At 33.9% G+C, this 72,089-nt stretch overlaps 2 protein-coding genes across 2 annotated transcripts; one reads left to right on the top strand and one right to left on the bottom strand.

Moving 5' to 3' along the window:
* Positions 1 to 41,863: 41,863 nt before the first annotated feature.
* Positions 41,864 to 48,875, top strand: LOC135134852 (homeobox protein Nkx-2.5-like). The gene is made up of 2 exons (XM_064063713.1): positions 41,864 to 42,461; positions 48,185 to 48,875. The coding sequence occupies exons 1-2, from the start codon at positions 42,104 to 42,106 to the stop codon at positions 48,592 to 48,594; spliced, it is 768 nt and encodes a 255-aa protein (XP_063919783.1). The 5' UTR covers positions 41,864 to 42,103; the 3' UTR covers positions 48,595 to 48,875.
* An 11,203-nt stretch (positions 48,876 to 60,078) lies between these two features.
* Positions 60,079 to 68,295, bottom strand: LOC135135751 (homeobox protein Nkx-3.2-like). Its single transcript, XM_064064876.1, has 2 exons — positions 68,101 to 68,295; positions 60,079 to 60,680 (listed from the first exon to the last, which is right to left on the bottom strand). The coding sequence occupies exons 1-2, from the start codon at positions 68,243 to 68,245 to the stop codon at positions 60,079 to 60,081; spliced, it is 747 nt and encodes a 248-aa protein (XP_063920946.1). The 5' UTR covers positions 68,246 to 68,295.
* Positions 68,296 to 72,089: the final 3,794 nt, after the last annotated feature.

The raw sequence follows: 72,089 nt of genomic DNA, 5'->3' as shown, positions 1-72,089 counted from the left end.
GACCTTAACAAATTGGGGTGAAATTCATACCCTCATGGACTCGAAAAACAGGAAGGCTTGAATATTTTTTACAGATTTAATAGTTTGTTTCAGATCTAATTATTCTCTTGCAGCTTTAATAATTTTCTTGCGGATTGAATTTGAACATTTATTCTCGCAGTATGTCCCTGAAGTGTTTCCCAAGACGCCATATCTCAATTGTGATGATTTTTTTTAATCGTCAATTATACTAGATTTTTAAAACACTTTACAACACGAACTAATTGATACAAAAATAAAACTCGAAAAGAAAGTTGTAGAAGAGCTTGGTGTATTTAACACATCAAAGTTCTTCCTAGAAAAGCAAGAGACAACTTGTGTCAGGGTCTGTAATTGGGTGTTTTAATTATTATTTTAAAACCTACCTACGTATTTAGCTGTGCAATAGAATTTGTTCTCGAGTTGGTTTATTATCTTTCTTTTTTGTACCGAAAATATAGATCACTAAGAAGTGAAGAAAAAGAGAAAATTGTGCACGCAGTAGCAGTAATCAATGGAAAATATATAAGAAGAATAAACAAGTGTGGTATGTCTCGTGCGTTTATTGGTAGAATTGATCCTAATTCGATAACTACCTATTACGTACGCGCGCCTAATCATAGTAATTAGAGATAATTACCTAGTCGTGCAGCAATTATCAAAATTTAACAATTAGCACCATTTAAATATGTATGTATGCAAGTATGTAAACAAGTGGCAACTAGTACAAAATTTACAATTTATTATTCACAATTACGCCTGTAAAAAAATAAGAGTGATAATGAGATGAACTAACACTAATTATTTTGTTATTTTCGTGTTTGTATTCTAGACGAGAACGGGAATTTGTTGAAGGAATTAAGACCTTTAAGATGCCACGCGTTATTTGGTAAATAATTACCATCTATTACAACATGTAGGTTGTTTTCACTAACATTACGCGACTTGTTTAGAAATAAAATGCCATTTACTTTCAACATACCAAGCTTGGAACAAGTTGCACATTTTTAAGCTTTCGATTTTTGTCGACAAAATGCCAGACAGAAGAAAAATGAAAAGAAAAGTTTCAAAATTTCAAAACCGATTCTTCTATGGAAAAAATTGATGTTTTTCATTAATAAAATCAAGAATGGGAATAAAATACAAAACATTACGGTTACATGGAAAGCAATTAAAATCACAGTCGAGGGGTTCTGGTTTTAGTTGCCCAACGCAAAGTAAAAAGTCATTGGAACAAGGCAAACGAAAATGAAAATAGTCATAAATTCTAAACAGTTAAAATATTACTCTACAGCTATTAATCAGACTTTGACCAGAATTAGCTGGTTTATGCTAGATTAAAATATTTCCACATTAAATTAACTGGATAGAACGAAAACATTAGTATTCGATGTTTGGCTATCAAATGTGGGGCTTAGTCTGGAGTTTAGACGAGGGACCTTAAAGTGTAATTATTATTATTAATGCTGAACAGTCTATATCTATAGGTACTATTAATTATTAAATTATATAGAAATTTTATCACTATTAATATTCTTCTGGTTTCAAGACGACTAAAGCTGAATTTATTAAGTAGTATATCAAAGTCGATGCCTCGAGGTAGCTAAATTCCGTCTAATCCAAAATTAAACACCAAATGGTCAAAAAAATAATGATGTTGGCAACACCAACGCGTTACAATTTCTTGTTTTATATGTAGAAAATCATGTTAAAGCCCCCTATTCCGATTTTGAAATAACGAGAGAAAAACCGACAGAGCAATAAAAAAACACAGTCAAAGACAGCCACGAATTTTTGGAAGTTTGTCTTTGATCGTTGCATTATCAACTAAAAGTTTCAATTTGACGGTAACCGACAAGACGAAAATCCTATGAAAGACAAATCTTCAAAAATTCATGGCTGTCTTTGGTCGTGTTTTTGGCTCTCACGATACCAAATACTTGAAATGCAAGTACCGAATTCGTGGGAAATACGGTATATAAATCCATAAAATTTTAGTACCTTGGTAATGAAGTCAGTGGTGTGGTTATGAAACAAGAATTTAGCATCAGACATGACACCCAGATCTAAAGTACCTACTTTACTCAGATCTTGACCATTTCGTAGAAACGTATATTTTAAGGCATTAATAAATAAAGGATTAGGAATGGATCGAGGTGGGAATCTTGGGGAACACCAAGTGACGGATAGAATAGCTTCGGACATCTGACAATCTGCATTCTATCTCTGTTAAATATGAACTTAATAATTTTATTAGACCACCTGAAAACCCCAGTAGAAGTAATTTTTGACTTCCAGAGTTACGGAAGTTTTATAATAAAGCTCATCCGGCAAATGGCTACTTTCATGTTTCTCGTTGTTTCATGACGCCAAAAATACGAGAAAACAGGTTTCACTCTTTTGTTTATCAAGTTATAACTAGAGTTTATGGTTGTTTTTATTTATGTATTGCATTATAACACGCTTCTGAGCTTCTCATGGAATTTAAACTGATCTTAAATGTTGGTCCATTTTGAGAAAACGGACCTTAAAAAATTCCAGTTAAATTCATACCCTCATGGACTCGAAAAACGGGAAGGTTTGAATATTTTTTACATATTTAATAGTTTGTTTCAGATCTAATTATTCTCTTGCAGCTTTAATAACTTTCTTGCGGACTGAATTTGAACATTTATTCTAGACGTTTATACCTCGAGCATTTTCCAAGACCGCGTTCTCGAAGTAAGCCGAGCGTTTCCGAGATTAGCTTCTTGTGATTTTGATCGTATTGGAAATGTTTTTGTTTTGTTTGTCTGTAATGTGGGAGTTTTGGTCCATTCGATCAATTTTTCAATATTAAATTGTTGTTACTTTTTTTCGACTACCTTCGAAAATTGTCTTAAGAGATTTTTTGTCGATTTCGACCTCCAAAATTTGTTTTTGGACTGTTTTCTACGAAAACAGAATCGCTTAATCAAATTTGGCAATTTTTAAAATTTTTGAAAGAAAAGGATTTTCAGCCTGAATATTTCTAAACTGGTGTTCCGAAATCATAAACACGTTATATCTTTCGAATCAGTACGTCGAGATCTACAAGTATGTACCAGAATTTTTTGTGGATTTTTAGACAACTTTTCGAATGATCAATTTTTTAATATTAAAAATTTTGACGTTTTCTCTACCACCTTCAAAAATTACCTAAAGCGATTTCTTTGTAGATTTCGACCCCCAAAAGTTGTGTTTTGCTTGTTTTCTACTAAAACTCCTAGCATTTTTTACAGAATCGCGTAACCAAATTTTTACCATTTTTGGACCACCTTCGAAAATTGCCTTAAGAGATTTTCTGTAAATTTCGACCTTCAGAAGTAATGTTTTGCTTGTTTTCTACGAAAATCCCTAGCATTGTTTACAGACTGGCCCAATCAAATTTGGCAATTTTTAAAATTTTTGAAAAAAAAGTGCTTTCTACCTGAATATTTCTAAAATTACGTTCCGGGACCATAAACACGCTATATTTTTCGAATCAATACGTCAAGAACTACAAGTATGTCCTAGAATTTTTTATGGATTTTTAGACCACTTTTTCAGAAGATCAATTTTTAATATTAAAGATTTTGAGCTTTTTTTAACCACCTTCGAAAATTACCTAAAGCGATTTTTTTGTAGATTTCGACCCACAAAAGTTGTTTTTTGACCTCCGAAAGTTATTTTTGGACTGTTTCCTACAAAAATTCCTAGCATTTTTTCAGAATCGCCCAATCAAATTTGGTAATTTTTAAAATTTTTAAAAAAAATACTTTCAACCTAAATACTTCTAAAATAGTTTTCCGAGACCATAAACATGTTATATTTTTCGAATCAGTACGTCCAGATCTACAAGTATGTCCTAGATTTTTTTGTCGATTTTTAGACAACTTTTCAAATGATCAATAATTTTTCAAGAAGAAAAATTTTGACCTTTTTTCGACCACCTTCTAAAAGTGCCTTAAGAGATTTTTTGTAGATTTCGACCTCTGAAAGTTATTTTTGGACTGTTTTCTATGAAAACTCCAGGCATTTTTTCCAGAATCGCTCAATCAAATTTGGCAATATTTAAAATTAAAAAAAGAAGGGATTTCAACCTGAATATTTCTAAAATAGAGGAAAGTATGTCCCAGAATTTTTTGTGGATTTTTAGACAACTTTTTGAAATGAACAATTTCTTAATAATAAAAATTTTGACCTTGTTTCGACCAACTTCGAAAACTGCCTGAAGAAATTTTTTGTAGATATCGACCCCCAAAAGTTATTCTTTGCTTATTTTCTACGAAAACTCATAGCATTTTTTACATAATAATCGACCAATCAAATTTGGCAGTCGTTCTTAAAATTTTTGAAAAAACAGTGTTTTCAATTAGAATATTTCTACAGTGGTTTTCCGGGACCATAAATACGTTATATTTTTCGAGTCAGTATGTGGAGATCTACAAGTATATCCCAGAATTTTTTGTGGATATTAGACAACTTTTTCAAAAGATCAATTTTTCAATAACAAAATTTTGGACATTTTTCGACCATCTTCGAAAATTACCTAAAAAGATTTTTTTGTAGATTTCGACCTCTAAAAGTTATTTGTTGCCTGTTTTCTACGAAAACTCCTAGCATTTTTTCCAGAATAGCTTAATCAAATTTGACAATCTTTAAGATGTTTGAAAAAAGAAGGGCGTTCAACTTAAATATTTTTAAATTGGTGTTCCGGGACGATAAACATGTTATATTTTTCGCATCAGTACATCGAGAGCTACAAGTATGTTCTAGAATTTTCTGTGGATTTTTAGCCAACTTTTTTAAATGATCAATTTTTCAATAAGTACCTAATAAAAATTTTGATCAGTTTTTCGACGACCATCTTCGAAAATTACCTAAAGGAATTTTTTTGTAGATTTCGACACCCGAAAATTATTTTTTGCTTGTTTTCTAGGAAAACTCCTAGCATTTTTCCAGAATCGCCCAATCAAATTTAGCAAATGTTAAAATTAAAAAAAAATGGTATTCAACCTGAATATTACTAAAATAGTGTTCCGTGACCATAAACACGTTATATTTTTCGAATCAGTACGTCGACATCTACAAGTATCTCCCAAAATTTTTGGTGAATTTTTAAATAATTTCCTCAAAAGATCAATTTTTCAATAATAAAAATTTTGACCTTTTTTCGACCACTTTTGAATATTGTCTTAAGAGATTTTTTTGTAGATTTCGACCTCCAAAAGTTATTTTCAGACTGGTTTTTACGAAAACTCAGCATTTTTCCAGAATCACCCAATCAAATTTGGCAATTTTTGGGTTATCACAATACGTTTTGAACAGTTCGAAAAAATCTGACTTGACCTGACTTGATCTAACCTGACCTGACCTGACCTAACCTGACGTGATCTGATCTGACCTGACCTGACCTGACCTGACCTGACCTGACCTGACCTGACCTGACCTGACCTGACCTGACCTGACCTGACCTGACCTGACCTGACCTGCCCTGACCTGACCTGACCTGACCTGACCTGACCTGACCTGACCTGACCTGACCTGACCTGATCTGGCAAAGATCTTTGCAAGGGAGGGTGTTTAAGCATTTTTGCCTAAATGAACTGATATACTTACTATAAAAATATTAGTAGACAAAAACAATCTGATACTTTCAGAATCTCTCTGAATCTATTGTTATGAAAACTCAAAAATGTGTATTTTCTCTTTAATTATTGCCATATGTTTACTGAAAATGGTTTATCCGTCCATAGAGTTATAAAATAATCAATAACAATGTCAAATTCAGTGAACCTTAGCGCCAGCCAAGAACGCCAAAACTATTTGTTTAAAAATTCGCTAATCTCCACCATCTCCTCCCAGATCGGTTATCCCCCGAAACAATAGCTCCTATCTGGCCCCATCAGTTCCCCGCGCCCGTCGACAAATAAATCAAAACGATAGACACCGAATGATTGACTTTGGACACAATACAAATAAATTTAAAAGTCGCTCCGACGTTTGTTTCCTCGACAATCTGTTGTATCATCATCGTAATATTTACATGGCCGTTTCACTTTTATCGCTTGCGGTAATCGAGGACCGGTTCGAGGTCCTCTCCTTTTTTCTCTACCCTCTCGACAACCCGATTCTATACCGTTTTCCATTTTCGCGATTTTCCCAAGTGTTTGTTCTGTATTAAAATGGAAATTTCGTTCATTTCCTTGCGTAAATCTCGTTTGAAATATTACGCAGAACGCCGCCGGATTGATTTATACTTTCGGTGGAAAATTGGAAAACGGGGAGGGGCAGGTGGAGGTGCAACGAGCCCTTTTTGTTCGCAAAATAAAAGATTTTCTATGGGGACGTGACATCTAGCATAATGATGTAGGGGTTTTTGGACACCTGAAAATAAAGAGGGTGTTTAAAAAAAATTGCTTGGTTTGTAATTTATTATAATTTGTAGTCATATCTTTAAACTTTTTCGAATATTTCGCTATTCTTAGAATAAACTCGAGAACACCGCAATGCTTTGAATATCTCCATAGTAAAGGTGACAGTATCTCTGAGAGATATTTTATCTTCTAAGCGAATGCAAAACTGCGTTTAGTATTTATTGGTTCTACCGTCGTGCATTCTCTGCTATAAAACGATTTGTGGTTTTTGTAACAATAGAGTACTTTAAATGTTTGGAATTTTATTGTTTTGTTGCTTATTCAGTGGCGGAATGTGGAGATGCGTGAGAAAATGAAATAACTGCAGTAATAACAAAGTGCTCTCAAAGTAAATAATTGCGGTCGCTGAAAAAATTAACAAGCAGTTACAATCGTAGTCACAGACGACAGACAGACAGACGGACGGACGGATTTACTTTTTCGTACTTTATGAACGTTGCTAATCGCCCGATTACTTCCTTAGATTACTCTCGGAGAGTAAAAATGTCGCGCTAGTACCATCCAGAATTAGCCCCGGCATGTCTGCGTGGCGGCGGAACAATGAATGGATAAATCACGCGAAAATAAACGACCTTAGCCGAAAAGCGACATATTTATCGTATCGATATCAAGTCACCTGCGGATAAAAGAATATAAAAGCATGTTTATATCCTTGCGGGTCGTGTTTAGCCTGTTATAATGTAGATATGCTCCGGTCGTATACTGATGTCTTAATACAGTCGTGTGTACGGCCACCAGGACGAATCCGGGGAAGAAAATATCGATAGATCCCCCTTTCACAGTCGCTCGAAATAAGTCCACACAAACATCAAAACTACTTTTCGAGGAGGCTTTGTTTCTAACCGATTTGTTCATCTGCACATTCGCTGAAAAAATCCCAACCCATTGCGATATCGGCAATCGCAGCTTTTGTGTGTTCTTCTCTTTATTAAATTTACACAATGAAGTGTAAATTAAAAATCCTGGATTAGTAAGAGCGGGTTTGGAGTTGTACGTGCACTTGGAATTCATTAAATTCAATAGACAATTGTTAAGTGAGGTTATGTCTCGACTGTCGAGTCTCGACCAATTAAATCTAGAAAAGCGTTTTATCGGCGATAATAAATTGCAATGGCGACGGAGGGGAGGCACGCCACTTTAGAAAGTAAGTAGGTATACAAGAATCGCGCGTGCTGAAATACCGCAACCATGTGTATAAAATTAAACGATGTGCAGTAAATTTGTACTAAAGTTAACAAGTACTAAATGCAATGCTATAGTGTCTCTAACGAGCATCTACCGGGAGCGGTCGATATAATTTATGCGGGGAGATGGACCGATAAGGGGAAGTCTTAAATACTTGTACGGGCCATTTCTGACCACGGCACTAGCTTAGACTTATTTGCATTTAGGACGTGACAAGGGTAATTTAGAGCACGTATGAGTAAGGAATGGGGCGGCGTGTCAAAAGGACTACTAATGAGACTCGGGAGCTTTCCTGTTGCCATTTCCACAAAATCAGGGTCTCGCTCATTTTTACTTAACGAGGGTAAAGCCAATTTCGTGATTTCGTGACGTTTCATGGATCCTAGAACATGAAAAAGTAGGTCTAGGTTGAACCTATTGGAACTGTGTGAACTCAAGACTAGCGTGTATGTTGTGTATGTCCATCACCATTACAATTTGATGACGCTATCTTAAAATTTTGAATAAACCCTATAGGTACAGTCGAAAAAGTGGCATTTTTGAAAAAGTTGTCTACAAATTCTGAAAAAATGCAGGGTCATAGATCTTGATGTGCTGATTCCAAAAATGTAGCGTGTTTAGGGTCAGGGAGCAATATTTTTTAAATATTCCATTTTTTTTAAATAGCGACATTTTAATGGGTATAACTCTGGAAAAATCGGTCGAAATTTCTATATTGCGTTTTAATACAAGTTAATTTTTACTAAATTGTTTCAATTTTTAGATTTTGCAATTTTTTCAGTCAGCAATTTGACGAGTTCTTTAATTTCTAATTCTTCAATTTTTCATTTTAATTTGTAATTTTTGAGTTTTTCATTTTTTGCTATTACTTGCTAAGATAAGACTAATTTTGGCAAATGACATAATCTCTAAGAAAGTAGAGGGCGGGTGGGCGGGGCTAGTACTTTCTAAGATAAGACAGAACAGTATTAAATTAAGAGGGGGTAGGGGGGCTACTGCTTAAGATTCAGAAAAAAGCTTAACTCAGCCCCGCCCACCTCTTTTCTCTGTTTCACTAACTTATTTGTTGTCGAATCCAAGATTTAAAACAAAGTAAAAAGTGGCCCCGCCCACCCCCACCTATTCCGTTTTGATAATTCATTCTTATTGGTTCTGAAGAACGGAAGTTGGATTGTATACTGATAAATAAATAATAGAATCCAGGATTACATTTTTTTAATACAATTTAATTTTTACTAAATTGTTTCAATTTTTAGAATTTGAAATTATTCGATCAGTAATTTCAGGAATTCTCAATTTTTAATTTTTCATTTTTTTCATTTCTTCCATTTTTCTATTTACAATTTCTCTGTTTTTCATTTTTTGTTAGTACTTGCTAAGATAAGACTAATTTTGGTAAATCACATAGTCTACAAAAAAAGGAGGGTGGGCGGGGCTACTACTTGCTAAGATAAGACAGAACAGTTTTAAGAGTAGTCACTGAAATGAAGAGGGAGTAGGTGGGCAGGGCTACTGCTTAAGATTCAGAAAAAAGCTAAACTCAGCCTCGCCCACCTCTCTTCTCTATTTCACTAAGTTATTTGTTGTCGAATTCAAGATTTAAAACAAAGTAAAAAGTGGCCCCGCCCACCCACCCCTATTCTATTTTGCTAATTCATTCTTAGTGGTTCTGAAGGACGGAAGTTGGATTGTATACTGATAAATAAATAATAGAATTCAGGATTACATTTTTTTTTTTAATACAATTTAATTTTAACTAAATTGTTTCAGTGTTTACATTTTGCAATTTTTCGATCAGCAATTTGACAAGTTCTCAATTTTTAATTTTTCAGTTTTTCATTTCACCCATTTCGATTTTTAATTTTTCAGTTTTTCATTTTTTGTTAGTAATTGCTGAGATAAAACTGATTTTGGCAAATCAGAGAACCTCTAGAAAAATAGAGGGCGGGTGGGTGAGCCTAATATTTGCTAAGATGAGACTAATTTTGGCAAGTGACATACTCCCAAGAAAATAGAGGGCGGGTGGGCGGGGCTACTACTTGCCTATAAGACTCAAAAAGCTAAACTCAGCCCCACTCACCTCTTTTCTCTATTTCACTAACGTATTTGTTGTCGAATCCAAAATTCAAAACAAAGTAAAAAGTGGCCCCGCCCACCCACCCTATTCCGTTTTGATAATTCATTCTTAGTGGTTCCGAAGAACGGAAGTTGGATTGTATACTGATAAATAAATAATAGAATCCAGGATTACATTTTTTTTATACAATTTAATTTTTAGTAACTTGTTTCAATTTTTAGAATTTGAAGTTTTTCGATCAGTAATTTCAGGAATTCTCAATTTTTAATTTTTCATTTTTTCATTTCTTCCATTTTTCTATTTACAATTTTTCTGTTTTTCATTTTTTGTTAGTACTTGCTAAGATAAGACTAATTTTGGTAAATCACATAGTCTACAATAAAATAAGGGCGGGTGGGCGGGCCTAGTATTTGCTAAGATGAGACTAATTGTGGCAAATGACATACTCCCAAGAAAATAGAGGGCGGGTGGGCGGGGCTAATACTTGCTAAGGTAAGACAGAACAATATTAAGAGTAGTCGTTGAAATGAAGATGGGATGGGTGGGCGGGGCTACTGCTTGCCTATAAGACTCAAAAAACTAAACTCAGCCCCACCCACCCTTTTTCTCTATTTCACTGACTTATTTTGCCAAGTTGTCGAACTCAAGATTTAAAGCAAAGTAAAACGTGGCCCCGCCCACCCACCCCTATTCCGTTTTGATAATTCCTTCGTATTGGCTCTGAAAAACGAAAGTTGATTTTTATATTGATAAATAAATAATAGAGTCCAGCATTACATTTTTTAATACAATTTAATTTTTACTAAATTGTTTCAATTTTTAGAATTTCAGTTTTTAAATTTTCACTCTTTCATTTCTGCTATTTTTCAATTTGCAATTTTCAGTTTTTCAATTTTTGTTAGTACTTGCTAAGATAAGACTGATTTTGGCAAATCACATAGCCTCTAGAAAAATGGAGGGCGGGTGGGCGGGCTTAGTATTTGTTAAGATAAGACTAATTTTGGCAAATGATATACTCTCTACGAAAATAGAGGGCGGGTGGGCGGGGCTAGTACTTGCTAAGATAAGACAGAACAATATTAAGACTTTAGAATAAAGCTAAACTCAGCCTTACCCACATCTTTTATCTATTTCACTGACTTATTTTGACAAGTTGTACAATCCAATGTTTAAAACAAAGTTAAAAGTGGGAAAGTTCATTTTTGAAAAAGTCGTCTAAAAATTCTCAAAAAATTCAGGGTTATAGATTTTGACATGCTGATTCCAAAAATGTACAAACAATATTTTCGAAAAATTAGGTGTGAAATCCGAATTTTTTGTAATTTTTTAAAAATTGTGTTACAGAATTCAATGGATGATTCTGGAAAAAAGGTTAGAGTTATCGAAGAAACGAGGTCAGAAATGACATCTGTGGCCAGAACTCTACCAGAAAATGTATTTAGTTCAATTTCGAAGTCGTTGAAAATGGGTGGAAATTTGCATTCGGGAAAATTTCATTTTTAAAAAAGTCGTCTAAAAATTCTTCAAAAATTCAAGTTTATAGATGTTGACGTGCTGATTCCAAAAATATGGCATGTTTAAGGTCACGGTGCAATAGTTTAGAAAAATTCGGTATGAAATACAAATTTTTTGAATTTTTTTAAAAATGCGAAATTTCAATTGACGTTTCTGAAAAAACGGTTGAAGTTGTCGAGAAAATGAGGCCCGAAGTGACTTCTCCGACCCCAAATCTACAAGAAAATGTATTTAGTTAAATTTCGAACATCGTCGAAAATGCGTCGAAATTTGCATCCATAGTGTAACATTTCATTTTTGAAAAACTCATCTAAAAATTCTCAAAAAATTCAGGGTTATACATCTCGAAGGGCTGATTCTTGAAATATAGCCCGTTTAGGGTGACAAAGCGATATTTTCGAAAAATTCGAATTGAAGTTCGAAATTTTTAAAACATTTTGATAAATCAATGGGCAACTCTTGAAAAACGATTGGAGCTATCGAAGAAATGAGGGCGTAATTATCATATAGTCGATACATAGTGGAAAATTTCATTTTTGGAAAAGTCGTCTAAAAATTCTCACGGCTAGCTTTTGAGGCCCAAAAATCATGAGTCGTTCCTAGAAAAGTCCAAGGAAAAAAACTATACAAACCGGAAGTCGCATACTTAAACCGTTTTCAATCGATGAACTCATAAAAACGTAAAATATTTTTTGTGAAATATCTCGTCTCAAATATCACGATTGTGTTATAGTTTTGGAAATTTCATTCTACCCTATAAAATTTGTTTAACAATATAGAAGCGGACAATATATACTTAGTATGTACAATGGTAAGAAATATTTATGGCTCACACCAGTTTACCCGAATTTGTCGGAAAACATTTAGCAGGCAGTTGTACTCACAAAATAATGCTCATTTTCGTTCGTGAGTAACGATGTTCCCTGTCCGGACCTGGATTATTCTGCACGCGACAACTTTAAGTTGTAAATATATCTTGCTATTGTACTACTGTTTGTCTCGTTATTGTCAATAAAATTTCATAAGGTAGAATGAAATTTCCAAAACTATACAAAATTTCTTATTCGACAACGTAGACTCCTTTAATTTGCTACACTTATTAATTAGAACTTCGTGAATACGAATCCGAGTTCAGAATTAACCTGCAGAACTTCCTATTTTTTTTTATTTTCCTTACATCATGCTGTCTATAGAAAATTGGCATAGTCCGTTTTATTGATATCTTAAACCCGAACGACTAACTTAATACGGCCGACAAATTATCAAACGTACCGTTTTCAAATGGTCATTTACTCCTATTTCCTCAATAAAATATATACATATTTTCTAATAATTAAACCATACATATTTATTTAAAATTTCGCGTTTGGGGAAGTTCCCGGGTCGAGATCGTCCCTCGCCCACATTATGCCAGTCATATTAACATCCTCCCGAACAAAACCAGCAAAACGCCACACAAAGGAGAAAAAACATCCCAAAAACAAAAGATGATCAATCACGTGTAGAGCGCGAGCCGGCTAATGAACGTCGGCGTCACAAAGGCCCGAAAACCGTCGATTCATAAATTTCATTTGTTTTGAATAAATCAAATTCGTTAGACAAACAATGGCCCTTTTGCCTGATTAATTACGTCCTAATAAGTCGAGTCGGACGATCGGGTGTCGCGGAATGCGAGCGAGTACAGTCGATGTCAGAAGTGATGGACTGACAGAGACGGATTAGGCGCTTGGCCCCGGGCTAGGTACGGTTTTATTGGTGTAATCTGTGCCTGGGTACAACGGCTCTAATTTTCCTGTCGGTCTTAACGCTAGCCGGATATACCGTGTTAGGATGGAATTAAAATTTGTTTTTGAAATTGTCTTTCCATCATCGTAACTGTACCTGACGGGTGTCTCAGGAGGTAATTAATTCGGTTTTTTGTCGACTTCGGTGATGTCACCTTCGGGTCGAGAATTTTAAGAATAAGTCAAAGAAGTATGCGTTTTTGAAATATCGGTGCTTAAATCGTTGCGAAATGGCTAGTGCGAAGGTTAGTTTACACTCGGATCGTAAAGTTTGGTCGTCGCGGTTGTACCTCATAACGTTTTAGGAATGCGTTTTTATTGGAGGCTATAGATTAAATATTTACGACAGTGATAACTGATTTCTAATGAATAGTTGGCTGTGAATTTTTCACTGTAACTAGCGTTGTCCATTACAACAACACTATTGTCTTCGGGGTGGTTCATTTTTTTCGGAGACTTTTTCATCTCACGGTTTATTTTCCCACACCCTCGTTAACACCTGTTATGCCGAGAAATTGAAGAAATTTCAAGGGTCATTAAATGGACGCTGAAGACCCAAACGAATCGCTTGACTCAAGTCCGACAATGGCCATCAGCACTAAAAATGTTAAAGCGGACGAACTAAAGGCACCCCAATTTGTTAAAATAGATTTTTTTGAAAAATGACCACTTTTATTATGATATATGGGCCGAGATTTGAACAGGTCTATGAGCCGGTGTAAAAACCGTTCACTGGATGTTTACACTCGACCAGACAATTTCGTTTACAAGGGATTGTGTCCCCAAATCTGGTAGCAACACTTAATAGTGAGTGTTTTATCTCAGTCTATCGGTCAAATGTTTCAAAACTACTGCCTGCTGAGTGTAGCAACTTCCACGAGAAGTTTTTAACAATGGATGAATGGAAAATGGCAGATTAACTCTTCAGTACGTTATGTGCGGGGGTGTCGGAAGTCCAAAAAAAATAATAATATAATTCTTTTCTAGTTTCGAATAAACCAGTGGTAAAGTAAAATTAAGTAAAACTGAAGATAGTAAGAATCATTAATAGAATTAATTTCCATGAATAATTTGAGATCTTCAGCCAACATAAATTTATTACAGGGAATAGCATCAGGAAGATATTTAATAAAGATCAGAAACAACGAGGGTCCTAAATTCGATCCTAAGTGGGACCCCAGAAGATGGAGTAAATAGTTTAGAACTAAAATTTCTGTATTTCACAAATTAGATTCTACCGGTCAGATAAGACATTAAAAGTTTCAATAACGGATTTGTGAAGCCAATGTTACAGAGCTTTTTCAGTAATAAACAATGATCTATTTTATCGAAAACCTTTTCGAAATCAGTATATATGACATCACATTGTCCATTACCATCAATTACTTCCGATATATATTGGGAAAATACAGCTAAATTTGTAATGGCCGATTTTTTCTGCACGAGTTGGGGAAGGGGGCCTAAAGCGGGCACTCTCTTTAGACATAGTCTATCCCCCCCCCCCCCCCGCATACTTCACATCAGTCGCCCGGGTCTCTTGCGAGTACCCAATTATGTGCTGTGATAAATAAATAATTTTCACATGATTTTGAAAAATACTGCAAAGTGTGTCACATCTGTTTTCCTATGTTTGTGATTTTTAAGCTAAAAATGAAATTCGTTAGTCAATTTGTGTTTATCCGGTTGCCATAGGTAGCAGTTAACTGCCACTTGTCGCATCATTTTGAGTTTAGATGTTGTTTGCAATTTTAAATGTCGAAATGGCCAAAGCGGGCACTTGTCTGGTTTGTCCTTCTAGTGTATTTACTAAATATCTATAGTTGTTTCGAAACGAAGAACAAAGGCAATGTTCTTCTGTCGAGTGGGAGGGGAAACTAATAATAGAAACCGTAAATGACTTCTGAATATTGAAATCGATAACAAAATCTCAACAACTAATTTTCGGAAATCGTTGAAAAATGGTCGAAAATGTCAAAAATATCAGACACAATCTTATCTTATCAAATACTAGCCCCGCCCACCCGCCCTCTGTTTTCTTAGAAGGTATTTTATCTGCCAAAATCTGTGTTATCTTAGCAAGTACTAGTCCCGCCCACCCGCCCTCAATTTTCTTGGAAGGTATGTTATTTGCCAAAATGAGTCTTATCTTGGCAAGTACTAGCTCCGTCCAGCCGCTGATTTGCTAACATAAGACTGATTTTGGCAAATGACATACCTTCCAAGAAAACATAGGGTGGGTGGGCGGGACTAGTATTTGATAAGATAAGACTTATTTTGGCAAATCAAATACTTTCCAAGAAACAGAGGGCGGATGGGTGGGGCTAGTACTTGCTAAGATAAGACTAGCCCCACCGACCCCCCTCTTCTCATTCTAACGACTAACTTTATTTATGCTCAGTATAAGATCATTCATTCCATTCTGATAAAATCAATCACTGAGAGGGAAACAGAGTGGGTGGGCGGTGCTAATTATGTTCTTCTGTCGAGTGAGGGTGGAAACAATTGAAACGTTGGAAATTTTGGATTTTTTTAAAGTTTTGACGTTCCAGCAGAATATTTGAAAAATTTTGGTATGGAAGCATAAAAACGCTATATTTTTCAAAGCAGCACGTTGGGATGGATATCTCGATATCCCAGAACTTTTAGGCCATTTTTTCAAAATCTCAATTTTTCATACAATCTTTGGAGAATGGCAATTTTCAGGATTATTAAAAAAAAATTTTTAGACCGAAGCCTTGATCTGGAACAATAAAACTCTTATATTTTACGAATTAGCACGTTGAGATTTACATCTCAAAATTTTTTGTGAATCTTCATTCAGATCTGATACAATCAATCACTGAAAAGGAGACAGGGTGGGTGGGCGGGGCTAATTATGATCTTCTATCGAGTGCCAGAAATATAAACATTGTTGCCGATACTTTCAGTTTTCAGTAGCAATGACCAAGTTAATGGTATCCATTTCTTAGAAAGCATAAAACTTTACGCTATTTAAAACAGTTATTTGGCTTTTTGTAAGTGTTTATTTCATATGTAAGAAACAAACACTAAAATTTCACTTAAACATTGTTTTTATATGAATGTGGGTTCTACATACGACTATTTTCGCATGCCACATTTAGCATCTCATCTTTAATTCTCAATCATCAGTTCGTTCTGCTCGCTCACTTTTCTTAGAAATGGAAATTTCGACCTTTGTGAACAGCCTATTTCCATATCTTCCAACTTCTTTTTTCACTTTTCTAAGATTACTAAAAGGGTTGGTAAAAGACAACAACCTTGCTCTAGTGCTTTGATGGGTTTAGCTCTTCTGAAACATTTTTCCGGCCTTAAATTGAATGATATATCTATATAGCTATTACTAATGCTTACGTAAGTGCTCTTTATGTGCTTTTACTAAGTACTTCGAAACGCTTATTAATAAGAATGTTACTATACGCCTTCTCCAGATCCATGAAGAGTTACAAAAAAAATTAAAATGCTTAAAATTTGGTGCAAATTAACAACGTGGATGATCTAACTAAAATTATACTTATTTTGTTGTACGTCAGGTAGTTTTTCACTTACTACCTTGGTAAATTTAGAACGAAAGATGCGTAAAAATATCACCCCCGACAAGCTACAATTCACTCCATTTCCATTATTTCGCTATAAAAATCTGTATCATCACCGTCATTGTCAAATTCAGATTCTGAATCAGATTAACCTAGCGAAATAATGAAAGGAGGTATAGATTCGTACGAAAGATTTCCCATATTTTTCCCAATCTGCCAAAATAACTTTTTCACAATGTTTACAAAAATTTTGCCACATGTTTGGAGTACATTTAGGAAGCGCCTCAATCCATAAATCTCCACCCTATTTTTTAATGAAGGTTGAGAATTTATATGCTTGTTGTAATAGTTCTTACAAAATCCCCACGCCATTTCAATTGGATTATATTGACAATGGTACGGAGGTAATCTAAGAACTTCATGGCCACTGTCTCTTAATGTCGCGTCTACCAAATATCTTTTTTTTCTATTGTTTCTGAAGGGTTTAATTAAATCCCACAACTGTTTCTTCAAAAATTTTTTGTCAAATTCAACACTGTGTTGAATTTGACAAAATTCATTTCATATTTTTTGCTAGAAATCCAATTGAACCGAATGATACGGTGCATTGTCTAAAACCACCACACATTTTTGGTTCAACTTTGCCAAAGCAGGAAGGAGCTGATTAACCACCCAATTTTGAAAAATTGTCCCGTCCATCGTTTTATGATAGTCTCTATCGTTATTTTTTGAATTTAAAAAATTGTTACAACCATCCAAACCATCCAAGAACCCCGTTGAACAACCCGCGTGGAGAATAGTAAACCTTGATCCTTCACTTTTAATTTTGGTGGGATTGCTTTTTAGATCAGTATCGTGCACCCAGAGACGAATGGACGAACCATTTTGATAGATCCATGTTTCATCCAAATACACAAAAGTCAAATTTTTACAAGAATTTAGAAACTGTAAATATGTTCTCAAAAAAGTAATTTTGGCTGCAACGACATGTTTTTGTTCACATAGAATTTTGCGACCATTTACTTCCCTGTGTTTATAACCCATTGAATTTTGTATAATGTGGTTCGACCCCTTTAAATTCCAACTGTTCCCTAGAATATGCCAAAAGAGTATCTACAGTGAAATATTCGTTTTTTTCATTAAGTTGCCAAATTTGTCGTTGCAGGTCTTTCCGAAACATATAATTTGTAAATAAATCCGTTGGTTTTCGCTTACCAGATAGTGATGTTTTTAAATTTTGGTCCCCTGTTGATAAAATTTTCGCCACAGTTGATGTTCCTACCAATGAGAAAAAAAATTAAAACATATTTTGCAGCGTATTTTTACATTACAGAAAATATGTTCGAGACCCTCATAGTTACTTCTTCGAAAGAAAGATCGGGCCTGTCTTTTCGAAACTCCAAAAAACATGTTTTTCTCTAAAGCTCCGGAACTTTTTGGAATTACCAGAAATGGATTGTTCTAAGTCGGATAAGTATTTTTTGTAAGCAATATTAATAAGTGCTTTAGACTTGGAACGAACACGTTTAAATGAGTCATAAGATTGTAAAGATCCACTCTTTTTGTATTTTTAAAAATAAATAATTTTGGTTTCGTTGTTATTCGTTAATTTATTTATTGTTTAATAATTTATTTTGCCATTTCATTCAGAAAGAAAGTATGATTATCTTATATCAATTAATTCAGAAAAAAAGCTCTATTGAAAAATGGATTAGTTTATATTTAGTGCCATTGAAAAACATTGAAGTTGGCCTTGCATTTCAAAAGCAAATGAAGCAAAACAATTTTTTTTTTTCACGAATACCTAATTAGAGCACAACTTCTGGTACCCCTATACCTAATTTCAGTTACGACCCTGCATAATTTATTTTTAGCGCTACTTTAAATTTTAATTGTGGCGGTAGTCAAAGGACGACATCCTATGAACGTTTTCTTTGATGACCCTAAGAAGAAGGCCGGGTCCGCCAGGTAAGGTAGACATCATAGCCTACCGAGATCCAGGTAACTAACACATCCAATAATGGAAACAAGCTAATAACTATAAAAACAAAGAGCGGCTTTTATCGCTGCTAATATATGACCGACCGTAATTCACTAAAAAACTATTAACAACTCCTTTTCTGCTTATTTAGCGCTCCTCTTCCAACTCCTGACTTGGTAATTTAACGTTAACGTAATTAGTGATTGTAATTTGCTTTTGATCTCGCACCCGAATGCCGAAATAATTGTTATGGGATGAATACGAACCGTTTCTTCACTTTATTTCTTCTTTCTTCGGACTGGAGAGAGGATTTCGTTATTGGATCGGCGGCGACAGCGACGTCAAAGCTGTCGGACGGAATGACATATAGCTGACAAGTGTAGCGGCCGATTATGATTAATTTTCTTACAAGGTAGTCGATCGGTGATAGTCGTGTAGGGTTGTAATTAATTAATTATTTCAATTAGGAGACAGCTAGATGTCAGACGAACAATGGGGGCGATCAGCCGTTTCGAACCGTAAATATTACAACTTGCAGCGAAAAATGTGTCGGTCTTCTGGTTACTTAATAAAAATCGTCAAAACCGCCTGACTTAAAATCTTCGAAGTCTCTATTGTCCATCCGCTGTAAATTCGGCAAAAATCCGCTTAAATTACTCCCATTAAGATCCCATCTGGGCCATATCGGCGGTGGCAACGTTTTCTGTACCGAAAATGGTCGCTTCGAAAAAAAGACACACGCACACAGAGTGGCTGATTAAGAAAACACTCGCGGAAAGTTAAGCAAGGCGCAATTAAGATGTTATCATGGCCGCCACGATGCGGCTAGCTGTCAACAATTAACGTAATTTATTATGAGGCAACAATGGTAATGTTGTGATATTGTGATTGGGTGGTCTTAAAACCATGACCAGTCATCGTCATTAGTTACTTATTGAAAAAGTACAGTCGGACGGATAGCGTCAAAGGTGGCCGCGGAATACCGACGCGTCATCGCAGGCAAACAGCCACCCTTGATCTTTGATTGAGGCGATCGGCGACCGCAATTAGGCGAGGCGACATCTGCGGAGATCGAGGATACTGAAAAGTCGAGGGATATTTTTTTTTGTTTAATTATGAAAGTTTAAAGCTAATCGAAAATTTTGGCCAATTAAGGTGGCATTTTATTGATTCGGGTTATGATAAGTAGTTGTATACAAACGTTACGGTTATGGTTTGATGCTCTAAATTAAGTTTTAACATCTTTAACAACCTTTGTGCTACGAATTTCAAACTAACATAGACTAGATCAGAGTAGTGTAGATTATTTGTCAGGTGTGGATCAAGATTGGTGATTACGCAAAGCTCAAGGTGAAGTGAGACTAATTCTAGGATCTCGAAGATTCATTTTGACATTAATCTCATCAACTCATGTCACTACTTGATCTTCATACCTGTAGTGACAGGAACCTTGCCTGAATGCCGATCATTTCCATTTCAGTGTCCTATTTTGAGCTAAGTTTAGTGTCTGCTTCACTTTTCTTTTTTTTAATGTTCTGGAAATTTTCCGAGTGGGACGCATTAATAATACCGTGTGATTTTTTAAATTTCTGCTCTAGTTGGTCATGACGCGTACGTCGGCAGTGCAATTGAAACGGCTGACATAAACGTCACCGCCAACTATTGCAAAAATTTAAAAAATCACCAAATATTTCACACTGTTTCGTAATTCCTGATTCATTTTTGGTTCCTTAAAAAAATCATGGAAATCAATGATTTCATTTCCAAGATAAACTGTCGATTTTATTTGTACAAAATTTTGTGTGAACAGTTATTAAATTGCTAGAAGAAGTAACATCACGTTGTATATTTTATGCAAGACAATTTTTAACAAAATTTTAAGATGAAGTTGCCATTTTTTAAAGATTTGAGAATCATGCAGTATTGAGGACCTGAATTTTATGTTATTTTGAGGATTTGAGAACTATGGTCTTTAGAGAATTTGAGGATTCTGTTGTTCTGAGAATTGGAGGATTATTGTGTTTTCAAGATTTGAGGATTATGGTATTCTGTGGATTTGAGAATTATGGTGTTTTGAGGATTTGAGAATCATGCAGTTTAGAGAATTTGAATTATATGGTGTTTTGAGGAATTGAGGATAATAGTGTTCTGGGGATTTGAGGATTATAGTGTTTTGAAGATTTGAGAATTATGGTATTTTGAGGAATTGAGGGTTATGGTATTCTGAAGATTTAAGTATGATGGTGTTCTGTGGATCTGAGGATTATGGTGTTTTGAGGAGAATTATAGTATTCTGAGAATTTGAGTATTACCTATAGTGTTCTGAGGAAATAAGGATTATGGTGTTCTGAGGATTTGAGGATTATGGTGTTCTGAGGATTTGAGGATCATGGTATCTTGCGGATTTGAGCATTATGGTGTTCTGTGGATCTGTGGATTTTGGTGTTTTGAGGATTTTAGGAATATGGTATTTTGACAATTTGACAACTATGGTTTTTAGAGGATTTGGGGATTATGGTGTTCTGAGGAGTTGAAGATTAAGGTGTATTGTGGACATGTGGATTATGGTGTTTTGAGGATTTGAGGATTATGGTGTTCTGAGAATTTGAGGATTATGGTTTTTTGAGGATTTAACGATTATGGTGTGTTGAGATGAGGGTCATGGTCATCTGAAAATTTGAGTGTTATGGTGTTCTGCGGATTTGAGGATTATTGTGTTCTGAGAATTTGAGGATTATAGTGTTTCGAGGATTTGAGGATTATTGTGTTCTGAGGATTTAAGGATTACAGTTACTGTTCTGAGGATTTGAGGATTATAGTATTGTGAGGATTTGGGAACTATGGTTTTTAGAGGATTTGAGGATTATAGTGTTATGAGGATTTAGCGATTATGGTGTTTTGTGGATTTGAGGATCAGATTGTTTTACGAATTTGAGTGTTATGGTGTTCTGAGGTTTTGAGGGCTATGGTGCTCTGAGGATATGAGAATTATGGTATTCTGAAGATTTGAGGATTATGGTATTCTGAGCATTAGAGGATTACAATGTTCTGTGGATCTGAGGATTATGGTATTTTGAGGATTTGAGAATATGGTGTCATGAGGATTTAACGATTATGGTCTTTTGAGGATTTGAAGGGCATGGTGATTTGAGAATTTGAGTGTTATGGTGGTGTGAGAATTTGGGGAAATGGTGTTCTGAGGATTTGAGGATTAATGTGTTCTGAGGATTTGAGGATTATTGTGTTCTGAAGATTTCACAATTATAGTGTTTTGAGGATTTGCGGATTGTGGTATTTTGAGGATTTGAGGATCATGATGTTCTGAAGATTTGAGGATTATGGTATTCTGATGATTTAACAATTATGGTGTGTTGAGGATTTGAGGATTATGGTGTTCTGAGGATTTGAGTATGATGGTGTTCTGCGGATCTGGGGATTATGGTGTTCTAAGGATTTGAGGTTTATGGTATTCTGAGGATTTGAGGATTATGGTGTTGTGAGGATTTGAGGAATATACATTTCTGGGGATCTGAGGATTATAATATTCCGGGGTTTTGAGGATTATGGTGTCCTGAGGATTTAACGATTATGCTGTTCTGAGGATTTGAGGCACATGTTGATTTGAGAATTTGAGTGTTATGGTGGTGTGAGAATTTGGGGATTATGGTGTTCTGAGGATTTGAGGATTATAATGTTCCGGGGATTTGAAAGTTATGGTGTTCTGAGAATTTAACGATTATGGTGTTCTGAGTATTTGAGAGTTATGGTGTTTTGAAGATTTGAGGATTATGGTGTTTTGAGGATTTGAGAAATATAAATTTCTGGGGATCTGAGGATTATAATGTTTCGGGGATCTGAGGATTATGGTGTCCTGAGGATTTAACGATTATGCTGTTTTGAGGATTTGAGGGACATGTTGATTTGAGAATCTGAGTGTTATGATGGTGTGAGAATTTGGGGATTATGCTGTTCTGGAGATTTGAAGATTATGGTGTTCTGAAGATTTGAGGATTATGGTATTCTGATGATTTAACAATTATGGTGTGTTGAGGATTTGAGGATTTGAGGAATATAAATTTCTGGGGATCTGAGGATTATAATATTCCGGGGATTTGAGAATTATGGTGTCCTGAGGATTTAACGATTATGTTGTTTTGAGGATTTGAGGGACATGTTGATTTGAGAATTTGAGTGTTATGATGGTGTGAGAATTTGGGGATTATGATGTTCTGGGGATTTGAGGATTATGGTGTTCTGATGATTTGAGGATTATGGTATTGTGATGATTTAACAACTATGGTGTGTTGAGGATTTGAGGATTATGGTGTTCTGAGGATTTGAGGAATATAAATTTCTGGGGATTTGTGGATTATAATATTCCGGGCATTTGAGGATTATGGTGTCCTGAGGATTTAACGATTATGCTGTTTTGAGGATTTGAGGGACATGTTGATTTGAGAATTTGAGTGTTATGGTGGTGTGAGAATTTGGGGATTATGGTGTTCTGGGGATTTGAGGATTATGGTGTTCTGAAGATTTGAGGACTATGGCATTCTGATGATTTAACAATTATGGTGTGTTGAGGATTTGAGGATCATGGTGAACTGAGAATTTGAGTGTAATAGTGTTCTGAGGATTTGAAGATTATGGTGTTCTGAGGATTTGAGGAATATAAATTTCTGGAGATCTGAGGATTATAATGTTCCGGGGATTTGAGGATTATGGTGTCCTGAGGATTTAACGATTATGCTGTTTTGAGGATTTGAGGGACATGTTGATTTGAGAATTTGAGTGTTATAATGGTGTGAGAATTTGGGAATTATGGTGTTCTGTGGATTTGAGGATTATGGTGTTCTGAAGATTTGAGGATTATGGTATTCTGATGATTTAACAATTATGGTGTGTTGAGGGTTTGAGGATCATGGTGAACTGAGAATTTGAGTGTAATAGTGTTCTGAGGATTTGAGGATTATGGTGTTCTGAGGATTTGAGTATGATGGTGTTCTGCGGATCTGGGGATTATGGCGTTCTGAGGATTTGAGTTTTATGGTATTCTGAGGATTTGAGGATTATGGTGTTCTGAGGATTTGAGGAATATACATTTCTGGGGATCTGAGGATTATAATATTCCGGGGTTTTGAGGATTATGGTGTCCTGAGGATTTAACGATTATGCTGTTTTGAGGATTTGAGGGACATGTTGATTTGAGAATTTGAGTGTTATGGTGGTGTGAGAATTTGGGGATTATGGTGTTCTGAGGATTTGAGGATTATAATGTTCCGGGGATTTGAAGGTTATGGTGTTCTGAGAATTTAACGATTATGGTGTTCTGAGTATTTGAGAGTTATGGTGTTTTGAAGATTTGAGGATTATGGTGTTTTGAGAATTTCAGCGATATGGTGTTCTGAGAATTTAAAGGTTATTGTGTTCTGAGGATTTGAGAATAAGGCAGTTTTGAGGATTTGAATTTTATGGTATTTTGAGGATTTGAGGGTTATCGTGTTTTGAGAATTTGAGGATTATAGTATTCTGAAGATTTGAAGATTGTGGTATTTTGATATTTTGAGAATCATGGTGTTTCCTGAATGGAATTTAATGGTGTTTTGAAGATTTGAGGATTATGGTGTTCTGAAAATTTGAGTATTATTGTTTTCTGAGGATTTGAGGATTATGGTGTTCTTAGGATTTGAGCATCATGGTGACTGACCTGCCTGACCTGAACTAATCTTTTTTTTACGAAGTAGGTTGGAAATGTTCTAAAGACACTCGGGCCACTGTGTGCCTAACAACTAAAACATTTCCTCTTCTTCTTCTGCTCAGACCCGACCTAAACTAACCTGACTGACATGACTTGACTCGATCTGACCTGATCTGACCTGACCAGACCAGACCTGATCTGACCTTACCTCAGGTGATCTGACCGCTGACTTGACCTGAAATGAACTAACCTACCTTGACCTGATATTAGAAATTACAATTTTTTGAAGGCCACTTAAATAGAACTTTCCTCGTCTTTGAAGTACACTCCAACAAATCCAGCCAGTGGAAAAGTTATAACCTTACGAAATTTTATCTATGTTATAATGATAAGAAAAATATAGATAACAGCCCTCACAGTGTAAGAATAATAATAGCCCATACGGGGATCGAACCCACCACCTTCTCGTTATCAACACGACGCTTTACCTACTGGGCGAATCGGTCATTAATCTTACTGTTATAAAATCTATAGAAGTACGAGTATGTTATCTTATATTATTAGTGAAGATGATCAGAGAAATTTTTGTTCGCGTTTTACAATCTATACAATATTTCTAAAATACATATAAGATTTGACAACAATCAAACTGGTAGCTTCGGAGACCGGAGATCCATTTTTTCATACTCTAGAAGTCATTAAACGTCAAGAAAATATGAAAATGGTGATTCGCCGGATGGACCCTGTTATAATAGTGTCTTTAGCTTATGTTCGGAAAGTGAAAAGGAAAAATTAACATAAATAAAACCTAAAAAATTAAAATCTTTGCTAAAATTTCTTAATAAAAACTATTTAACAGACTAGACGCGAAAACTAGTATAATTACAACGGTTTCGCGATGTTTTTCATAGTATTTTTTCGAAATGATTTTTTTGTGTTTTAATCCTATACACATTTAGATTTTTAGATAACCGTAAATAGGTATAATTTTGTTTAAAATATTTCAAGTCACGATTGTTTTTGTCAAGAATATCATGTAAAAAGAGAAATGAAATCATTTATAAAGCCAAAATGTTTCTATTTTCTTGAAATATTTGTTTATCCTATTCCAAAAAAATGCAACGATATTTTCGCATTTATTTCGGTGGCGTAAGAATCAATTTTCCAAACAAAAATATACATAAATTAAAAAGAGATAATTTTACAGTGAAAAACCATCTCCAACACCTACGTACGCCTCACTTTCACGTAAAACTAATCGCAACTAGAAAAATTTAGTAAAAATTTCACAAACCAAGCACACAAATTAAACCATAAACCTTAATATTAAAACGGCAGAATCACCTTAAGAAGGTCAAGATAAATCGCATTCCTTCTCCGAGCGCAATTACCGACCAACAGTAAACCTCACAATACCAACGAGCTCGTAATTATTTAATAATTGTCTCCGACTTTACAAATTACTCAGTGTACAAGCAACAACTCGGTGAAAGCACGCAGGAGCCCTGTCCTTCCATAAAAAATTCTTTTTGCGTTTGTGCCGCATTTCCCTGATGTTTGTTTTATGGTCGGCGCATATTTAAATCAGTATCAATTTATCAGCCCATATAAATACACGTCTCATTAAGTGGTCGTGTGGTGCAGGGTCCAGTCCCATGCTGGGCACGGTAAAAGATCCCCGGCCAGGACAACTCTGTTAAATCGGCGAAGGAAGGCTGCGTCTCGAGGTTGTCGGGACTCCTGCGGGCTTTCCGCTTTGTTTCTGTCCACAGCTCCACCTATTATTAACTGTGAACATACACCACCGTGTTATATCAACTTATGGGTTGTTAATACTTATCATGGGTTTATTACTGGCAATATTTCATGTTATTGGAACGCGCCGTTGCTTCTTATGGAAAGGATTTATCAAAGTGTCGCTGGATTTATGAGGCGAGTTGTTGGAAGTCGAGAGATATAAAAAGGGTTATAAAAATATTAAATTGAGAAACAAATGTGTAAATTGAAATATTGATGGCTGGCGATGGGTTGTGGGATGTCGTAAAGTGAAGGAGATGTTGGAATTTATTTTCGATGTTCGAGTAGTGAGCGTTGGCTGTTGGAACTGGTGCGCCATCTAACGATTGGAGGGCTAAATTCGTAGCGATTTGACGTTCCATTTGCCTACAGAGTGACTAACAAAATTACAGAGTATCGTAGGGTCCGGAATAATGAACTAGACTTAGTCGTAAAGATTTTTTTTAATTAACTTAATACACGGGTTTAAAAAGAATACATGAGTTAAGTTTTTCTTAAGTAACAATATAATTATATATCATAAATTAAAAATACTAGAGATGCCTTTTTACAATTGAGCTTCTCAAGCACAGATGGCACAACTATCGAAATTTGGTTTCATTGGTTGTTTACAGAGAAACTGACTATAGATTTCTTTTCGCAGTTAATTTAATTACGTACTGTAACCTATTGGATTTTATTTATATCTCTAGGAAATAAAAATTTGATTTATTGGATAACACCCTGTATATAAATAAAAATCTACATTACTAAAGAGCGGAGTTTAGGCTAAAAAAAAGGTCCTAAAATAGGCGATAAAAACGCGGTATTTAGACCCTAAAAATGACAAAATAGGCGCTTTGGCCAAGTTTTAAGAAAAATAAATTTTACGGAACGTCCGGTTTTCTTTGAGATCTACATTTACTTTATTATTTTGCATAATCAACGATTCTAATCTTCGTTAAAATTTTACATAACAAATTAGATTTTCTAAATTTTCGACAGAAAAAGGCGTGAGCCAAAGAATTAAAAAAAATCGCAAAAACTGATATCCCCGATCTTAAGTTTTTATGCAACCACACAATTCTTAATCCTGGTAAACTTGGGACAGACTTTAAAGACGATTATGTGGGATTTTTTTTGACGTTGAAGTTCCCGTTGCACTTGCTGTTCCCACTGATCATGCTATTAGAGCAGAAAATTGTCATTTATAAACTCCATTGCTAGGTTTCCGTTGATAGCAATTTTGATATTCAACTTTTGCCTTATTTAAAGGGGCAGTGGAGGATTTAAGTTGATTACTACAAAAGTTTACCATTTTAGATATGTTTTAAGTTTCTTGTTGTCAAAATAAGTCTACACGTATTAAGAAATAAAGGCAAAATGTAGCCCCACCCACCCGCCCCAACCCAATTGTTATGATTTTTTTTATTCGTCCTGAGCCAAGAAGGCGGAGCTTAACTGCAAAATCCTTATTCCTTTACAAGAAATTAGAAACAGGTTGTTCAAAGAACACTATGTGTATTAAGAAAAAATAAAGCCAACGATTAGGTCCCACCCATACCTGCCCCGATCTCAATTCTCAATTGTGATGAATTTTTCATTCGTTGGCAGATTTAGGGGCGGAGCTTAACTGCAAAAATTTACCATTTTAAATGAGTTTTAAGTTTCTAAGAACAAAAAAATCATCACAATTGAGATGGGGTGGGCAGGCGGGGTTTATATTCACCCTTTTTTTCTCAATATACATGGTATTCCGTGAATAACACGATACTCAAAAACATGTTTTTAATTTCTTCTAAAGATATAAGTATGTTGCAGTTAAGCTCCGCGGGTGGGCGGGCTTACAATTTGCCTTTTTGTTTTTAAGTTGTGTAGACTTCTTTTCAGAAAATGAAACTTAAAACATGTTTAAAATGGAAAGTTTGTATAGGGAAATATCCATATTGCAATTAAGCTCCGCCCCATAATTGCAAAATTCATATTTCCTTACAAAAATGTACTATTTTTTACATGTTTTGAGTTTCTTGTTTTGAAAAGATGGCTATGTTAAGAAATATAAGCCCCGCCCACCCGCCCTTTCTCAATTGTGATGATTAGAAATATATGCATAGGATGCTTCTTTACCTGTACTGCAACAATCCACAAATATACTAATTTTAGCTCATTGTGTTCATTATAAAAAAATAAATTTTTCAAAGTTATGTATATTGTATTTACTCGACTGTGTTTTAGAAGCAAGGGAAGTTCTGTTGAAATTTCGAGGGCTCTTAGTGCCTTTTTCTTTAAGAATGCGAAAGAATCTTTGGAGTTCTTATTTCTTTTTTTTATGAATGTGAAAAAATTGTGGGGGCTCCTAGTTGTTTTTTCGCTTAGACGTGCAAGAATCTCAGGAGCTCCTAGTGTCTTTTATTTATGGATGCGTAAGACTCTCGGGGGCTTCTAGTGTCTTTTTTATTATGTGAAAGAATCTCGAGGTTTCCTAATATCTTTTTCTGTAAGATTGCTAAAGTCTCTCGGGGGCCCTTTGTGTATTTTTCTTTAAGATTGCGTAAGAATCTCAGAGACCCCTGGTGTCTTTTTCTTTAGATTGCGAAAGAATCGGGGGCTCTTTGTATATTTTTCTTCAAGAGTGCTAAAGAATACCAGGGGCTCCTCTTGTCTTTTTTTATAGATGTGAAAGAATCTCATGGGCCTCAAGTGTCTTCCCCTTAGGCTTACGTAAGAATCTCGGAGACCTTAAGTGTTTTATTCTTTAAGATTGGGAAGGAATCTCAGGTGCTCTTAATGTATTTTTCTTCAGGAGTGCTAAAGCATCTCAGGGGCTCCTAGTGTCCTTTTCTTTAAGATTGCCTAAGAATCTCAGGGGCTCCTATTGTATTTTTAACTTTAAAATTGCGAAAGAATCTCAGGGGCTCTTAGTGTATTTTTCTGCGTAGACTTCGAAAGAATCTCGGGGGCTCCAAGTGTATTTTTGTTTAGGATTGCGAAAGAATCTCAGGGACTCCTAGCGTTTTTTTTATGGATGCGAAAGAATCTCATAGGCCTTTTTTTTCTTTAAGATTACATAAGAATGCCGGGGACCCCTAGTGTCTTTTATTTATGGATGCGTAAGAATCTCAGGGGTTCTTAGTGTCTTTTCCTTTAAGATTGCCTAAGAATCTCAGGGGATCCTATTCTATTTTTAACTTTAAAATTGCGAAAGAATCTCAGGGGCTCTTAGTGTATTTTTCTGCGAGACTGCGAAAGAATCTCGGGGGCTCCAAGTGTATTTTTGTTTAGGATTGCGAAAGAATCTCAGGGACTCTTAGCGTCTTTTTTATGGATGCGAAAGAATATCAGGGCCTCCTAGTGTCTTTTTTATAGATGTGAAAGAATCTCAAGGGCATTTTTTCTTTAAGATTACATAATAATGTCGGGGACACCCAATGTCTTTTATTTATGGATGCGTAAGAATCTCAGGGGCTCTTAGTGTATTTTTCTGCGACACTGCGAAAGAATCTTAGGGGCTCCAAATCTATTTTTGTTTAGGATTGCGAAAGAATCTCAGGGATTCCTGGTGTCTTATTTTATAGATGCAAAAAAATCTCAGGGGTCCCTAGTGTCTTTTATTTATGGATTTGAAAGAATCTCAGGGGCTCCTAGTGTCTTTTTCTATAAGATTGCGAAAGAATCTCAGGGGCTCCTATTGTATTTTTCTTCAAAATTTTGAAAGAATCTCAGGGGCTCTTAGTGTATTTTCTTTAGAATTGCGAAAGAATTTTAGAGGTTCCTATTGTATTTTTCTTCAAAATTGCGAAAGAATCTCAGGGGCTCTTAGTGTATTTTTTTTAGAATTGCGAAAGAATGTCAGGGGCTCCTAGTGTCTTTTTTATAGATGTGAAAAAATCTCAGGGCCTTTTTTTTCTTTAAAATTACATAAGAATGTCGGAGACCCCTAGTGTCTTTTATTTATGGATGCGAAATAATCTTAGGGGCTCCTAGTGTCTTTTTTATAGATGTGAAAGAATCTCAAGACTTTTTTTTTTAAGACTACATAAGAAGGTGTGGGACCCGCAGTGTCTTTTATTTATGGATGCGTAAGAATCTCAGGGGCTCTTAGTGTATTTTTCTGAGAGACTGCGAAAGAATCTTGGGGGCTCCAAATCTATTTTTGTTTAGGATTGCGAAAGAATCTCAGGGATTCTTGGTGTCTTTTTTTATAGATGCAAAAAAATCTCAGGGGTCCCTAGTGTCTTTTATTTATGGATTTGTAAGAATCTCAGGGGCTCCTAGTGTCTTTTTCTATAAGATTGCGAAAGAATCTCAGGGGCCCCTATTGTATTTTTCTTCAAAATTGTGAAAGAATCTCAGGGGCTCTTAGTGTATTTTCTTTAGGATTGCGAAAGAAATTTAGAGTCTTCTATTGTATTTTTCTTCAAAATTGCGAAAGAATCTCAGGGGCTGTTAGTGTATTTTCTTTTGGATTGCGAAAGAATCTCAGGGGCTCCTAGTGTCTTTTTTATAGATGTGAAAAAATCTTATAAGTCCTGAGGGTTTTTTTCTTTAACATTACATCAGAATCCCGGTTGCTCTTAGTATCTTTTTTTTAAGATTGCGAAATAATTTTAGGGGCTTCTAGTGTATATCTCTATATAAGATTGCGAAAAAATATCAGGAGCTCCTAGTATGTTGTAAGGATGGATAATATCTTGGGGGGGGGGGGGTAACTATTAACGATTGAAGCAAATTTTCGCGTTGGCAATTCTGAATTATTGGGAGCATTGTCAGCATGTCAGTTCACAGTTGTCAATTTTGTTCTTTGATGGTTTACGCAGAAAAATAGATTTGGGTTACTGAATTGTCGGCATTTTTATGATGGAATTCCTCCGACCATTTTACCCAAAACTCGCGTTGGATTAATTTTTTTATAGTACATCCGGAAATATTAAACTTGATTTATCTTTTTCGCTTTTAGAACAAGATAGGCAGTAAAAAGTAAAATAGGTCGAGAAAATGCAAAAATGGCGCTCATAATCAAAAATAGTAAACAGGTAAAAACAAATACCTAAGGCTCAAACTTTCAAGTTGTGCTTCGTTTTTCGAGTGAAATTTTATTTTAAAAACTGTGAATAAAAAATACGTAATATTTCTGTACTAAACCGCCAAACATCTTTCACCGTCAAACCACTAATCATTTTCAAAACACAAACTTCCAAATTCAGGGAACTTTTCCCTCCACGCCTCCACCTCGCTCCCTTATCTTATCACTCTCCGTTTATACGTGTAATTCCCACCGCCGCCGCCTTTCTGTACCCCACACCGCCGCCGCCGTAAATTGCCTCGTCTTGTAGTACAACAATGTGCCCCTCTCGTGGCGCCAGCTCTCTTTCCGAGCGTGTGGGGCGCCCAGCTTACATTAACCAGATGACCATTCTGTTTCTGTGTAAACGCGCCGGACCCAGAAAATGCATCCATTGTCCGTTATTTTCTCACCTAAAAAGCACAACGACGCCGTTGTGGTGTCGGGTTTCCGAGAAAATCGCGAGGGAGCCAACAGCCTCAGGAATTTTTATCTAATGCTTCGGTAATTTAGATTAGGAAATGCGTGGGGAAATATTCCCACGTGTGATGGAACGTCGTTGGTGTGCTGGCCATAAATTAGTCCGGTGGTTTGTATATGAGACGCATGAATCGGAGCTTTATAGGTTATGGTGATTTTTTCAACAGCTACCTAATGGGATGGGAGATTCGGGTTTTGTTTATAATTAAAATGGCGGGGAGGGAGGGGATCGAGGCGGTAATGGTAATGGAATGGGTGGTTAGTAAGGGTTTTTTCGGTACCAATGTGGGAAAGCAGCGAAAAAATATATTAAAAACGGTGACGTGTACCTTAAAAAAAAAACACCTGTAGACCTACTTTGACCTGACGTAGTCTGATCTAACTTGACCTGAGCACGCAAAATAGTTTTTCATCTCAAATACTAGTTTTTAAAATAGGCAAATAATGTTAATCCGACTAAATATGGAAAAAATTAAACAAAAAAGCATTTAAATGATTTGTTAATACGTAAGTAACAGTTTGAAAAAAATTTCCTTCGTTCTAGTCTCGTACCGTAAACCTTATTTATTTAACAATAACAACAATAAATAATTAAGCGAATATGTTCCTTTCGGCACGCAACCTCTCATCATCACCACATACATTGTATCATGTTTATTTTAAAACCTCTTTACATCACCGCACTCTCAATCTCGACGCATTTCCCCCACAAAACCCCGCAATTTATTTGACATCTCCATGGGAATGCACATATTTAAATAAATTAGGCTCTCTCTATTTGCATCAGACGACGCCAATAATTCATCTGTATCCCGAGCAAAAACTCTCACTTGTTGTCTTCTAAATAGATATTTTTTTATGTTTTGTTAAATCGGAGGGATGTGGCGCCTGTTCCATATATCCGAGCCGACGACACGGATGTGTAGCAGTGTGTGTGGAGGTTTTTTGATGCAAAAGTGTCATAATTTGGCAGATAATTGGTCGGGTGCCGATCCGGCTAGACGCACAGACGAACGGAATAGATAACAAATTGGCCACTTTTCGGTACTTGTCACTTTAACACGTCGGGGTGGAACAGGCGATATGTTGGAGTTTGCTGTGTTTTGTAATCCGAACAGCGCTGGATTATGGTTATGAGTAACACGGAATCAGCAGATTTTTGTTGTGTTTTAGTAGGAAATATTTTTGTAAAGCGATAGCAAAATATAGTACTGCGTACCTACGTATTAAAATGAGTAGAAAACAGAGGTCCTACTTTTTTGGGTTTTTAATCAAGTGAGAGAACTTCAACATTTTTGCGGTCAATTTGGGGTATACGTAGCTGGATAAAGTGATAAGAGTGAAAAAAAAATTTACGTTGGAAATCAGTACCACAAAGAAATTCTGAAGCGACAATATGTTTGTTTATTTTATACGACTTGACTCGTATGTTTCAGTTTAATTTTGCTTGTGTCGAGTAGGGTGAGATGAAGTGTCACCATTTATTTAAGTGATGCTAAATTATACTCGAACATGTTTTGACTTCGTACCACTTAACTTTATCCCTTTTTTATTAATTAAAATGGTAACAACGTGCCCTCGAAAAACTAAAAGAAAAACACGATTGATTTTTCTCCGTAAACGAATCTAGAGTGTATTTTTCAAAAAAATCCATATAATACTTTTTGAGATGACGCCATCAATAGTTTAAATAAACACTATGAACTTTTCTAGAGTTGAATATTTTAAAAATTCGACTTTGAATCGTAAATCGATGTTTTTCTATTCAGCTCCTAGAATTTTTTGCGGATTTTTAGCGAACTCCCTCAAAAACTTTATTTTCAGGACTTTTCTGTATGAAATTTTTGCATTTTTTCAAGCGTCTTCGACAATTACCGCAAGAAATTCTTCCAGAAATTTTTCGACTTCATTTTATCCATAAGTGAAATATTTTTGAAAATAACGAAAATCTGGGATCAGGATCACCAACACACTATGTTTTTGGATTCAGTCCGTTGAAATCTATATTCTAATTTTTTTTGTGGATTTTTTGGGCCACTTCCCTAAAAGATCAATTTTTCAGGATCTTGAAATTTTTGCTATCTTCCAGACCATCTTCAAAAATTACCAAAGGACATTTTTATGTAGAATTCGACCTCCGGAAGTTTTTCTTAATTCATTTTCACACAGTCGTCAAAATCATGGTAATTTTTTGAATATTTTAAAAATTCGACTTTGAAACCGAATATTTCAAAAATCTCGGCGCAGGATCATCATACGCTATGGTTTTCTCTTCAGTTCCCGGAATTTTTTCTGGATTTTTAAGGAACTTTCCCAAAAGCTCAATTTTCAAAGCCCTTGTACATGAAATTTTCGCTTTTTTTCCAGCACTTTCGACAATTACCAAAAGAAATTCTTTTGTTGATTCGAACTCCAGAAGTTTTTCGACTTCATTTTTCCAAACGTGAAATATTTTTGAAAATATTGAAAATCTAGGTTCAGGATCACCAACACACTATGTTTTTGGATTCAGTCCGTTGAAATCTATATTCCAATTTTTTTGTGGATTTTTTGGGCCACTTTTCTAAAAGATAAATTTTTCAGGATCTTGAAATTTTTGCTATGTTCCAGAGAATCTTCAAAAATTACCAAAGGACATTTTTATGTAGAATTCGACCTCCGGAAGTTTTTCTTAATTCATTTTCCCACAATCGTCAAAATCATGGTGATTTTTTGGATATTTTAAAAATTGTAGTTCGAAATCGAATATTTCAAAAATCTCGGTCCAGGATCATCATACGTTATGTTTTCTGTTCAGTTCCCGGATTTTTTTCTGGATTTTTAAGGAACTTTCCCAAAGGCTCAATTTTCAAAGCCCTTGTACATGAAATTTTCGCTTTTTTTTCCAGCACTTTCGACAATTACCAAAATAAATTCTTTTGTTGATTCGAACTCCAGAAGTTTTCCGACTTCATTTTTCCAAACGTGAAATATTTTTGAAAATATTGAAAATCTAGGTTCAGGATCACTAACACTATGTTTTTGGATTCAGTCCGTTGAAATTTATATTCCAATTCTTTTTGTGGATATTTTGGGCCACTTTCCTAAAAGATCAATTTTTCAGGATCTTGAAATTTTTGCTATCTTCCAGAGCACCTTCAATAATTTCCAAAAGACATTTTTGTGTAGAATTCGACCTCCGGAAGTTTTTCTTAATTCATTTTCCCACAATCGTCAAAATCATGGTGATTTTTTGGATATTTTAAAAATTGTAGTTCGAAATCGAATATTTCAAAAATCTCGGTCCAGGATCATCATACGTTATGTTTTTCTGTTCAGTTCCCGGAATTTTTTCTGGATTTTTAAGGAACTTTCCCAAAGGCTCAATTTTCAAAGCCCTTGTACATGAAATTTTCGCTTTTTTTCCAGCACTTTCGACAATTACCAAAAGAAATTCTTTTGTTGATTCGAACTCCAGAAGTTTTTCGACTTCATTTTTCCAGACGTGAAATATTTTTGAAAATATTGAAAATCTAGGTTCAGGATCACCAACATACTATGTTTTTGGATTCAGTCCGTTGAAATCTATATTCCAATTTTTTGTGGATTTTTTGGGCCACTTCCCTAAAAGATCAATTTTTCAGGATCTTGAAATTTTTGCTACCTTCCAGAGCACCTTCAAAAATTACCAAAGGACATTTTTGTGTAGAATTCGACCTCCGGAAGTTTTTCTTAATTCATTTTCACACAGTCGTCAAAATCATGGTAATTTTTTGAATATTTTAAAAATTCGACTTTGAAACCGAATATTTCAAAAATCTCGGCGCAGGATCATCATACGCTATGGTTTTCTCTTCAGTTCCCGGAATTTTTTCTGGATTTTTAAGGAACTTTCCCAAAAGCTCAATTTTCAAAGCCCTTGTACATAAATTTTCGCTTTTTTTCCAGCACTTTCGACAATTACCAAAAGAAATTCTTTTGTTGATTCGAACTCCAGAAGTTTTTCGACTTCATTTTTCCAAACGTGAAATATTTTTGAAAATATTGAAAATCTAGGTTCAGGATCACCAACATACTATGTTTTTGGATTCAGTCCGTTGAAATCTATATTCCAATTTTTTTGTGGATTTTTTGGGCCACTTCCCTAAAAGATCAATTTTTCAGGATCTTGAAATTTTTGCTACCTTCCAGAGCACCTTCAAAAATTACCAAAGGACATTTTTGTGTAGAATTCGACCTCCGGAAGTTTTTCTTAATTCATTTTCCCACAATCGTCAAAATCATGGTAATTTTTTGGATATTTTAAAAATTCTAGTTCGAAATCGAATATTTCAAAAATCTCGGCGCAGGATCATCATACGCTATGGTTTTCTGTTCAGTTCCCGGAATTCTTTCTGGATTTTTAGGGAACTTTCCCAAAAGCTCAATTTTCAAAGCCCTTGTACATGAAATTTTCGCTTTTTTCCAGCACTTTCGACAATTACCAAAAGACATTCTTTTGTTGATTCGAACTTCAGAAGTTTTTCGACTTCATTTTTCCAAACGTGAAATATTTCTGAAAGTATTGAAAATCTAGGTTCAGGATCACCAACACACTATGTTTTTGGATTCAGTCCGCTGAAATCTATATTCCAATTTTTTGTGGATTTTTTGGGCCACTTCCCTAAAAGATCAATTTTTCAGGATCTTGAAATTTTTGCTATCTTCCAGAGCACCTTCAAAAATTACCAAAGGACATTTTTGTGTAGAATTCGACCACCGGAAGTTTTTCTTAATTCATTTTCCCACAATCGTCAAAATCATGGTAATTTTTTGGATATTTTAAAAATTCTATTTCGAAATCGAATATTTCAAAAATCTCGATCCAGGATCATCATACGTTATGTTTTTCTGTTCAGTTCCCGGAACTTTTTCTGGATTTTTAAGAAACTTTCCCAAAAGCTCAATTTTCAAGGCTCTTCTACATGAAATATTCGCTTTTTTCCAGCACTTTCGACAATTACCAAAAGAAATTCTTTTGTTGATTGGAACTTCAGAAGTTTTTCGATTTCATTTTTCCAAACGTGAAATATTTTTGATAATACTGAAAATCTAGGTTCACGATCACCAAGATACTGTTTTTGGATTCAGTTAGTCGAAATCTATATTTCAGTTTTTTTTTTGTTTTTTTTTCAGTACCTTGAAATTTTTGCTATCTCCCCAACCACCTTCAAAAATTACCAAAGTACTTCTTTTGTAGAGTTCGACCTCCAGAAGTTATTCTTAGTTCATTTTCTCAGAATCGTCAAAATTATGGCAATTTTTTGGATATTTTAAAAATTCGACTTTGAACCCGAATGCATAATTATATCAATAATCTCGGTCCAGGATGATCATACGCTATGTTGTTCTGTTCAGTTCTCAGAATTTTTTCTGGATTTTGAGGGAACTTTCCCAAAAACACAATTTTCTGGTTCTTCTGTATGAAAATTTCGTTTTTTTTTCGAGCACCATCCACAGTTATCAAATGAAATTCTTTTGTTGATTCGAACTACACAAATTTTTCGACTTCTTTTTTCCAGAAATGTAATATTTTTGAAAATATCGAAAATCCAGGTTCAGGATCACCCACACACTATGTTTTTGGATTCAGTTCGTCGAAATTTATATTCTAGATTTTTTTGGATCACTTCACCAAAACATCAACTTTTCAGGACCTTGAAATTTTTACAATCTTCCCGAGCACCTTCAAAAATTACCAAAGGATATTATTTTGTAGAATTCGACCTCCAGAAGTTTTTCTTAGTTCATTTTCTCGTAGTCGTCAAAATTATCGCATTTTTTTTTTTTGATTTTTTAAAAATTCAACTTTGAAGTCAAATATTTCGAAAATTTTGATCTAGGAACATCATACGCTATGTTTTTTCTATTCAGTTCAAATAATTTCTTATGAATCTTTAGGGAACTTCTCCAAAAACTTACCTTTCTTGTGTGAAATTTTCGATTTTTTTCTAGTACCTTCGAAAAAAAAACTTTTGTTGGTTAAAGTTTTTTTTTATTTTACGAAAATTCCCACCATTTTTCCAGAATCAACAAGTGAAATGTTTTTGAAAAACTTCGAAAAATCTAGGTTCAGGATCACCAACAGGTCATATTTTTGGATTCAGTTCGTCGAAATCTATATTCCAGAATTTTTTGTGAATTTTTAGGCCACTTCCCCAAAAGATCAATTTTTCAGGAATTTTTGATATTTCCCCGAGCACCTTTAAAAATCACCAAAGGAGATTCTTTTGTAGAATTCGACCTCCAGAAGTTTTACTTAGTTCATTTTCTCAGAATTGTCAAAATGATGGCAATTTTTTGTAAGTATATTGTAAAAATTCGACTTTGAACCCGAATATTTCGAAAATTTCGATCTAGTACCATCATACGCTATGTTTTTATATTTAGCTTCCAGAGTTTTTTGTGGATTTTTAGGAAACTTTCCCAAAAAATTAATTTTCAGAGCTTTGTTGTATGAAATTTTCGATTTTTTTTTTCTAGTACCTTCGACAATTAACAAAACAGATTCTTATATTAACTCGAATTTCAGAAGTTTTTTGGCTTTATTTTACGAAAATATCTACCGCTTTTTCAGAATTGTCAAAATCAAATATCGTAGTTTTTGGAATATTTAAAAAATCTACTTTTGTAACTAAATATTTCGAAAATAAAATTTGTAGGCGAATTTAGGATACCTTTTTTGGCTTGTATTTTGTTTTTTTTTTGGTTATAAAGGTTTGTTTAACTTAAATCTTTCACTTCAGATTTTTGTGTTATTGTACCTTCCTCTGTTTAGTTTTAAGGTCTATTTATTTTTTGTTAATTTCACGTTTTCTTGACGTTCCATTGCTTTTAGAATATGAAAAATTAAATCCCCGATTCCATTTGTCTATCGTCTGCCTGACGAATTTTTATTAGATATATAATTTCCGAAACTACTGGACTGATTATTGCGAAATTTATTTATTATTGACTGTTAGATTTATTATCTCACTCTTTTTTTTATCTCACTCTTTCTTTTATCTTTTCCTATAACATTGTCAAAAAATGTTTCCAAGTAAAGAATAGGTCTTGTTTTTAACCTTTCGTTTGTAAGTTTTTGGAAAAAAATTAAATTGTAGAATAAAATCTAATAATTTAACTTGAAATTTTACACGCGGTTATTAAATACAGGGTGTTATTGAAGGGTACGTACAACAAAATGGACAGTTCTTCGCAAAGTGTAAGAAGTCGGGAAAACTTATTTTGTGTTATCAAAATTATAAGGAGAAAATTAACCCTTATCCAACCTTTTTAGACGCTACTGAAGGATAAATAGGTAAAATTAATTTATTTTAGTAAATCCTAGCAACTGTAACAATAAAACTTTTGTCAAGACTAAATGTTGCTATAGAAACGAAAGATGATCTTTTTATCAGAGGCGTACAACGAATTTGGACATAAATTTTAATAATTTTTATCTGTAAAAGGAGAACACTTTTACCTGAACTTTTTTTAACTTTTGGCACCCATACATCGAGACCAATTACCGATTTTATTTTGTACGTACCTTTCAATAACAGGCTGTATATGGTAAATCGCTAATCAAAAGTTCCTCACTCACTCATCCCTTGAAAAAACATGATGACGTGATTTCAAAATTTTAGTAATCTGTTTGAAACTTATAGTATCATATGCTTTATTATTTGTAGTTTAATAATATGGTCACGTTTTTTTAGAATTAAATATACAGGCTTGTTTAAAAACATGTAAATGAAGCAATTTAGTTGGTTTATTCAATCGAAACTGATTTACGAAATAGGTCCGAAATTTCATATGTTGTTATTAATATATATGCAAACTAGATGCAATTGTCTTTACTAAAAAGTTGATGACGTCGTCATAAAATTTTGCGGAGCACTTTTACCTGTAGTTTTACATATTATATTAATTTTTATCCTAAAAACTGAATTTCTTTTATTGATTGTCCTTCAGGGACGCGGAAGGTTCTCTCTAAATGACTTTCGAGCAATTTTTTGTGTCTAATAACGAATAAGAAGCCTAAAAATCTTACAACTGTGAACAATGAATATATTTCATTCTGGTTTTGAACACTATGAATATACAGGGTGAGTCACTATAAGTGCGCTGTTAATCATTAGAAATATAAAAAAGACAGATATTAAAGTGCACGATTCCTTGAGTAACTAACATCCAGTAAAAAAATCTTACACTGTACAGAATATTTTGTCTTTGAGACATTTCACACAATTTAGTTATTTTAAGCAGAACACCGTACATATTTTTACACTCTTATTAGTCTCTTCCCATTCCTATAAACCAACGTTTATTTTTTAAAATTCCAATGCGACGTTGCCACGTTATTCCAATTTTCTTTGTTCTCTTTCTTTCAATATGTCGGCATGTGCCCCAAAAAGGTAAAAAATCGGAACAACTATTAAACTTTAAATATAGAAAGTATTAATGAAAAAAGAAAGAGAACGAAAAACAGAATAATAATAAAATGTGTTAGATATATGAAAAAAATGAAATATCGATTTTTGAAAATTATAATGATATTTTTACAAACACAGTGTATACGAAGATTCAGTTTCATTTATACAACAACAAAGGGTGTAAATTTATGTTTTCACAAAATACTATATGACAAAAAATAAATAAAATAAATCAACAATCAGAATATGTAAAAATTCATATTTGGCAAAACTAAGTTGTTACTCCTTGAAAACAACACTCTGTATAGTAGAAAATAATTTAGTGTATGGTCCTCAAAGAACACTATAGCTTTAGTCTTTGGCTTTTTTTATATTTATAATAATTAACGCTTGGTGACTCACCCTGTATATAAAAATATATTTTTGAAAATCTTTAGTAGATTATTAGCAACAAAATAAAAAATTTTTGTTTTTTAAATCTCGTAGCCTTAAACATTCATACCAACTTTACTTTTAAAAAACGCAGACAACACATCGAATATTTTTTTTTCAAAAAGTAATTCCAATTTTTGTGATCAACCTTTTTCGCTTTTCCAACAGTTTCACAAATATTAACGATGAGAAAACATAAAGGCATCATCCTGTATATTTATTACAAAAAAGAAAAAATTGTTGGCTTCTAGTCCTAAGATAAATAAAAAAAACTTGACTTTCCTGTAAAAAATCTGTTGAAAAAACGACGTGCAACTCTCATATTCTGTTTTTTTTTTAACATTTGACCATTTTGTGAAATTTTAATGTTCTGCAAGGTTTATATAAAACTTTAGATTTTACGTAGTTAAGGAAAGTACTGAAATAGAATGACTTCAAATAATATCATATATTCCTGACGTTCCACAACTCAGAAAATAAAAAATTTCATTTTTCCTGCTTCCGCTTGGCTGTCTGTCAGACAGTCAGATCACAGTATCTTAAATTTTTGTTGCAACGTCATATATCGTAAGGGTTTTCCTAGAAAAAAATTTATACAGGGTGTATGAAAAAATTAACAGGATGGATTTTTATTTTTAAGAATTACTACGTAATATATTCAATTTTGTTGTACCTACATATCAAGATCAATTTAATTATCCCCACCAAAATATTAATGACGTCCTTGTAACAAATTATTACCGACTTTTTTATTAAATAGTACAACATAACAGACGCATATTGTGTAGGTCAGGGCCGAGCAAATTTAAGCGTAAATAAAGTGTCAGTTTTTTTATTTCACTTAATTATTCTCTTAGAATATATAAAAATAAAAAATATATTAGCAAAATTTTGAACGTTGCGTTTGAAATTTCATCGAGGAAAGATCCGACGCGACAATATAAAATAGTTTCATTGCTTAAAAGCTTTTTTCCTAATTAAAAAAAAATCCATCACTGACGTCGCCATCACAATAACCGCAAACTTCAAAGTTTGTGAACTGTTTTTCATTAAAAACGTTACTCCCAAAGTGGCTGTAGCACCAGACAATAATAATAATGTTTGCAAGTAGTAGCCATAAGTAGTTTTCTAAAGTGGCCGGTCCTCGCAGGAGCGTTTTTAATCTTAATGTTTATACGACGAACAAAGTGGAGCAACAATTATTCAGACATTCTTCAAGAACAAAAATATAAAATTGTATACCTATACAAATTTTGGAAAATTTTCTCTTCGTATTCATCCCGCAAACAGTCGTCATTTCCCCTAAAATATCTCCTCAAACAACCCTCCCCATCAATCCAACCCATTCCCTCTCAAACAACAATCAATCATTTGTCCAAGTATTAGTTTACTCTCCAGTTCTATTGGCGATGGGCGTGAACTCCCTGACGTCATAATCTCTCTGAACCTAAAGCAAATCCAATTTACGGCCTCAGTCGTCTTCAAACTCACCAAACAAATCTCTCCTCTACATCCCATTTGAATAAGTCTCACCTCCGCCACGCTCTTACGCCACCACTTCTTAAGTGCCAAAAACGCGACACGATCGCTCGAAAACTTTTCGAACCCTGGCATAATTAGTTCCGACTTCGTGGTGTGCGGGTAGTGATAATTAATTAATTTTGGGAAAATGCTGGAGCAGTACCAGATGGACTCCACGAATGACAATTATCAGGGTTGTGATACTACGACGAATCTTAGCACCCCGTTCTCGGTGAAAGATATCCTTAACATGGACAATGAGTACGGGAATTATTATTGCAACGTGAAGAGGGAGTATGGACATTACGATTTTGGTGCGACGCAACAGTTTTGGGATAATTCGCAAGGGGGCGGCGAGCAGAATTACAATTATTATCATCAGGGGGTGGAGAATAATGAGTATTTACAGAAGAATATGATGTATGGGGCGGATTTCCCGTTCGATTTTCCGTACGTGCCGCAGCAGATGAAGGAGCAAAGGGATTATTCGAGAATTGAAAGTCCAAGTAAGTGTTTTGAAAATTATTGTTTTAATGTAGTAATTTGTTTAAAAAAATGAGAAGGAAAGGCGATTTAAGCGTATTTTGAAGAAACGAGGTTCAGTATTTAATCACGAAATTTATTTATTAACAAAGCGAAACGACGTGCTTTAGCAGTACAAATCTGTTTCAGCATTCTTTGTCTCTACGGAGTCGTTAAAGTTTATTTGTTATTTGTAGTTTTGTTTATACTGTTGTATTATTTAATAAATGACTGAGTTTAAAATGAATCGGACGAGGATTTCAAGGTTTTTAAGCATTCACGGTTTTCTGTACAGGGGGTGGATAATACGCAGCAGATTCACTAAAAAATCAACGATAAAAATTCGCGGACTCACTGAAGTTGTATTTCCTATTACATTTTTGGAATTCCAAATCTTTTTCAAAATGGTCGAATTAGTACCTCACTTTTTTTGATAGTACCTACACTCCGATTTTGAATTATTTCTACAAAATTCCTTTAAAATATAGCTAGGTAATTGAATTTTACCCTTTTATCTTAAACTTTGTTCAAAAAAGTTTATCTTAATTTGGCAGGACTTATTTTTTAAAAAGTAGAAAATATTAAATCAAAGTTATTTATCCCTTTTGAAGGCTTTATGACGTCAGCTCCAAAAAGTTTTCATTCATTATTTATCCAGACGGTGATGATCCTGTATTTTATTAGAAATAAATTATTAAATATTTGAAAATATGCTCTGTTTATCTTGTATATACGTCAGAGGCGAGGAAAGCTCTTGATAAATAATGTAGCAAATTTTAAGTGACGACCTTCATTCATAGATTCTAGATTGCCATTTAAAAGTGTATTAATGCTAATTGGCGGTAGTCGAAAGTTCCCAAAATTCTTCCAAAATATTTTATCGATTTTCCAAAATTTTAAATTTACTTTTTTTTTGTTTTTTCTAGCTCTTGTTTTTGTAGGACACTTATTTTAAAATGTGTTCACTAAAAAATTATGACTAGTTACGAGGGGTTGGACGGCACAACAGTCGAATCAATGACATTTGTACATTGTTTTTTTTTTAACCCGTGTTGGTTAAACTTTTGGGGAATATAATATAGGAATTATACTGCTTTTGCAAATATTTTTGGTAGTAAAATACGAGTTTTAAATGTTTGAGGACAAGCTGAAATTTTAAAAGTACGTCCCTAATAGAGGATTCTACCTGCTACTGGTACAATGTCATTATTACGGTCTTTAACTTATCAATAAAATAATGTTTTATAGAATAGTGCCAATTTTTACTTCCCGAGCGTAAGCCAAGGAAGTATTGTAATCGAGCCCGTCTTCCGACACTATACTTTAACCTTTAACATCTGTCTGTTCGTCTGTCCGTCTGTCCGTCCGTCTGCCGTCTGTCCGGATTTTTTATTTGATTAAAAAAATCACATCTTTAATAGAAAATGCACTTAAAAAACATACGCTATTTTAACTGATTTGAAAAACTGGTTTAAAGGTACTTCAACAGTAAAATTAAATTTTTGTAATTTTATTTTTTTTTTTCCAACAACTCGTTAAGTTAACTTATTTTAAAATAAAGATATGTGCGGACTATTAATGTATTATGTTAAAGGAGCGCAGTCGGCGTAGATACAGGTAATGTCAAATATATTTACAGCAGATAATTAGGGAAAAAATATATTATCAGTACATGCGTAACTTCGACTATTTATATTTACATTTCGAAAGAGTGTGACGATAGCAATCTGCCTGATTGAATGATTTTTTGCCTTAATTATTAATTAAGCTAAAATGAAGCAAAATGCTTTCAATTTTATTGTGGAATCTTATTTTATTAGATTTAATATAGGCGGGTGCAACATTATTATATTCTCAAATTTTTGTAAAATGTGTCAATTGAACCATCGCCCTCCGAGTTAATAACTTGACATTTTTATTCCATGACCATCAAGTTTTCCAGACGCTCAAGTGCTTCCTATACTGGTATAAACTGTGTTAACACAATCGTTTTTTTTTGCGAAAATCTCGACACCTAGGTCAAAAAATCGAGGCAGATTCATAAACCAACTATAAAATTTAATTAGCGTTTACTAAAAAAAAATGTTGAGGGGACGCCATTAAATTTTGGTAAGCATTTTCCTAATCTACATAATTTGACAACAATTGGTCCTAAGGTTCGGAATTTTATCTGTCTAACAAAATCGACATAGATAACAGACGGAAATGGGGAGCTATTGTTTCGTACTCTAGAGATCATTAAACGTCGAGAAAACATGAAAATAGCATAAATAAATACTTTACAGATACCGGCAACATCAAATATATTTACAGCAGCTAATCAGTGGAAAAAATATGTTATCAGTACACGCTTTTAACTTGAGACTACTTATATTTATCCTTCGAAAGAATGTGACGATTAAGCACGTAGCAATCTGCCTGATTGAATGATTTTTCTCTTTAAAATCAAGGAGGTGGCTAAAATTATTAATTAAGCGAAAATGGAGTACAACGTTTTAAATTTTATTTTGGAATCTTATTTTAATAGATTTAATATAAACAGGCCCAACATTACTATATCTTCAAACTTTCGAGAAAATGAGTGATCGTTCTTGATTTGATGAATAAAAAATATGACCCAAGTGTCAATCGAACCAGCGAGTTACTAAATTGACATTTTTACTCCATGACCATCGAATTTCTGTGTATTGTCTGTATAAATTCTGATGTTTTTTTTTAGAAAATCTCAATATCTAACATAGAAAATCAAGACGGATTCATAAACCATAACTATAAAATTTAATTTTAAATTTTAAATGGCCTTTACTAAAAAAAATTTGAGCTGACGTTATCATTTTACCTTCCACATGATATTCCTAACATACATAATTTAACAACAATCGGTCCTATTAATTATCTGTCTAACAAAAATCGACACAGACGACAGACGTACTCTAGAGATCATAAAACGTCGACAAAACATGAAAGTAGCCAGTCGCCCGATATATTACAATACTTTCTTGCTGCAGCTCAAGAAATACAAAGTTGATCCAATATGGCCCTGGATAAAAAATTTGTGATTAACTAAAAAAAATGTTGCTTTTCTTAATGCAATTAATTTTGCAATTAAAACTATAAAAGTATAAACATGTCCTTAAATAAATAATAAAAATTATTATTTTTTAGTTAAATTAACTAAATCAAGTTAACATACATTATTCAGTTCATGCGATAGAAAAAAAGTCTTCTAGTAGACCATGAAATTTATTTTTATTATTTTTAAATTAATGATGTTAGTAACGCGAACGCGTTTCTTGTTTATTTTGACAGTTACTTTCAAATGACTGTCAAATAAAGTGTCAAATGTTAGCTGCGATGCCAATGGTACTTGTTTTAAGTCAAGGAAACATTTTTATTCTTTTGAATTTATTCTGTAAAATAACAAATAAAAAAGTTCTTGTAAACGCAACACTGCTTATATTTTAATTTATTATTTGCTTTCTTTTAATTAACCGTTCTAAATTTCAAATTTCTATCATTTCAAGTAATCGAAATATTACACCGGAACAGGTAAACTTGGACATCCTGTATATATTTCAACAGAATACTAACACCATAACAATTTCTGGATAGTAATAAGTAAAAATGACTGAAAAATCTCAACCACAACTTATCTGTTATTTCATTCAAATGACTGATGACGTCATTTCAAAATGTTATCAGCCTGAAATACGCAACATTACCAAAAATATTCTAAAAAACTACCGAGAGAGCGATAAAAAACACGATCAAACGTAGCCGTAAATGTTCGAAAGCTTGTCTTTGATCGGTTAATTCTATCAATGAGAAATTTTGAAAAATCCGTGGCTGTCTTTGATCGTAATTTTTTTGCCGTCTCGGTATATCCGTTATTTGATATCAAATTTTAAAATAACTGCTCTTAATTTTTAGTTAATATTGTTCAGTTGTATCTTAACAAGTACTAGCCCCGCCCACCCGCCCTATATTTTCTCAAAGGGTCTCATTTGTCAAAATTAGTTTTATCTTACAGGTGCTAAACCCGCCCACTCACCCTATATTTTCTTGTAGGGTATGTCTTTGCCAAACTCAATCTTATCTTAACAAGTACTAGCCCCGCCCACCCGCCCTCTATTTTTTACAGGGAACGTCATTTGCCAAAATTACTCTTATCTTAGCAAGTACTAACCCCGCCCACGCATCCATGTTCTTATTATTCTAAGGACTAATTTTACTTCTGTTCAGTATGGGATCCACTTTCTAGCAGACCAGATAAAATGAATCACTGGAATGGTGTCGGGGTGGGTGGGCGTGCGGGGTTAATTATATGTTCTTCTGTAGAATGAGAGTGGGGCTATTATAAAAGGAGAAAAAAGCTAACCGTTTTTTGTTTATTATACTATTTACTATAAGATTTATTTCTAATTTTAGAAGAAAAAAATAGTCAACGGGTGGGTGGACGGGGCTAAGTTTAACTTTTTCTTGCAGAGTCTTTTATAAGCAAGCAATAGCACCGCCCATCCGCAAATCCTTTTCATTCTAGTGAGTACTCTTAATATTGTCCAATTTTGTCAAGCAAGTTCTAGCTCCACCTACCCGCCCTCTATTTTCTTGGAGGGTATGTCATTTGCCAAAATCAATCGTATTTTATCAGGTACTAACCCCGCCCACCCGCCCTCTATTTTCTTAGATAAATTTCATTTGCCAAAATCAGTCTTATCTTAGCAGGTACTAGCCCCAGTTTTATCTGATTTTATATTCTAATTTACCATATCATATTTAATTTAATTTTTCACAAAAAAAAAAGTACCAAACGGATCTAAAACGTATGGAGATTAAATTACAAAATTTATCGTCTGACGGAAGTTCATATATAATAAGAATAATTTTAAAAGTTGTTTTTTCTCATAGTTTCGGTATTGCTATACAAGAAGGCAATAAAAATATGTACAGTATTATTATGATAAAATACCCATAAATAATTAACACATATATTTTCCAACAAATGTTCGTCTTATACCATTGACTATACAATGTTGATAATTCGGAGTAAGTAAAAATGACATTATCTTCTACGACTTTGAAAGCAAATAAGAAAAAAATAGTCCTTTAAGTTTTTCTTAGATTACAACAAATGTTTTTTTCTAGAAATTGACAAGCATGGAAAAAATATATGAGGATTAATTAATAAAAAAAAAAATGAAATTGATTTGATTCTATGCTTATAAAAGACATCAATAAGTTTACAATTTGGGGAAGAATAAGGTTCTAATTTTTCCGTGGATTTTTTTTATACTTCAAGATTTTATCAATTATTTATGTTTCATTCCTTCTTATTTGCATCATATTCACATTATTTTACCCGCTAACATATTGCCTCCTTTCTTTCCTGCATTTTTTACCAGTATTGAATTTTTTGATGACTTGAAATTATCATTTTTTAATACACCGTTATTATTTTTATTATTATATAGTCATTTTTTTTCCATAGTCTTTTACTTTTGATTGCACTGAACTACTTGTTATTTTTTAATTTTAAATTTATTGGACTTCTAGTGTTTTTTACTTTTGTTGCCTTTCCTTTTTCGTGATCAATAGATTTAGAAATTTTCAAAATTTACAACACCTATTTGTAACAACATTCACCCATCCCACCCACGCCTTTCAACACTCCATAAAAATACCCCATTAATCTCGTTCTCTCTTCCAGAAATCCACCAGCAGGTAGTCACCAGCTCCAAAACCGAGCTGCGGAAGTCCGGCAGACAGCGATCGAAAAGAAAACCCCGTGTCCTCTTCTCGCAAGCACAAGTGTACGAATTAGAGCGACGTTTCAAACAACAAAAGTATCTGTCAGCACCCGAGCGGGAGCAGATGGCCCAAGGCCTCAAACTGACACCCACACAGGTCAAAATTTGGTTCCAGAATCGGAGGTACAAGAGCAAACGACAAACGCTCAACAAAACCGAACTGGACAAGAACCAAGGGGGCCCCAACGTCACGGCCACCCCCATGGGTTTCTGCGCCTCCAACCCGTGTGTCTTCCAGGGCAGTGTGTACCATCATAACCAGGATTTCAGCTGTGATGGTGTTAAGTACAACGAGCTTAATTTCGTGTGATGGGTGTGGAGGTTTTGGGGAATTGACTTTGGGACGTCTGTGTCGAATCGACAACACAGTAGAAACCAGTTTAAAATTTACTCTCAAAAAGTCAGTTGTTTTTATAAAGATATTGTTGACTTGACACGGAATGACCCTGTTCGGTTTTGGGGTTGCGGGTGCGAGAACTCCAGTTCTAGCCGGTGAAGTGCAACGAACGCCAAAAATGTCCAAAGAAGTATTATGAGTTTAGTTTGTAGATTTTCTATGGGATGATGTTAAATTTAATTTTATTATATATATTTTTTGTAAGTTTATGGTCTTTTTTAGTTAACAATAAACATGTTTCTCAGAGGTGGTGTTTGGTCTGACGGGATGCTTGGTTAGATACATGGGAAAGGATTAATCTTGGTTCGTAGGTCTTATCGGGACCGGTGCCAAAAGCTTTTAGGTTAAAAGGTGATCTGGTGCTAACTACTTGAATTTTCGTCCGGATTATAAGACAAGAAGCAGGAGCTTGGTATCGGCTATTAATAAAATTTATGTGGTGGTGGAGGTGATTGGGGCTATTTAAAAACATGATGGTCATCAGTGTCAGGTTTTGATCGGTTATTAATATTTTTTTTATCTGTTAAAAATAGGCGCATTCACCGTTCTAAAATTTTAGAGGTGCATGTTTTGTGTTCAGAGTGAAGTTAGATGTACAATTATTATTATAAAAAAAAACGGAAATTAAGAACTCTTTTATAATCTCGATGTTTCTGACAATGTAATTTTTAAATGTGTCAGCACACAGTATTGATTTTTTGCACTTTTTGTAAGAACTTATAAAGTTATAAGATACTAATTTTAATGTTAATTCAAATTCAAGTACCTACATCAATTTCATATTTTAGAATACGAAAACGCAGGTTTATCTTGGTGTCTCTCTGTTTGCAAATAATTTCCTAAACTACTATACTAATTGACACTATCAGTGTATTTTTTGGAATGATTTTAGATTGTATTATTCTAAGATCCATGGGTCGTGGAATTTTCTTTAAATTATGAAAAATCAGAAACAATATATTTATGTCGGTGACGAACGACTTAATGACGTCATCTTCAAAAATTATCAAACCTGTTAATGCAAGCAGTAAGTTATAATATGAAGAAATATTGGAAGCCAGTATAGTGATTTTTTGACATTTTAGAGTCACCCTGTATAAGCAATTTAAAAAATTTTAATGCAATGATAAATCATAAATTTTGGATTGGATTTATTTGGCAAAACTTAGAGATGACGTCATCAGTTTTTCAAGGAGGATAAACACATACATTTTGTTTAAACATTTATCATCCTTACGTTGAAGACGTCTGCAAGATTTCAAAGCATTCGGTTGTCCAATTTCTGATTTATTCAGTAAAATAAATTTACTCTTTCATTAATCTTTTGAAGTCACACTGTATATGTAATTCTAAAAACTATGAGTGTGGTGATAAACCACAAGTACACATTCAAAATATGCTGCATATTTCAGAGAGGATTTATTTGGCAATAATTTGAGATGACGTCATCAATTTTTTGGGAGGGGATAAACGAATAAATTTTGTTTCAAGATTTACCATAACCTTAAAATATTTACAAGATTTTAGAGCATTCGGTGTTGTAGTTTGAAAGTAAAATGCCAAAATATTGTTAAACAGTTTTGAATTTTTTTCTTATTTTATGAAATTTAAAAAACTTTCTATTATAAATTTTGGGGACGACGTCATCCCATTGGTGGTGCCAATGATTAGCCAAATTTTAGTTAGCGTTTAGCCATCTACATGATATTCCTAATGTACATACAAAATTGGACAACAATCGGTTCGGTAGTTGCGGAGATTACTTATATTTTGCATTTTTTGCGAATATTCCTACGAATTCTTCTTTTCACAACAAGTATAGATTTTGCAATTAGGCTCCGCCCTTCGGTCTGACGAGGAATAAAAAATGCATCACGATTGAGATCGAGATGGATGGGTGGAGTTTATCTTTTGACTTCCTTTTTTACTTTAGACCTAGTGTTCTTGGAACAACACTTAAAAATATGGTAATTTCTCGTTGAAAAATGAGGAGTTTGCAGTTAAACTCCACCCCCATGGCTCACGACAATAAAGAAAAATCGTCACAATTGAGATAGGGTGGGTGGGCGGGGCTTGTTTTGCTTTTTTTTCTTCTTAGTAAACATAGTCTTCTCTTCACAACAAGAAACTGAAAACACGTTTAAAATGGTAAGTTCTATCCCTCACACTTCTCTACAAATTTACCATTTTAAAAATGTTTTTAGTTTCTTGCCCTGAAAAAAAAACTACGTACCTACATAAAGAAAAAGGGGCAAAATACAAACCCCGCCCACCCGCCCTCAACTCATTTGTTGATGACGGGTGGGTGGCTCATGACTTTTTTATTCGTCGTGAGCCAAGGGGTGGAGCATAATTGCAAAATCTATATTTTCCAACAAAAATTTACCATTTTGAGCATGTTTGAAGTTTCTTGTTATGAAAAGAAGGCTACGTAGGGACTATTAAAGTATAGGTATATAAATCAGTCAGTGTAAGAAAACAAATATAGCCCATGTTTCCTATGGTTGATATATATAGAAACCATCATTATTACGAGAAAAATCTATTTCGGTAATTTTCCTAAATGGTCGAAATTTTCATAAGGAAATATTAAATTGTCTTAAAAGACCAAATATACAAGGTGGATGGGCGGGGCCACTACTTGTTAAAATAAGACTGATTTGAGCAAATGACATATCCTCAAAGAAGATAGAGGGTGGGTGGGCGGGGCTAGTAACTGCTAAAATAAGACTGATTTTAGCAAATGACATACATTTAAAGAGAATAGAGAACAGAGTACCATCCCCGCCCACCCACCCTCTATCTTCTTTGAGGATATGTCATTTGCTCAAATCAGTTTTATTTTAACAAATATTAGCCCCGCCCATCCCCCTTGTATATTTTTTGAAAATATGTCTTTTAAGACAAAAATTCAATATTTCCTTATGAAAATTTCGAACATTTTGGAAAATTATCGGAAGAGATTTTTTTGTAGATTTTTCCGAAATAGCCCAATGAAATTTGTCAATTTTTAAGATTTAAAAAAAATCGATCATCAAAGTGAATTTTTCAAATCTAAACAACACGTCAAAATCTGTTTTTACTGATTCCTCTCGGATTTTCTGACAACTTTTTCACCACCTTCGTAAATCATCCAAGGAGATTTTATTTACAGATTTTGAAATCAAGAAAATATTTTCAGACTCATTTTTTTGAAAACTCCTACCATTTTTCCAGAATCGCCCAATGAAATATGTCAATTTTTAGGATTAGAAAAAAATCGAGTCTCAACACAGTATTTTTAAAATTTCGCTCCAGGTCTAGAAACACTCGATTTTTTTTAAATCAGCGAGGTCAATATCCTAGAAATTTTTATAGATTTTTAGACAACTTTTTAAAAAGCTCAATTTTTCAGTACTTTGAAAATTTCGATATTTTTTCGACCACCTTCGAAAATTAGCTAATGAATTTTTTTGCACATTTCAAACTCGAAAAGTTATTTTCGTCTTAATTTTTTCGAAAATTCCTCGCATTTTTCCAGTGTGGTCCAAGGAAATGTCAATTTTCCAGATTTTTTTAATAATTAATTTTGAAACTGAATAATCCTTCATGAAAACTTCGACCTTTTTCCCATCATTTTCGAAAATTACCTAGAAAGTTTTTTTTATAGATTTCCAAGTTCTGAAGTCAATTTCGTCTTCATTTCTTCAAATTTTTCTACCATTTTTCCAGAATCGTCTAATGAATATTTATAAAATCTTGCTCAAAGACCATAAACACTTACATTTTTTGAGTCAATACGTCGAAATCTATATTACAGAATTTTTATTGATGATCAATTTTTTTAAAAGCTCAATTTTCAATACTACGTTTTTGAAAATTTCGACTCTTTTTCTACCTCCTTGGAAAATTGCTTGAAAAGACTTTTTGTCAACTAAATCTTAACCTGAGACCACAAATAAATTATATTTATGGAAACAGTACCTCGAGATTTTTAAACAATTTTTTTAGAATTTTTCAATACTCCATAATGATGCTACCCTTGCCCACTCGCCCCCTATTTTCTTAGAGGGTATGTTATTTGTTAAAATCAGTCTTAGCTTAGAAGGTACTAGCTCCGCCCACCCACCCTTATTTTTCTTATAGGTTATCTCAGATGCTAAAATCAATCTTATCTTAGCAGCTACTAGCCCCACCCACCCACCCTCTCTTTTCTTAGAGGGTATGTCATTGCAAAATCAGTTTTATCTTAGCAAGTACTAATGACTAACTTCTATAAAAAATGATCAAAATTTGAAAACATTACGAGCTTACTTATATGAACAAGGGAGGAATTTTGAACATTTGAAAAATAATAGCTTGTTTTATTAATAATAATGCACAAACATTAACAGTAGTCATAACAACTGGTTATGATTATTGTCTTGAAAAAACGAAAGGTAGATTTCATTCACCATCATTTCAATTCAATTTTCAAAAATCCATGGCTGTCTTTGATCGTATTTTTATTGCCCTCTCGGTATATCGGTTATTTGAAAAAAAAAAAAATGAAATAAGTACCAAACAAGTTTTGTGGAGAGATAAATAGAAGTACGCGCTTTGTTGTGGCATCAATTAAGTTATATTTTAATATATAGACTGTTCATAAACCAAAATAAACGTTACAATTTTCAAATATCAATATTTTAGTTTTTTAGAATAGACACTCTGTATTTTATTACAGAATTTTGACAAAAAATAAAGAAAACAAAAAAACAGAATAAGATGCAGTAATAAAATTCAGGGAGCTTTATTTGAAAAAACTGAAATATCGATATTTCAAAATTGTAACAATTAAAGCATTTTTTATAAACACTGTGTATATTAAGACTCAATTTTATTTACACCAGAACAAAGCATTTTATTTTAGATTATATATGTTTCCATAAAATAACCCTATTGCGATTTTTTTCTGAACTCTTTCATTGCTAAAGAATTCAAAAAAACTGGAATAACTTGGCAACGTCGGCCCATATTTATGGATATAATATAAAAAAATGCAAATATGTTTTTTCTATGGTAATTTAGATCTTAGTTCCATAAAATAGTGTTTATTCCTTTCCAAAAAAATCTACCAGCAAATTTGAACCAAGTTTCCAGAAAAAAATAACATGTGTCAGAACTAATGCGCAGTATGTTAGTGATTGATGCTATGCCATTTTAAGATCGCAACATATATTATTTTTATGTCGTTTTACTCGGTTCTAATTTACAGAAAAAAATAATTAAGTTTCATTAAACGCCAAAATGTAGGAATCTACGACTGTTAAAATTAAAAAGAGCTTTTTTTGCTGAAATGTAGTAATAAATAAATAATTTTGTCGTCTTAGTTTAAATTAAAGATGCCTTTTTTGAGAATTTATTAGTGTGTCGTGACGCCTATGGCACCATAAATGAATGACTGCTAAATTTTAACACAGATTTGCAGCGCATTATATCGCTAGGAGTTAATGAATACAAAAAACAACAAAATCCAACAAGTCCTTCCCACCCCCGCAAATGGATTATCAATCTCAAATTTCTGTTTGCAGTGTCCGATTTAATCACACCGCAAACATTCGTCATGCCCCATCGCCCCCACACACCCTCATTACAGAGCCCACTCCCAAAATCAATTCCCGCTCAAACCGCCCCCTCGCAGCCAAGCTCCCAACTACCGCCTTCCCGCTTCCACAACCAGATGGCGCCCTCTTACAGATTCCTTCCTGCTCCCTCCTGAAAAACTTTTCAGCGACTTCCGCCTCGTCAACTTGGACAAAAGTGTCTTTTCAGCGATTCCTCGCCGTAATTGCTAAAGAATACCCAATTGAAGTTTCTTCCTCGCTTCCGCTATTTTCAAGTCAGTTTCGTTTCACACATTCATATGCTAATCGAACCCATTGAAACTAAGAGCGGGCGAAAATAGTTTGAAAGGCAGCCAGACAAAGCGGCATTTGCAAAAACACATTAGAGAAATGTATATATTGGCATACGAAATGAGTATAGACTGAACAAACAGCACTTTGAGCTTTGAGCTTTTAAGACTGACTTTTGTTTATCGGAATCAAACCCCTAATAGCCTTTTATCTAATGTAAACAGCGTTCTTTCTCATTCATGTGCGCTAAAAAGTTCCCTCCTGGATGGTGGGACGCAGTGGCGGGTGTACCAATTTAATAAGGGGAGCTGAGTGATTTTGAAGTATTTAGTGGCAGCGTGACAGAAAATATCAATAAAATGAATTTCCACGTTCGTAGGGTTGCTATAACATATAACAAAAATTGTAGACGTTTTAAAAAGTTTTCGTTCGGTTTGTTCGTGTTGGTACGAGCCACCCCTGGCACTCGGGGTGGAAGTAACCCAATCTCCCCTAGACGGTAATTGTATATACGTCAGTAATTTCATATTGTTTACACTTAAATTATGAGTGTTACCATGTGCACAACACTTGACTGGAGAACACTCTTATTATAAATATTTATTAATGGGCCACTAACATAGGTACACAACGAAAATAAACGAGAACAATATTTCATTAAGAACATCCTGTAGAATGGGCGACTGCATCATCGATGGGTTTACGGATTTTATGGGATTAAACACAGAGTTATAGCCGATTTATTTATTTACATTATAATACAGTGATATTTACATAACACAATATTACTTTGGTTAGATATCAAATTATTGCACTCGCTATGAAAATAACTTAAAACTAATAAACGTGCTTCAGTCAACATAATGTGGAACAGAATCTAAGTACTAGAGTGATTTGTCGTAAAAAACCTGCGATGACATCTATACGGCTGTTTTTTTGGCTGGAAATACGTTCATCGAAAAGACGGTTTTATTTTGGGATGAGTGATGTGTCAATTTCAACTGGGTTCTGATGTGTCGGAGTGAGCTAGGACTCGAATTACGGCACAGAAATGCTAAATGCTGGGCTAAATGTGTGCGTGACGAGTTTCAGTTTCTGGGTTTCGTAAAGGAATCGGTTCATAAAACATATTTGCCATAAAATAGTCAGTTTGACTTAGATTTGTGGCTCAAAATTGAGTGGTTGTTAGGACTGACGAGATTCTAAAATATTTTTGTTTTTCGGAGATTTTTAATTCACACATATAGGTACTCACAATTTTTTTTTACTTTAAATAATAAAATAACTTCTGAAGTCATGTCTTAAAACTGTTTTTATGTATGTGTTTTATAAACCAAAATCAAATCAATACATATTTATTTTTGTTTTGGAAAAACTTAATCATATAAAAATTTAAAGTCAGTGGATAACTGTGAGTATACATTTTCATGGCGAACTGAAAAAATTTTCAAGCGAAACGAAATGGTATGGCCTTAAGCGTTAAAATAATAATAATAATAATAATAAAATATCGTGCATCACGTTGACATATCTCAGAACCTGATTTTTTAGACAGTTTCTGTTCTCGTAACAGATAGGCAAACAATAATTCAGCTCGAATAACAGCTTTGATATCCATCTCAAAGAAATGGTAAATTTTTATTAAAAATGTAGTCACAGATTTTCCAAAATCAACTTGATGTACGATACTTTGTAATCACCTTGTATATTCAAATTATTGGAAAATATAACCGTTTTAATGTATTTCAGTATATTTTAAAAGCATTAGTAATATTCTTTTTATCATAAAATCATGGACAAATATTTTAATTCAAATATTTCATTATAGTAGAAACAGTGTCTTTTATTGTATCTACTATCCACACAAATGAAGAGAAAATACAATAATCTTTACGTAAAATGTAAGTATACAGGGTGATGAAAAAATAACGTTTTCAAGAAGGCGCTGAAGAACACGAAAAAAAATTGTTAAAAAGTTCCGTGCATCAAACTTTTGAAAATATTAAACTAAAAAAAAAAAGTTGAACCCACCTCCGCTTTTGAATTTCGTTGGCTTAATTTATTTGTTGTGAGATAAAAATTGAATTTTATTTTGTCAACTGGTTCAAGGTACGCTTAAAAAACTTCAAAGTGGCCCACCCACCCGTATTCTTCTCAATCACTTATTTTATTGGACGAAAAGTGGATTTTATATTGATAAATAGTGGAATCTGCATAAAAAAATGTAAGACTATCCCCACCCACCTCCACTTTTGAATTTCATTGGTTTATTTTATTTACTGTGACATGAAGATCAAATTTTGTCTTGTCAACTGATCAAATCTGCGCTTAAAACAAAAAAAAGTTCAAAGTGGCCCCACCCACCCCCCGCGTTCTTTTTGGACTAAAATTAGATCTTAAATTAACAAATAGTGGAATCTGCATAAAAAAATAGTAGTCCCATTTATTTTATTTGCCGTGAGATAAAGATTAAACTTTATTTTGTCAACTGGTCGAATATACGCTTAAAAAACCAAAAGTCGCTCCGCCCACCCACCCGTATTTATCAATCATCATTTTATTTGACGAAAAGTGAATTTTATATCGATAAATAACGAAATCGTCATAAAAAATGTAGAACTAACCCCAGCCACCTCCGCTTTTGAATTTCATTGGCTTAATTTATTTGCTGTGAGATGAAAATCTTATTTTATTTTGTCAACTGGTTGAAAGTACGCTTAAAAAACTTCAAAGTGGCCCTAAGTCTGATTTGTTTTAATGAATTGCATGTCATTTTTTACTGTTGACAGATGTCAATTAAATTCACATTGAAACAAATCAAAACTAGAAAAGGTAATTATTCAACTTTGAAGTTTAATATTTTTAAAAATTTGGTTCATTGATTTTTTTAACCACTTTTTCCAGTTCTTCAGCACCTTCTTAACAATGTACCATCGGGTTTATCGGTCATTTTTTCATCACTCTGTATAGCCCATGTGTTTTTCGCTATTTTCTTGTTCACTGATGCACAGAGTGCGCGGTCCTCGATATCTCATTAGTTATTTGAAATTAAAAAAAAATCGGAACGACAGACAGACGGACGGACAAACGGACAGACAGACGGACAGACAGACGCACACACAGACGGAAACAGGAGATCTATTTATTCGTACTCTAGGGGTCACGAAAGGTCGAGAAAACGTAAAGTAGAGAGTCGCCCGACGGACTCGATTACAATACTTCCTTCGATTACGCTCGGGAAGTAAAAAGTTGAAGACTACCGATGTATAATTCTTTGAGCAGAAAACACTAAAATTATTTCCAACTATACAGAGTGTTCTGCTTTTGAGATGTAATATAACAACTTATTTTATTTTTAAATAGAACACTATATATTGTTAAATGTTCTCGTGGGTAATTTTTTAAGCTTAATAACTCTAATTCATCTTTGAAATTCTACATTTCTTGATTTTTTAGTAATTGATGAGTTCACAAAAAAATCGCAGAGTTTAAATTTTTAACATTAATGTTGTAAGAGTATGGAGAGGCACAGACAGAGGTTATGCGTTTTGTTGTAGTATCAATTAAATTAAATCTTAATATACAGAGTGTTCATAAAAAATCTAAAACATTACAATTTTCAAATATTGATATTTCAGTTTGATTCAAATAGGACACCCTGTGTTTTATTATGCATCTAACTCTGTTTTTTGTTCTCTTTTTTCTTTCAATACAAAGCTGTGTCTCTTAAAACAATGAAAAATCGCAGAAAGTATCACCTCTAAATATAGAAAATAATTAAAAAAAAAAACTAATATTTAAAACAATTTTTGATAAACTTCTGTATATTAAGATCCAATTTTATTGATACCATAACAAAGTGCGTACATTTTAAAAATAACCCTATTGTGATTTTTTGTGAACCTTGGTATTTATTCATAAAAAATTAAATAAAATAAAATAAAAATCAGTATAAAATTATTTCCAAATATACAGGATGTTTCACTTGACAGTTACATACTACGAGTGCATTTTTTAAATATGACACCTATACAGGGTGTTTCTTTATTTGATACAACCCCTGTAACTTTTTTATTCGTAAAGATAGATAGTTCTTTGATCAAATTTGTATAATTTTTATTATCACTTCCGGTAAAACCAGAAATGACGTCAACTTTATTTTTTTTATCTAACACTAGGTATATTTTTTCATAAATGGAAAGATTGATTTTTTTCTAAAAAATCAAAAGCAACCAATATTCCAAAAACCAACACTTAAAAAGTTATTCAATAAAATAGACGAAAAATTTATATTTATTGATGACAATCTAGTAGCTTGAAAAACTGACACTCATGTCATTTATTCACGTACGTGATCTTTTAAAATGATACAAATTTGCTCAAAATTGGTTTTAAAAATAAAAAATGACAAGTGTTCGAACAAATAAAAGAAACACGTGGTATAAAATACTTAAAAAGTTGTAATGTTTAATTTTTTTTTAAACATTCTGTATATTAAGACTCAATTTTATTGATACCATAATAAAGTGCGTACTTTTGTTTATATTTCTACAATATGTTGTAAGACAAATTTTTAAAATAACTTTATTGTGTTTTTTTTTGAAAATCTTAGTACTTGTTGCTGAAAAATAAAAAAATGGAATAACGTGGCAACGTCGCAATTCAGTTTCAAAAATAAACTATGGCTTCGGAGTTTCGCAGGACGCCAATCAATATGTAACATAGGGTGTTATTAAAAAAAAAAACAAGGTGTGCGTTTTGTTGAACACTCTGTATAGTTGAATATAATTTTGGTGTGTGGTACTCAAAAAATCATACAACTTTAGTCTAAATTTTTCCCTGTTTCAATAATTAATGACTTATCGAGGAGTGCGCACTTAGTGACACACCCTGTATATAAAAACCACAAAAAGAAAAATTATAAGTGAAGTTACATTTGTATGGATTTTATTATTTGTTATCTATAGGTACTCCACAGAAATTTTTTGTATAGCAAATTTAAAAATAATCATGGAAACTCATAAAAAACAAAAAAGGTATATTACGTTTTCGAAAAAATCAGTTTAAAATTATTTTCAAATATACTGGATGTTTCACTTGAAAGTTACATACACTGGGTGCATTTTTTAAACGTAACACCTATATATTCTCACAAGCATAAATTTCTTTAAAAATGATATTTGAATAAAAATGTTCAGCATATTTTTTGCATTTAAAAAAATTACATTTAAAATTTCTAAATTCCTTCATATTCTGTAATTTTACTCAAAAGATCTTTTTTCCTTTTACATAAAAAATCTAAAAAAAATATCCAGAAACTGCCTTGACCATATTTAACCTAATATAACCTGAGCTGACTTGACTTGGGCTATTGAGCCACCCTGTGTATAAATTTATATACTTACTTATTTATTTTTTTAATAATAACTGTTCCTTTTTCATCCAGAAACTCAAATTCGTGCATTCATCACCACTCCCGTCCACCTACCCCAAAAAAACAGCCGCACTCACCACCCATACCCCTTTAATTCTGCTCCCGCCCCTCCCCCTCCTCCTCCTGTTGCCCCATCCCCCCCACAATCGCCGGGTGGTAGTAATTAAAATACGGGAACAACTGCATCGAGTTCGAGTACTGCTGGCACAAACTCAACATACTCTCGTGCAGACTCTTCGGATACTTCGCTTTGCTCAGCTGGTCGTAGATGAAGAAGTCCGTCTTGGGCTCCCCGTAGAAGCCCTTCTGGTACACGGGCGCCTTTTGCTGGAGGAACAGCGGCACGTCGTCCTTCACCAGGACCTTGACGGCCACTTTGCGCGCGTTCTGGCTCAACATCGACGACTCCTGCATCTGGAGCTGTTTCCGTTTCGTCTTGTAGCGCCGGTTCTGGTACCAGATCTTCACCTGGGTCTCGGTGAGCTTGAGGGCCTGGGCCAAGTCGGCTCTTTCAGGACCGCTGAGGTATCGCTGTTGACTGAATCGACGTTCCAGCTCGAAGACCTGCGCATGCGTGAAGGCAGCGCGAGAGCGCTTCTTGCGGCCCGGTTGGTTGGGATCGCGACCGGACTCGTCTGATTGGCTGGGAGGGGGGAAGTCCGGGCTGAGAGTCGAGATTCCGGACAGGGGTTCTGAAACAAAGGCGGGTTTGAGCGGGAAGATTTGTCAAACGTCTGGAGGTTCATTTCAGTGCTCGTTGTTCCAAAGGAGTTGTTTTTAATACTCCTATAATTTTTTCTTATATTCTTCTTCAAGAAACCAGTAAATTTCGAAGACAACTTTTTTATTCGATCATATCAATATTTTAAAAACAAATTTCATGGGCTACTGAAGGAGTTATAAAAGCGAGTTAACAACTAATTATTGTTATATTTATTATTATTATTAGTAGTAAACAATTATGACCATGGAAAATTTTACATATTTTCGGTTTTGTTTTAAAATGCCAGAAACTTTGTGAAAAATCTGGGGCGTAATATCATCCTGTGTGGCACTTCTGTCCAAAGAATGATGAAAGGAAATTCTTCATAAAATATGAGCAAAAAGTAATAAACCGCCGGTTTCCGTTATAAACAACTACGAAACCTTTTCGATTGAATATTTTTATTTCGAAGAACCGGCGCATAAAACTGCAATTTCGTCGAAATTTTATTCATCCGTAACAAAACAGCAAAATTTCTCATAAAACGGAAAAGTTTACGCGTCTCACTATTTCCAGAAATTTTTACGAGCTTTCAAAGTGCCTTGAAAACAGCCATTGTTTAACCCCCGACAATTCCGATAGTTTGTTTTTTGTGAAATTGACGCAACGTCGACCTTAATGTTTTCTAAATGAACACCATAAATCTTATCGGGGCTATTGTCTGGCTAAAAACGGTTATTCTGCGACCAATTACTGAAATTAAGTAACACGTAAGCAAAGTGCAAAAAGCTTTTAAGCTAAAAGCTGGAAGTATAGGTACCAGCGTGTACCAGGATGGGGAGTGGTTGGGTTATGACAGAGGATACCATCTTCCTGACTTCTTCATTGTCGTTAATAAAGCGTCGTGGGCCAAATTGACACGCTGAAGGGAATTCATATTTTCCGGTATTAAAAGCTCGGGCTTCCGACTGCGTTACTACAAAGTTTTAATATTTTAGGTTTGTTACGAGGGACGAACGGATTGACTTTTGACTTTTAGGGCGATAAATGGAAATTTCGCGGATATCCTTGACACGACGTGATTGGAATACGGAGAAATAATCATGTTTAAACATTATCTTATTTTTATTATTATTATAATGATTAATATTATTATTCTATTAGCATATCTTTAACTGTAAGAAGTGTTGGTCAAGATGTATTGTAGCTGTGTCAAATCTGGTGGATGCGCCGGTATAATATAAACAGAAAATCTAATAATAAATAAAAAATCATTACTAATCAGCGTCAATATGCTTTAGTAAAAGAAAACGTTCTAAACTTGTTATTTAATCAGTTTTTCAAGTGATAGATCCACTGCGACCAAATTCCTCTATTGGTCTCTGTATGCTATATTTGAAAGGTTATCCTGAAATAATTTTTTGGGCTTCCACCCGTTTTTCTTGCCTTTGGAGACACCTAAATCCGCCTAGACGTCTCAATATTTTGCGTTTAAACATCAACAAACGCTCAATTAAGGTAAAAATATGACCAAAAACCAGTTATTTTATTCATTAAAAACATAACAACTCTGTAGATTTTAGAAAAAAACTATGTTCAGCTGAAATATAACTAAATCGAAATGAATGATAAAAATGAGACAGTGCTGCCACTCAAACATCAAAATTTTCCTAAATATTAGAAATGTTGTCATAATAATGTGTGAATTATTGTTTTATTTATTAAAAAAATTATAAATTGATTCAAAAAATGTGTTGCTCCTCCAGAAAATTCTTTGACAAAGGATCTTCTTTCGGACTAGTGACAAATAACTACTTTAGTTTGTACATAGAACTGTCACTATTTTGATTTTAGAAATTTTAAAGTTTTTTTTTAGAATTTGGTACACAGCTCCCGAAATTCGTAATTATGTTGATATTTTTGTATAATATAAAATTTGTAATCAATGATTAGGGACAGCAAAAATAAAAACTAGAGATGTGCCGACTGCAGTCGGCCGACTAGTCGGCTTTGTCAAAACCGGTTAAAATTAGTTTAATCGACCGAAAATTGGTGTCAAAGTGTAGATAATCTTCCGCTATAGTTACGATTCTGTAATCGCCGTCACGATATATGGTTCAATAAACACGCAAAGCGAATTTAAAATTTCCAAAAATTTTCCAAAAAAGTGGTTAAAATTGGTTAAGTATTGTATAAACTGCCCTAAATTGTGTTATTCTTTATTTTTGAACTGAGTTACTACAAAAAATTAAATGTTAAAATTATCCAAAAAAATTTAACACATTTTTTGGAAAAAAAAGAAACTTCAGTTATTCCTTTTATTAAAATAAAACAAGTTTTTAAGGTAGTCAGAGAAATAGAAAAAAAAAAAAACCACTGTCTGTTGCATTTATAAACAATCGGCCGACTGTAGTCGGTACATCTCTAATAAAAACAGACAAAAATCTTAATATATTTAAGACTTAAAGTTGCGACTTTATGCTTTCTAGTAATATAAAACGGAATCTTTCAAGAAAGATTTATCCCCTTTCTATTTTTGTCTTTGCAGTTTATCGTCGATTTGTCGTCTAATCGATTCTCATTAGAAAATTTCCAAAACTACTGCACCGATTGTTGTGAAACATTAGGTGTATTTTAGGAATATTGCGTAAAAGGTTAATCAATCATCCCCACCAACAGTTTGATTACGACATCTTAAAATGTAGCTAAATGATATAATTGTTATTAAATGATACGCTTCTGAGCTTATGATTTATTAATCCTATATTGCTTTTGAATTTTGGAAACAATTTCAAAGTTATTGTGAAAGAACATTAGAAACTAAAGAACCGATTGCTTTAAAATTTGCAAACTCCTCAGGATTATAATATACGTGGTAAATCGCTAATTAATATTTACCTGTTCATCCCCTCATCGGAAATAAAAACTATAAAAATATTTGTCTTTGATAGTATTTTCGTCTTTTGAGATTGCCGTCAATTTGAAAGTTTAAGTTGAAAATCAACGATCAAAGACAAACTTTCTAAAGTCCTTTGATCTCTCGTTGTAGTTCTCATAATTTTCAGAATTATTTATACCTACAGGATGTCCCAAGAAAACCAATGAAGCAATTTGTTTTATTGATCAAATAAAAAATAACATACCTTTATATGACAGTTAATACAATATTTTAACTGAGAATAAGTTAATCACGCATTTCACGAGGCGTTTAGCGACGTCTGATTGGCGTAGAGTCGGTCACGTGCTGCTTTAACGCCGTGTTAAAAATTTAGATGCAATCAAGTGTCTAATTAAGCTTCTGTACCTATTACTATTTAAACTCACAGAGATTATCATGAAAAAATAAAATTTGTAAAATTAAATTTTACACAGTATTTGAGACATTTTGTACTTTAGAGGCACGGGAAGTTCTATCGAAAAATTAATTCAAAGTTTTTTAGACTAATTTTCTTTCATTTTTTAAAACTTTCGCAAACTTTTTACAAATTCTAAAATTAAAAATAGACCTATTCTTTTGCCAAAATTATGGGAAAAGTAAATGAATATACAGGGTGTATCACTATGCTCGAGGTCCTTGTTATACACTTAATATAAGTATTAGAGATTGCAAACAAGTTACAGATCAAAGTTGTAAGGTTCTTTGAGTAACATATACTAAAATTATTTTCAGTTATACAGAGCGTTTTGTTTTTAAGGCATAGCATTCAACGTAGTTTTTTTAAATAGAACGGCGTAAGTATTTTTACATACGCTTACTTCTTCCTAGATTTGATGACCATGGTTTATTTTCGAAATTTCATTGCAACGTTGCCATGTTACTTCGATTTTCTTGAATTTTTTGGCAGTGGAAGCATTCAGTAAAATAATCGCAATAAACAAAGGTACCTTTGGTGTGGTACCAATTCAATCACATTTTAATCTATAGAGTGTTTATGAAACAGCCTGTATTTTATTAAAGTATCTTACTCTATTTTTTGTTCTTATTTTTCTAATATGGCGAAAAAAGTAAAAAAAAACGTAGAAAGTGATCAATAAAAAAGAAAGAGAATAAAAAGTTGAATTTTATGCAGTAATAAAATACATGGTGTTCTATATGAAAAAAGTGAAATATCGAAATTTGAAAATTGTAGTAATTATTTTTTTAAACCCTCTGCATATGAAATTTCAATTTTATTTAGGTATACCAAAACAAAGCATGTGCCTTTTTTATCTCTCAAAAATTTCAAGAAAATTTGAACAATGTGGCGACGTCGCATCGGAATTTCAAAAATGAACTGTGGATGTAATGTCTAAGAAGGAGTTAATAATTAATCAAAATATGTAAAAATATATAGGGTGTTTCATATTACACCTTAACAACAGAACTCTTAACTCTGTATAGTTAAAACTAATTTTGAAGTATAGTCTTCCAAGAACCGTAGAACTTTGGTTTTTGACGTTTTCTATTTCTAAGAATTATATTTTCTGAGATTTCAAGGAAGGCGGGCCTAGTGACTGACCTTGTACTGTTTATATAATGAGTGTTGACTTGAAAAGGCCAAGTTAGCGTTGTTTTTTTAACAGAAGAAAACGTAGCGAAAGACGCTGTGTATAATCGACATTTGACAGAGTTGTGAAAAGGGGTAATTTTTACAAAAAAACGGGATTATTGTAGACATATTTCACAATGGTTGCAAAAAATCAAAGCCAACTCGATGACTTTTACTTTCCGAAGGTCTGTCGAAACAAGTTTCGACCAATTTTTTAGTACTTATTATATTGTTTTCATCGTTATTCTATATCTATTATTATTTTAACCCATAGGGATTATCATAAAAATATCTGAGACATTGGATTTGTTTGTTGTACTTTAGGGGCGCGGGAATTTCTGTCTAAAAATTATTCCAAATTTATTTAGACTACTTTTCTTTCATTTTTCGAAACCTCTCTCAGACTTCCTCCATATTCTAAAAATTAAGAATAATCCTACTGTTCTGACAAAATTATAGGGAAATCAAATGAATATACAGGATGAGTCACTGAACTCACTGTTCTCGAAATCTTATTAATTATTAGAGATAGACAAGAGTTATACACCTAAGTTGTAGGTTTTTTGAATAGCATACACTAACATTCTTTTGAGTTATACAGAGTGTTTTGTTGTTGAGGCGTAACATGAAATTAGTTTTTTTAAACAGAACACCCTATATATTTTTACATATTCTTTTTCGATTTTTTTGGCAATGTAAGGGCTCACAAAACAATCACAATAGGGTTATTTTTAAAATCTATGTTACAATATTTTGTGAAGGAATAAATAACTTTTAATACACAGAGTATTCATAAAAAATCTAAAACTTTACAATGTTCAAAACACGTACACGAAATTGTAGCATAGATTTTAAAAATAACGCTACTGCGATTTTTTTGTGACCACTGAAAATTTCAGCATGTCGCATCGGAATTTCAAAAATGAACTATGGTTGTAAATTCTAAGAAGCGGTTCATCAGAGCACTCTGTATAGTTAAATCTATTTTTTAGACCCGTACAACTTCGATATTCGACTTTTTTTTCCTTCTAAGAATTAATGAGATATCGAGGAACGTCTCTACTTTTCACTCTTTATATAAGTGTTCATTTGAACACTTTATCAAGTTGGCGATGCTTTTTTAACGTAAGAAAATATAGGGAAAAATGCATGTGTTTTATTAGACCATACTGTTGTGTATAATCCACATTTGACAGACTCGTTGAAAAGCGTTAATTGTATTATGCAAAAAAATGAGGTTATTGTAGACATACGTCACAATGTTTACAACAAATCAACACCAACTTGATGACTTTTTCAACTGATCGTCCGTTGTCTTGAATAAGCGATAATTTTCAGGATGAACTTATTTCTTAATTCTTTTAGACAATATAAAAAGTTTATTTTGTTTATGGTAATCGGTAGTTGATAAAACAACTTGTCATATGACAGTGACACATTTGAAGTAAGATTTATTAAATAAAATTTTGAAATTATGTCACCGGAAAACTTAAACTTTCGTATTCCAGAGCTATGAAACGTCAAAAAAACATGAAATTATGAGTTCAAAAATGGTTAATATTTTTTGTTGAGCAAAGAAAAGAGGGGAGAAAAAATGGTCCCAAATTATTTAGACAGATTTCCCGTGCTACTGAAGTACAGGCGAACAAATACAGCTTTTTGTGTTTTTTTTTCAAAAATCTGAATGTTTAAAGAATCGAGGCAGCTTTATAAACCACACCTACAGGAATATGTTATTTTATAAAATTTAAACAACATTTACTATTAACCATTTTTAGGTGACATCATCAAATAATATTAATAAATAATAAGATAAAATTTGACAAGAATCGGTTCGGTAGATTCGGAGATTTTTTTGTCTAATTAAAATCGACACAGACGGGCGATAGAGAGATAGACGGAAATGGCAGATCTATTGTTTCGTATTCTACAGGCCATGAAACGTCCAAAATCATGTACCTAGAAATCGGCATTTACAACCTGTAATTCTCAAGTTTGAAATAGACATGAAGAAAAGCTCATGTTGTAAATACAAATGAGATCGAATTCTGTTTCTCCAGAAATGACAGAATGGTTAAAGTTGAACCGCAATTTGTAATACAGAGGGTTTAAATAAATTGCCGTCTAAAACACCACGAAAATTTAAACTATCCTTGATATCTTTTATGGAAAGAATGTCTGCTTCTGACGATATTAATAGGTCTAATGTAAACTTTTTACACGTGGTGCATAGTTACCTATGCTATTCCACTTCACGCCCAAAAAAATGATAAAATAAAAACTGACACTTTAATAATGACTAACCTCACTTTTAACTTCTCTTAATTTTCCAGTTCATACTCAAACCGACAAAATTGTTCGTGTCTTATCTACGTTATGTTCAAACCAGAGGGGACAAGTTAATATAAAACGGTTATCAAAGTTTTATTATTTGTTTATTACAAAAATAGAATACACCTGGTTATGGAGTCAGTAAAAGCGATTAACAAAAATATTAATTGTAGAATTAGAAAATAAAATTGAATTAAAACACTGCAGTAAAATTTCATAAAATAATGCTTGGCATTGTCAAAATTCACACTTTGAAAGTTTGAAATGTGCAAAATAAGTTACGAATTGTGTTTTCTTCTTAAACTATTTTAACAATACTTGAACAATATTTTCGTTGTCACTATTTTTGGAAGTTTTGCTAGAAATAGTTTCGGGTTTATGCTACCTACGTTCCTTTATTAAATTTAGCAAGCCATTTTTTACTGTGTATAATAAATCGAAGTGAGGAAGTGAAAATTACGAACTCGATAACCGCAAAAACCTCTACTCGTTCAACGCAAAACGAATTCTAAAAATGTAAGCCTCTCCAATCCAAAAAACACTTCTTACCTGCCGCCTCCTTGCTAGCCTTCGACATATCCAACGCCTTCTCCTGCATCTCGTCCTTGCATTTCCTGCTCAAAATATCGTTGATCGAAAACGGCGTAACCGAGCCGGTTAAACTCCTCTCTTGCTTCGCCCCTTCTTCATCCATTTCTCACAGCCCACACCGTCCGCAAACTTTCAACTCACTTCTTCCTTGAACAAATTCTGAAGTTAAACTGACTGACGTACATCATCTAAATTACTCCTGACACCACTCATGTGCTTCCATAAAGCCACGAGACTGCGTCTATCTCCGTCCGACTTCCACTCGCGTTCATCCCTCTTGCTCTTTCGCCGATACTTTGATTTGTCGAGGGTGGGACTTGACTTAATTCTTTAAATGCTCCTTATCCAATCTTGGCCGACTGCTCAATCAATCGGTATTATTTTTGAAACCGTCAACACCGCGTTGTTTCGTGATTAAAAGCGGACTGTTTGTTTGGAAAAGCGGAAATTTGCCTGTTCTTTTGATGGAGTTAATAACGTTTTGTTTAATTCGGGGAGATTTTTTCAAAGGGTAGAAATCTCTGTGGGTGCGGCACGTGTTCGGACGGAAATGTTGGGGTAGAGAGTTTCGGTGAGCGATTAATTGTAGGTATCGAGTGGGCAGGTGGAACGCACCCTCTCAAAGAAAATTAAAAAAATTTACTAACGTTAAGTTCGTTGGGGCTTTTTTCACCCGAAATATAACTCCTGTCAAACTGAAACTAAATCATATTTCTGGAAAGTTAGAATATATGCGACGGGTTAAATTTAATCAAGGAGAAAGTAGTCCACTATAATTTATTATAATCAATATAGGGCTAGATAATATTATCCAGTTTAATTTTCCTTTAATATCCATTTTCCTAAAAGCGAAATTTGTCAGACTGTTATTTTGTAACTAACAGAATAAAATGACTCTTTTCTTGTGGAAAATTCTGTACATTCTGTAGGGCATATAAGCAACATATTTATTAAAACAATAAGACCGTATCATTTCCGTATTGTTCTTAAAAGGAAAAAATCTCCAGTAGCTGTTATCGCCGCCACCCCATATCACTCCACACACCAATTTAACTTCCCACTTCTCCTAAGGAATACAAACAAGGGTTGCTCACACTCTCCACTCCACAATACCGCCACAGTCAAATAAACGAGCACCTTCAAGCAGTTTAACTAAATTTAAAATTGAAATTGACGTTAACTCTTTACCGTCAGGTAGATTCAAGAATTTTCGCCCTCAGTTCGCCATTACTGCCGGAATTTATGCGCTGCATTTCCGGTTAAGTTAACCAGAGCTGAATGAACCACATGCTCTTGTTCTTTTGTATCGACGAGAGCGCTAAAGAAGGGTATTGTTGGTGATGGTTGATTACATACAGGGGATCGTCCAAGCGCGAATATTGTCATTAGCGCCCCTTGCTTTAGCAGGAGTCGAACGGAGGAGTTGCTTACGCTGCAACTCCTTTACATCGATGGACTTGCAGTGGGAGTTGTTTTCAATCGAAGAGAATCTAATTATGAAGGTGAAGTAACTTTGTACTGTTTGATGTCTGTTCTGTGTTGTGGAATTGTCTACATAATCCTGAATTTACTTCCCGACGTTTCATAACTCCAAGGGGATGAAAAAATAGGTCTGCCGTTTTTGTTTGTCTGTTGTCTGTTGGCGAGTTTATTAGACAGAGAATATCCTGAACGGTTGGACTGTTTCTTATGAAATTTTATATTTATGTTAGGAATATCGTGTAGATGATGAAACGCTAACCAAAATGTTTCAGTCATTTCTATTTAAATTTTATAAAATAATATATTTAAATCTGGTCATGTAGTTTATGAGTCTGTCCTTATTGTTTACTTTTGTATTGTTTACTTTTTATCGAACGTTTGTCATCGCCAAAAAAACTGTCAGGTGTGGGATTCGAATCCACGCTCCCTTTCGAGAATCAGAGCTTAAATCTAACGCCTTAGACTGCTCGGCCAACCTAGCTACACTTACTTGTTTTATAAGTAAGTAGCCTTTATTTTCGTTGATGATAACAGACATAAAGCATAGAACATAACCACAAAATTCGACTCATCGATCACAGGGCGTATTACGGAACTACAAAATTGCAAAATTGGTTGTGTCAAAAATAGAACATTCTCGGGGATAATAAAACTTGATTCGTCGAACATAAATGTACTAGAAAACCACAACATCGAATGATCGGACAAAAAATACACTAGGGGAACAAAAGGACATACAAGCGGTTCACAAAATTTTCCCGCTGGAGCATGCGACATTTTAGAGCACACAAAATGTAACTTATCGAGGATAGAACATAATAGGGGACCAGAAAATCGAATTCATCAAAGACAGAACATACAAAGAATCCACAACATTCGATTCATCGAACATCGGACATACTAGAGACCCACAACATTCGACTCATCGAACATAGAAGGTACTAGGGGACCAGACAATCCGTCCTATCGAACATAAGACAAACTAAGAGATCACAAAATCGGATGCATCAAAAACAAGGAGTACTAAGGGTCCACAGAATTCGACTCATCGTACATAGGCCGTACTAGTGGAATAAAAAATCCGGCTCAATGAACATAAGACATATTAGGGACCACAATTCGACGCAACGAACATAGAATATAGTAGAAGACCACAACTCGGATGCAACAAAGACAAGACATAGAAGGGATCCACAAAACTTCGGCTCACAGAAACGTAGGGCATTCTAGGGGACCAACATTGTACATAGAATATACCAGGGGACCACAAAATCTGACAAATTGGTTTTTCGGTCCCTTAGTATGTCCAATTATCCGGTTGTATGTTCTATCTCCATGCAGCCGATTTTGTGGTGTCCATCTAAGATAACACATACTAGGGGACTACAAAACTCGACATACTAGCGGAATAAAAAATTGGCTGTATCGAAGATGGAACATAGGGGACCACAAAATCGATCATCGAACATCAGACATACTACCAAAATTCCGATTTTTTTTTTAATTTTTGGTCTTTAGTATTTTCTATGTTCGTTTGTGGTCCTCTTGTATATCATATGAACATTGGTTGCCTATATACAGAGGACGAACACAAAATTCGTAAAATCGAAGTATTGGTTCCCTAGTATGCTCGACGTTCGATAATCCGATTTTGTGGTCGCCTAGTATTTTCTATATTCGATTTCAATCCCCTAGCATATGGTATGGCTTATGTTTATAGGATATGGTAGGAGACCAAATGTCCTATTTGTCAGATTTTGTGGTCCCCTATTATAGCCAATGTTTGATTTTGGTTCTGTAGTATATCTTACGAATGTAGAGTAGATCATATACTAGGGGAACTAAATCGAACATAGGATATACAAGGGCACCAAAAATCTGCTTCTTCAAATTTCGTGATTCTGCAGTATATCCTATGTACACTTTCGATTCCTTAGTATATGACGACCAAAAATACGATTTTTCCTAGTTTTGTAGTCCCCGAATATATCCTGTGTTCGATATCAGACCCGTAGTGTATAGTATATCCCATGTTCATAAGATATACTAGCAGACTGAAATCGAACACAGGATATACTAGGGGATCATAAAATCGGTTTATCGGCCATCCAAAAGTCCGATTTCTCAAATTTTTTTATCCCCTAGTATATTCTATGTTTGATTTCGATCCAGTTAAATGTGGAATATCTAATATTCATAGAGCGCTGAATACGAGCATAGGATATACTAGCGGACCACAAAATTTGAAAAATTGGATTTTTGGTCCCTTGGTATGATCGATATTCGATGATCCGTTTTCTGGGCCCCTAGTATGTCTTTTGAACATAGGACATACCTATACTAGGGTACCACAGACTCGGATACTTGACCATAGAGCATGGTAGGGGACCAAAAATGCGATTTTTCAAATTTCGTGGTTTCTTAGTATATTCTACATTTAAAGGACCTACTAAGGTACCGAGAAC

This window comes from Zophobas morio, unplaced genomic scaffold (assembly GCF_036711695.1).
Source record: "Zophobas morio isolate AGI-343-1 ecotype UQ-CSIRO unplaced genomic scaffold, CSIRO_AGI_Zmor_V1 ptg000004l, whole genome shotgun sequence".
Classification (NCBI taxonomy): domain Eukaryota; kingdom Metazoa; phylum Arthropoda; class Insecta; order Coleoptera; family Tenebrionidae; genus Zophobas; species Zophobas morio.
The sequence above is the reverse complement of the archived record's forward strand: the minus strand, read 5'-3'. Positions and strand labels throughout refer to the sequence as shown.

What these genes read in the sequence shown, in the direction of transcription:
- LOC135134852 (XM_064063713.1), top strand. Translation starts at nt 42,104, where the DNA reads ATGCTGGAGCAGTACCAGATGGACTCCACGAATGACAATTATCAGGGT. An exon ending in TTCGAGAATTGAAAGTCCAA is followed by an intron (nt 42,462 to 48,184) that starts GTAAGTGTTTTG and finishes TCTCTCTTCCAG; the next exon opens with AAATCCACCAGCAGGTAGTC.
- LOC135135751 (XM_064064876.1), bottom strand. Translation starts at nt 68,245, where the DNA reads ATGGATGAAGAAGGGGCGAAGCAAGAGAGGAGTTTAACCGGCTCGGTT. An exon ending in GGCTAGCAAGGAGGCGGCAG is followed by an intron (nt 60,681 to 68,100) that starts GTAAGAAGTGTT and finishes CCTTTGTTTCAG; the next exon opens with AACCCCTGTCCGGAATCTCG.